General features: G+C 46.0%; 2 protein-coding genes across 4 annotated transcripts; both read left to right on the plus strand.

Annotated features, from left to right (window-relative positions):
* Positions 1 to 258: 258 nt before the first annotated feature.
* On the plus strand, positions 259 to 8,604 carry LOC307092520 (cell adhesion molecule CEACAM21-like; the record flags this gene model as incomplete). Its single annotated transcript, XM_079759793.1, has 3 exons — positions 259 to 354; positions 2,101 to 2,460; positions 8,318 to 8,604. The coding sequence occupies exons 1-3, from the start codon at positions 291 to 293 to the stop codon at positions 8,602 to 8,604; spliced, it is 711 nt and encodes a 236-aa protein (XP_079615919.1). The 5' UTR covers positions 259 to 290.
* Positions 8,605 to 14,310: 5,706 nt separating this feature from the next.
* Positions 14,311 to 28,663, plus strand: LOC307092621 (cell adhesion molecule CEACAM21-like). Of its 3 annotated transcripts, XM_079759954.1 has the most exons (7): positions 14,311 to 14,489; positions 15,374 to 15,733; positions 19,077 to 19,355; positions 23,982 to 24,108; positions 25,252 to 25,304; positions 26,013 to 26,044; positions 27,096 to 28,663. In XM_079759954.1, exons 1-7 carry the CDS (start codon positions 14,426 to 14,428, stop codon positions 27,213 to 27,215), a joined length of 1,035 nt encoding a protein of 344 aa, XP_079616080.1. In that variant the 5' UTR covers positions 14,311 to 14,425; the 3' UTR covers positions 27,216 to 28,663. The 3 variants fall into 3 exon arrangements, with proteins under 3 accessions (XP_079616080.1, XP_079616082.1, XP_079616081.1); XM_079759956.1 differs by lacking the exon at positions 25,252 to 25,304 and having other exon boundaries at positions 14,312 to 14,489; positions 27,096 to 27,201; XM_079759955.1 differs by lacking the exons at positions 25,252 to 25,304; positions 26,013 to 26,044 and having other exon boundaries at positions 14,312 to 14,489.
* The last annotated feature ends 43,274 nt before the right edge of the window (positions 28,664 to 71,937 follow it).

Raw genomic sequence — 71,937 nt, forward strand, 5'->3', positions numbered from 1 at the left:
TTTATTAATAAACATTGGATTTTCAATTCTGTGTTTTGTGGACAGCTGTATGCCCAGCTGTACTGCTTGGATGGAAGGTAACCAGGAAGGTGCGAGAAGGGAGGCAGAAAGGAGGGGAAGACAAGGGCAGGTCCTGGGCACTGACCCCGTCCCCTGCCCATGTGACCAGGGAAGTGATCTTTTCCCTAGAGGAGGCTCAGCAGGTCCCACCAGTCAGGAGAGCAGGGCCTGTGAGTGTTTCTGGATCTCAAGTTCTTACAAAGGGAGGGATACAACAGACAGCAGACACCATGGAGTCCCCCTCAGTCCCTGCACACAGAGGGTGCATTCCCCAGCAGGCTCTCCTGCTATCTGGTAAGGAGGGAACAAATCCTGGGGGTGGACAGGGAAGGGGGATACAGAGACTAGCGGGGGTCTCCTGGGGAGCACAGCACTCTGAGAAGGGACAGAGGGCTTCTGTTGGACCTGAGGGAGAGGACAGGGGAGCAGAGTAGTATGGGGGAGGGGCCTCAGCAGCAGGTCAATCCCATGATCTGGAGGTGGTGAGGGGCAGGAACACCTGGATTATGGTAAGTTTTACAAGTTATTCATCACTGAAATTCTTTCTGAAAACTGATAATAATTATATTAATTTGTGTCAGGGTGACACAAGAAAAAATGAACCAGGGGCACTAAGCATTGTCTTTACCACCAACCTCAGAAATGGGCACATGCACCCCAGGGGTGCAGGACCCAGGGACTCATTCATTCACCCACAGGCACTTCCGTCTGCTGCAGGCCCTGGGGGTACAACAGAGCAGACCAGCCCCTTCCCCCATGGAGCTCACCTTCTATGGAGAGGAGCTAGGCAAGGAAAGATCTAGATGTGATGTCAGGTACTGTTGTAGTAAAATATAGAAATGTTTAAAAATACTTAAAGAATGTTGGAAAAGTTTTAAAATGTTTGAGTTAACTTTCCTTAAAACTTAAAGTGTAATATTAAAGACACATTTCCCACTGCCTTGAAGCATGTGTACTCCAGAGATAAGGATTTGAACTGATGCAGAGTGACTTGTCAATATAAACATTTGCATGAGTGACATACTCTCTTTAGCCCCTCGCCTGTTTGAGATTAACATACTATATGTGCATTGACATAAATCATTGATAGCCACCTGAGCTGCTACAGGTAGGAACAAGCTTTAAATATGGACCCCAACCAGCTCATGATGCTCGCCTGTCAAGACAGCTAAAAGGCCCATCCCTTTGTCTGTCAGACAAGCAATGCGGCTCCACCCACCTCTCCCTACCAGACAATGCGAGGCCACCAAGCTCTCAGGTGAGGAACACCGGCCCCCTGCATGTGGACCAGACCAGCTCAGCTGCTGGACCCCAGGGGACAGCACCATGGGGATCCCAAACTAAACTTGTACCCACAGCTCAGGAATTTGGGTGAATAATAAAAAAGCTATGTGATTTGCAACTGCATATGTTTCATGAGTTTAATCCCTCCAGCAGTTAATTGAATTATTTTGCATATACTTACAATTAAAATGAAAGCCTTTGGTCTTTTTGGTCCTAAGCCTGCCCTCCGTCCTGCTGACATAGAGCAGTCTCTTCATCAGCAACTACTTAAATGTTCTAACTCCTGCACGGTTAAAGTTTATCAAAAGGGATGCCTTAGAATAAATCTAAGGCTTAGATAAACACTCCAGGTCTTTTCCGGGATCTACTTGGGACAGGTACCAGGAAGTGCCATGAGGAAAAGAGAACAGGGACAGGTCAGAAAGTGGACACAAGGGGTCTTTAGTGTCATCAAGGGTCTGAGCAGTGCCTCTGAGCATTTCTGGACCTAAGGAGCCAGGAGCCAGGAGCCAGGAGCCAGGAGCAAGGCAGCCAAGCTGGCACCTGGGAGTTTTCAAACAGGATATAAGGTCAGAGGTGCTAAAGTATTGGTAACCATGCTGATGCATTTGACCACAGGACACACACACACACACACACACACACACACACACACCAAGGCTGAGAGATGAACAGACCTGTTCAGGGCGCAGGGCCTCATCTCTCCATCCCAATACAGAGCTCCAAATATTGATCAATTTCTTTCTTCCCTCCTAGCCTCACTCTTCACCCTCTGGAGCCTGCCCACCACTGCCCAGTTCACTATTGAATCAGTGCCGCCCAATGCTGCCGAAGGGAAGGATGTGCTTCTCCGTGTCCACAACCTGCCTGGGAATCTCGAAGGCTTTATCTGGTACAAAGGGGAAATAATAGACAGTGACCTTCAAATTGTATCATATGTAACAGACACTCAAACAATTACCCTCGGGCCTGTATACAGCCATCGAGAGACAATGTACCCCAATGAATCCTTGCTGTTCCAGAACATCACCCTGAAGGACACAGGATACTACACCCTACAAGCCACAGAGAAAATTTATAAGAGCAAACAAGTAACTGGACAGCTCCGTGTACACCGTGAGTGATTGCTCTCTGTCCTCTGAGTGCCGGGTTGGGTATATTCTCCTTCACACACAGGACTGACAGCCCTGGACTCACTCTGCCTCCATCCCCCTCTGCCTCACATTCCAGGTTGGGTTTGGGCATTTAGTGCAGGACACACACAGTGGAGACAAGCTTCCTAAGGTCAGAGTTCCCTTCTAGGATTCCAGCCCTGCAGACATTCTCCACAGAGAGAAGTCTGATGGGAATTACTCACCAGAAGGAGACTCAGCAGAGGGAGACCAGTCTCAACCAGACCACTGGGCCCCTCCCATGGCCATGACCCAGAGAACAACCCTGCAGGGCTCATACAGGACCTGGCCTGGGGAATCCTGGGATCCTTACACAGGAACCCTGGCAGCTCCTTCCCTCCCCCAAACCTCTGTCCCAGGGCTCCTGACTCCAGGAAACCCAAGGAGCCCCTGGGCAGTTGGGTTTGATCTGTGGGCAGGGCTAACTGGAAGCAACCTTTTCCCAGGTGCCCAAGTCACAAGTCTCCTGAGGTGGTCACCAGCCAGGGCTCAGCCTCAGGAGCCACATCTGGGGAGGGACGGAGCCTGCTCCTTCACCTGAGACCATGAGTGGGGAGTATGTGGACAAGGTCACAGACCATTAGCCAACTGCCTGGGGGACAGGAAGGAAGAGGAAGATAGTCTCCCCAGGGAGGAAAAGAGATGTTCCTCGAAGCTCCTAGTCCACCAGGGATCTGCCCACAGCATCCTCTCTCACAGACACTAATAATAACAGAGGCTGTTAACTTGGGCAGCTCCTCTATTCCAAGCTTTAGGTTAGGAAATTGTGAAAGATTCAGGGTTCATTCACAGGCAACATGGCAAACCTGAGACCACTTACCATTTATCCTGTTTCACTCAGGGAAAACTGAGTTACAGGAAGATACAGTCACTCAATCAGAATCACACAGACTGACTGACCCATGTGAGTCATGCCAAGGCCTCTCCTCCACTCCAAGGGCCTTATTATGCTCTTCACCCCTGACTCGTGACTCACATCCTCCTCCTGGTGTGAGGCTCCCATTCCTCCCAGTGGCTCCTGAGACCTTTCCAAGGTGGGCCTGGTGACCCTGCACCATGTGACTGATTCACTGCCTGTTTCACACACATGTGTCCTCATGATGACACCATGACCACAGGGTGGGATCCTCTCAGATGTTGAGATCCACCAGCCACTCTCCTTTCTCTTAGACGCCGCCCATTTGAATGAATCTGACTAAACTCTAGTTGTTTCCTGAGTTAGAAAGACAAGGAAGAGCACATGCCACATGCCGTGTGGGGGCTCCTCCCCCTCTGCCTGACTGTCCATAGAAACAGGGAGGGCCCTTCTCCCTAACTTTACTAACATGGCACATGTCCTTTCTACCAATCTGGTGTCATCCCTCCCTTTATACAGCAGAGACAGCTGGACTCGCCCCCGGGTCACTTCTGTTCTCTTAGCAGGACTCTCCTCTCCATCCCAGGGAGTCCCTCATTTGAAACCCACTATGGCTTCTTCCTTTGTCACAGTGTGACCTGATTGGATGGCAGAACTTGGTCCATGACCTTCGTGCTCTCTAGACAGAGATTTCTGCAAAAACTGGTCTTAGATCTTCGGGGCACGAATAATGATTTCACATATTCTTTCACAGCTTAACTCAAACTCTATCTCATAACTGCCAGACACAAATGGTCCATGAGGGCCATATTTTCAGCAAGTTCATGCTCCCCCACCTCTACAAGCCCCCTTCTGTATGTGCTATTGTCTGAGTGTTGAGGAAGGATCCCTGCCCTCTGCAGTGGTAGAAAAAAACATTAAAAACCAAGGGAAGAGAGCTTAGCTCTGCTGCCACCACCAGCTTGCTCCCCCCGTCCCTCATCTTTTCTAAATCATTCCTGGACTCCACACTACCCTTTCTGGGGCCACTGTCTCATGTCAGTCACCAGTGAACTCCTGGGCAGATGGTCCCACCTCGTGGCCCTGCAGCCTGGGCACTGAACTGACCGCCAGACTTCCTTCTGGTCTCCCGTGTATTGTTTCTGCTCAGACACCCAGTTCCAGGCCGCACTGCCCAGTCCTCTCGGGGTCTAAGGACTATGGGGTGGCCCATCATTACTCATCTCTGGGTGAACCCTGGAATGTGAAGTTTCAGTGAAAACACATCTCCACCCGGCAGTGTAGGTCTGTGTAGCTGGAGGGGACTCAGCACCTGCACATTCCAGGTGAGACCCAAGGTCAGCCAGGCAGTCAGCTGGTCAGTGAGGAGCCAGGACAGGTGCCGGGTGGTCTCTGAATCCCAGTCCTGTGTCTCTCTGTGATCAAACCCTGATAGTTGTCTGACACCTGAGAAAGCCTGTGCTTTTTCTCCCAGACATAGAGCAGGCGGCCTTACATCCTCTGAGCCTTCAGCTCCTCGTGCATTTGCTTGTCTTGTGATGCACAGACCTGCCTTATTCTTTTAAAAACTCAGGTTTGCTGAGAGGTAAGAGGTGTCAACTCTGATGAAAGAAGCCTTTGGAGGAATCCAAGGTACCACACAGAGCAGTGCTCTCTCTGTTACCTGCACAGAGGATTTCCCCAAACCCAGCATCGCAAGCAACAATTCCGACTTGAGGAGCGCAAGTACCCTGTTGTGTTAAGGGTGAACCTGACTCCCAGGACACCACCTACCTGAGGTTTATCAACAGTTCATCTCCCGGACAGTGCCAGGCTGCAGCTGTCCAAGGGCAACAGGACTCTCCCTTTACTCTCTGCCCCAAAACAACACACAGGAGCCTATGAGTGTGAAACCCGCAACCTTGTGAGTACCACCCGCAGTGACCCATTCACCCTGAATGTTCTCTGTGAGTAACCTCTGTCCCTGCCTGGGCCAGGCCACTTCCGTCCCTCTCAGGTCCACGTACACAGACCCACACTCTGAACACCCAGGGTGGCCATGAGTTCCTGTCCAGGCAAAGTCAGGGAGGCCTTGAGGTTGGGACAAACAGGTTAATGTCTCACACTCAGGCTCAGTAAACACAGAGGGTTATGATTGGGGCTTTTAAAACCAGGCTGACAGTGGGGTTGGTGTGGGGTAGAGGAGATCAATGGGGAACAAGGGACACTTCCTCAGTGATACTGCCTTCCTAGTAGATACTGATATTGCCTCCCTCCACCACCACCACTTCCCCTTCAGAGTCCATTGACCTGCCTAGGGTAAGCCTCTATAATACTTTCATTAGTAAAGATAAATTTTTATATATATACTGAGAGGTGGAAGTTTCAGGATAGCTAAAGTTGACCACCAGCACCTTCATCTTTTTGTTTGGAGGGGTAGAAAGAGTCGTGTTGGGACATATACACAGAAGCTTTTGCACATAAACAGCCATTGCTTCAGAGGAGGGCAGTTGTTCTAACTTGTTTTATAACTGCTCTTGGAGCAGAAACACTTCCAGAGATGGTGTCTACTAGGAAGACAATATCACTGAGGAAGTGTCAGCAGGCAGGTCATTCTCTGTATTTCAGTAGCAAAATCAAGGAGCAGAGACATGCATTTGGGAAGAGATTTCTTATGTTACATGCATTCCCAATAGCTGTTTCATTTATTGCAAGTTGTGAAATGCATCTATCAAAAAGCTCCATACACATAGTGCAAATTATTCGGTAGTAACAGTTTGAAAGTTTCATGTTTTCCTCCGATAAGGAAAAATCATTTAATTTCACATTCACACTAGTGTTAGAAAGTCTTCTTTAGACCCCAGAAAGAGAATTTGGGCAAGCATTCTAGATAACACTTATATAATTCAAATTGATTGTTAGTGTGAATTGAATTGGATCTAGAATCAAATAAAAAAGGGCTGAAAACCAGCTCAGAGGGATAGTGTGGACCTTACAGAGACCAAGACCTTCCCCTTCGCTCTGATTACATCACGTGTGGCTTGTTCCCTTTGCTCCATTGGCCCGGACCCCTCTCTCCCTCCACCACCACCACTTCCCCTTCAGAGTCCATTTACCTGCCTAAGGCAAACCTCAGCCTCTAACCCGCATAAACAGTATTCTTGGCTTATCAATGGTAGGCCCCAGCAACCCACACAGGAGCTCTTTATCCGAACATCGAAGCAGGTGATAGTGGATCCTACACCTGCCTCGCCATAACTCTGTCACTCATCCCTATAGGACCACGGGCAAGACTATCACAGTCTCTGGTAAGTGCCTCCAGGACGATCGGCACCAGGCTCTGGGGTACAGCGCTGTCTGGTTTTCAGAACAGAGCCTGGAGGGTGCTGTCTCCCATCCTGTGGCCATGGACACAAACAAATCACCAAGTCTTCCCCTGAGCCCTCCCACTACATCTCTGTAGACTCCCCTCCCTTGCTCTTCTGATCTCTCATGGCAGAGCTGGGGTCCGGCCTTGGAAAGTGAGGAGGGGGCTCTCTCAGCCCCAGAAAGTGTGAAGTGGTGGAGGGAGGGGGCTTCCCAGAGGGGAAAACAAAGATCCTCAAGGTCAAGTTGCTGCTTCTGTCACTAACACTTTCCTTCTGTCACCTCTTGTCTGTTACCTGCTCCATGTGCTACAGGAACATACAAGGCTTTGAACAAGCTCACCTCTTTTCCCCAAACTAAAGGAGGACACCACCTCCGAGGAGGGGTGAGCAGGACAGACCCCAGCTCCCTGCGCTGCTCCAGGCTCACCTGGTGACTGGCTGCTCTGTGCCTTCTGTGGTGGGACAGGGGTCTGTGTTGAAGGTGCATGGGTGGTCTGTCCTCCATCTGGCCATTTTGAATCATCCACTGACACCACAGCCTCCCTCAGACCAGGCTGCATGGAAATGGGGAGAGAGTGAGCCATAGGGGAGCCTCCTCTGAGCTGTGTCCTGACTCTCAAGTCACCAGCTGTACAACACTGTGTGACACGAGCGCATGTGACATTGCTGAGGAGAGCAGTGAGCAGTGGTGCTTACTTGACAAGTAGGTAGATTCATCCAGGAAGACCCTTCATGGGACAGAAGGAGCAGTGCCACAGTTTGTAGTTTACAGAGGGAGCTAAGAGTACCCGCCTTTTGTCCAAACTGTGACTACTCTCTAGAGATTTCCTTCTTTGTGATAATTCCATCCACAGGCCAGGAAGTGAAAGCCCTATTCAGACTGAGAAATCCTTTAGATTGAAACTTCTCCAGGTCCTAAGGTCATGGCTGGGCCATTCTCTTCTCTAATAAATTATTTAACAAAAAGGAAATGCCTTCCCATCTCTGTGTGTAGCCACCATACCAGAGAGGGGGGTGAGTGTTTGGAAAGTCACAGGAAGGTCTGGGAAAGACTCACACAAAAGTCAATGACTTGAGCCCAGCCAATGTGGCTCAAGGGTTGAGCTCTGACCATTGACCTGTGAACCTGGGGGTCATGGTTTGATTCCATGTCAGGACACATTCTGGGGCTTCATCCTGCGTAGGGGTTTTGAGGGAAGCATCAGATCAATGATTCTCTCTCATCACTGATGTTACTATCTCTCTGTCCCAATCCCTTCCCCTCTGAAATCAGTAAAAATATATTTTAAAAAAGCCAAAGGGTGGAAAATTCCACCTAATGATGAAGAGACTAGACACACGGTCTGAGAGGAGGTTCCTGGTGCTGATAATACAGATGTCCAGGGAGACAGGTCAGGGGTCATCCTGAGGTGATCTGGAGGTAATAGGGGGGTTATAGCCCTCTCCTTACAGACTGTCACCTGAACAAAGATCCTCACCCTGCAGAGGTCAGAGTCCTCCTCTGGTGACCTTAGCAGAGCTCACTGTGGCCTGTGAGTGGCTGACATCTCTGAGGAAGGAGCCCACTCTCAGTCAGTCACCTCCTCTGTTCTCCACAGAGCCAGTGGGAAAGCCCGCCCTCCGAGCCAGCAATGTCACAGTCACAGAGCATAAGGACACGGTGGTCCTGACCTGCCTCACAAATGACATTGGGATCTCCATCCGGTGGCTCTTCAAGAACCAGAGTCTCCTGCTCACAGACAGGATGAAGCTGTCCCGGGACAACTGCGTCCTCACCATGGATCCCGTCGGGAGGGAGGACGCTGGGGGTTATCAGTGTGAGGTCTTCAACCCCGTCAGTTCCAGCAAAAGTGACCCCTTCAGGCTGGATGTGCAATGTGACTGACCCTCGACCTCTCCCTCTTGCCTTTGTATATTTCACGGGCAGGGGGGTGAGATGGATGAACACCTTGAGAAGGTGGGAGCCTCCTTCAGAGCCTATAGAGCACATGGGTAAGGACCCCAGGATTAAACTAAGCTCGTCATTGTCTCGGTTCCATGAGTATTAGCTGTCTGACCACGGGGAAGGCTCTCACCCACCTGAGCCTCAGTTGCCTCATCTCTAACCTGGAATAAAACAGCTGGACCTAAATACCGTTGTTAGGCTATTTATTGTGAGGTTAATGAGTTAAAGCCTTCAGCCAGGGTCGCCTAAGACCATCGGAAAACACAGAGATTTGCATTACGATTCATAACAGTAGCAAAATTACAGTTATGAAGTAGCAATGAAAATAATTTTATGGTTGGGATCACCATAACATGAGGAACTGTATTAAAGGGTCGCGGCATTAGGAAGGTTGAGAACCACTGCTTAGGGCCAAGCCTGAGATAAATGGGACTGGGGTGGGGCTGTGCTGCCCTCTAGTGGGAAGACCTGCAAAGGGAAGGCAAATGGGTGGGTGTGTCATTCTAATGTAAAAGGCAAAAAAGATAAGTCATTCATTCCTTCTACAACATGAGCCTTTGTTAATTAGATGTAGAAGACCTAACCATGAATCCTTGCATTTAAAATAAATATTTGTTGGATGGCTCTCAAATACCCTTTACCTTGAGATTCACAGGTGTGGAGAGGTACATCACACAAATACACACACACACACACACACACACACACACACACACATACAAAATACTCAGGGAACCTTCATGGTCATAGACAGCACCAGGCAGCCAACAGGAACAAACAAAGTGAGTGAATGGCCACATGATGTGCCTGGGCAGTCAGCTCAGAATCTGCTCTGAGGGCAGAGATGGGGCTGGGAAGGGGCAGTGCAGGCAGGGAGTGGGATGGGGACCAGGGAGCTGGAACTGCTGTCCAGGAAGGAGCGCTCTTCCCAACACAGAACACATCTCTGCAGCCCAGTGAATACAGAGGGGCCCCCGGGACTGGCTGTCCCTGCCTCATCCCAACACCAACCCTGAACCAGGGTGCTGAATTTGCAGTGGGTGGGATGGAGGTTAATGGTGACAACCAGGGAAGCATGTAATTCCAAACTCAAAAGCATGTCCTCCAAAACAAGAAAATGTCCATGCATTCTCTGTTAAATTACCAAGGCACACACTCCTGACATCAAAATGAACAGGAAGTTCTGTCATTCCCTGGGTTCCTGCCCCACAGGTCCACTTGCAGACACACAGGGTGATAACAATTGTCCCTGCATCTCTCCTTTGTTCAGCTGCTGCCACCTCCTGGCAGGTGATGGTAATCAGGACATGGAGCCTGAGAGCCTGGTCCCACAGCTGACCAGGAAGGCAGGACTGGGCCTCCAGACTGGTGGGTGGGTCAGGGACAGCAATGACCATTCTGCAGCCCTGGGGGGACTGGGCAGTTGGGCAGACAGTGTTATCCGAAGGTGAGGGGGACAAAGAGTTGATGCAGGACTGAGTGGGGAAGGACTGAGGCCTCAGCTGGGAGCACTGAAGGGGAGGTAATGGAATGTTCGCAGAGAAAATACTGGATTCTGCAGAGGAAACGCTCTGGCGCACTGACTCAGCTGCAGCCGCTAAGCAGGTTGTGTGCCTCCTGCTGGCCCTCATCTCACAGCTCCCACCTCCAGGAATAAGGCTCTCTCCTCACGTCCACCTGCCCTCCCTCACCTGTGCTCCTTCATGGTCCACTCTACATGAAGGGGCTCTGGGTCCATGTCCTGCACTGCAAGGAAGGGAAAGGGAGGCTGAGTTCCCCCACGGACAGCCCAGCAGTGGTGTCCTGAGGAGGGTAGGGAGGGGTCAGGGAGGTTCTCACCCCCCAACCCCACCTCCTGGGTCCTGATCTGAAGTTGATGGCAAAGCCCGACACCACCTGCTCCCTCAGGTGCTGAGAGAACCTCCCTCGCCCACCCTGAGCAGGCCTCCCCTTGAGTGCCATCATTTGGACACTTTCTCCTTTCTATGGGGGTCAGATGCTTTCTGGCCCTTGGGGAACGTGTGACTCTCTGTGTACAGGGATGAGTAACAGAAATAGGCAGAGAACTTGCTTTACTGTTCACAGAAGATGATCTAGCTGAACCTTTGAAAGCTTAAAATCCTAAGAGTGTCTACATAAAATCAACATTTTCAGATAAAACATGAATTGGCTTTCACCATTTCCTTAAGAGCACAGCTGCCAAAAGGACAGTAATGATGAACTAGACGTCTATGCACCACAGTTACTGGTAAAACAACCTTGTTTCTTTGTCCTTAAAAGAGCATTCCAGTGCATTATCTTCATGTTCACCACGTAGAAAGGGATTGCCTTTCAGTCAGTATGTCTTCCCACCATCCTGATGCAGCTGGCTCTCTATAACTGTCAGGACGGGATAGAAATGATCCTTTTTCCCTTTGAATATCAAATACAAGACTAGAGGCAGCTCTTGACCCATCTCCCAGAACCAACTACCTGAGACATTCTTTGGGGTACTAATGAACCCTGATGTCTCCCTGTCTGCAAGGCACCAGCCTTGTGTGTCCTAAGCAAAAACCTATAGCCCACAGTCACCAGAACCCTGCCCACCCCAATCGGGCCTCATCCAAGTTCTTGGGACTTTCTGGAAGCCAAATCCCTACACCAAGGCTCCCACACCACCACCTGCTCTTCCAGGGACAAGGTCAAGAGCAGAAGTGAGGGTCCTGTGCCTACCATTCCAGGCATGTGGCAGCCACCTAGGCTTGGAGGTACTTCCCAATGCACGGATTCGATCCTACAACCCTAGCCCTATTCTCCAATGCTGGGAAGGTTACTAGACACAGAGTGTTTGGTCTGCTCCACCAAGAGTGGAGTGTGGAACCTCAAGCTCACTCTTCTAGTGCAGAGGGGCCCTTCCGTGTCCTTGGGGCAGGCACCCAGATCTGTAGAGCCTCCACCATCAGAGGAGCACCCAGACCTCAGTGCCAGGGAGACCGTGCTGAGCGCTCAGGAGCCCAAGGTTTGACCAGGACGGCTCTTCTTCAGAGGCCATTGGCAATGAAGCCCCAGATGAGAAAGGGGGTGGTCCTTTCCTTGTGCCCTGAGGGGTCTCTGAACAGAAGCCTTCACTCCTGTAAGGGAGAATGAGAAATAACCTGATATCTGTCTTCCTGATCCTTGTCTGCTGGCCACCTCTTGTGGAACCACACCAGCCCAGGCCCAATCCTCAGCTGGTTGAGGACTCAACTCCAGGGCCTCGGGCCTGACCTGAGTCTGCAGTAGTGGCCAGAATTGGGGACCATTTTCTGCTAAGGACACCCACCTGCCAGGTCCCCACAACCACCCAAAGGTCCAGCCCTGCCAGACACCTCTAGAGACTCCTGTCTCAGCTAATTCCACCTGGTGGGACTGCATCTCACCATCTCACCACCAGGGGGCACTGACCACCACGGGAACACCTTCACCCACTCCCACTGACAGGGCTGCCAACCTCCCAGACTCCTGTCCTTCTCCTGTGGAGCCCTCCAAGGAAAGGAGTTTGTTTGGAATCATGAGATCTCAGTTCCCTGCATCCTGCTCTGTACTTCCTGCGGGCACTCTGCTCCTCCCATATAGAATCCACGTTGGGGCCCCTCAAAGAAGATTGGAAGCCACTTGTCATCTCCATACAGTCCCCAGCTTCAGCACCTCAAAGCCCTGCCCTCCCACCCTCCTCAACACCTCAGCCCCCACCTTTGCCAACCCCAGGGGCATCACACCCACCAGTGGCCTGTGTCCCATCCCACCAACCCCAGCTCAGACCTCAGCTGCCGCAGCCTCTTCCAGGTCTGTAAACTGAGCTCTCCCAGGTTCCTGTCTCGGCCATCAAGGAGGTAGGACTTACCACAGGGCTCCTCACCCATCTGTCTAGAAGCTGGAGGCCCAAGGCCTCTGTGCGAACCCAGGACGAGGCCAGACAGGACCCCTTTGGATATGAACTCTCCTCCTGTGCACACTGGAGACTGTTGTTCTTATCAAAAGATTTGCCATCCCCCTGCCTGCCCCCACCTTCCTGCCTTCTTCCTGGGGAGCAAACTAGCCAGAAAGACTCCCTTTCCCTACCTCTCCATTTGCACATGGACTGTCTCAGCCAACAGACACTGAGAGAGGGTCTCCCTGGAATTGTCCCCTGTGGACCAGGGAGCCCACAGCCATAACCTTCCACCAACATCTTTATTCCCAGGGCATGCTGGACACCTCTCCCTTCACACCCGGGAACTGCAAGACCTTCTGAGACACCCAGGCCAGGAAGTAGAGGCCTGGCTGCTGGCATCTGGAGGTAGAAGGTAGGTCCCCTTTCAGACATCACCCAGTTTTCCCCCTTTTTATCCCCAGAATCTTCTCTGTGGGCTTCCAGCTGGGAGGAAATCCAACCTTCCTAGAGAACACAGGGAGACCCAATGCTCAGCTGGGTTGAGTGTTACAAATGGGGAAAAAATCCCCAGGTTAGGGGGCCAGAGGGGCTATCTGAGTGGTACTGACAGACCCAAGACCAGGACACAGCAGAGGCCAGTTCTGGGATGAGGGGGACATCCTCTCAGGTGAAGGGGTCTACATGAGCCTTGCTACTACAGTTGTGCTCCAATGCTCTCATAATTTTTAAACAAACAAATTTAGATGTTTACCAAAAATGTCAAGTGAAAGGTTCTCATGGATTTATTAATAAGCATTGGATTTTCACTTCTGTGTTTTGTGGACTGCTGTGTGCCCACCTATAGTGCTTGGGAGAGCAGCATAAGCTCAATAAATGTGTTTAGATAAATGACACACTCAAAAAAGAGGAAAGACAATGGGCTCCACAGGCCAGTAAGATCCACCGCCCCTGATGGCTTGTTAGATGCAGAGTCTCTGGTCCACTGCACAGCTGCGGAGTCAGAATCTGCATTTGTCTTTTTTGTTTTCTGTTTTTTAAGTGATTGATTTTAGAGAGGAAGGGAGGGTGAGGGAAACATCGATTTGTTGTTCCACTTGTTGATGCATTTATTGGTTGATCCTGGCAGGTGCCCTGACCTGGGATCAAACAGGCAACCTTGGCATATCAAGAGGAAGCTCTAACCACCTGAGCTCCCCAGCCAGGGCTCTCAGAATCTGCCTTTGAACAGGATCTCTAGACACTCCTGTGCACAGGAGAGGGGCGGGGCTGCCCCACCCCCAGTTCACTGGGTCTCAGCCTGGCGGGCATCCACATTAGCTGGGCAGCTGATAAGCAGCATTTCTACAGTGTCCTGTAGGCATCACCATCATTACCACCTTCCACAGGTGATCCCATGCACAGTGGAGTGACATCCCTGGGACAAGAGTTCCTCCTGTCACCCCAGGGCTCCTGCTCAGAAACATAAGGGAGGCTCAAGGGGGCGCTACTGTGCAGTCAACTTGAGCTCTAGGGAATTCCTCCACCCCCACCTAGGTGTCCAAAGACTCAAGCTTATCTCAAAAGGTAATGTGCCTATGGGGGTGGGGGTGGGGTGGAGAATTAATGAAGAAAAAGAGGCCTCAGCAATTCCCAGAATCTGGGTTTTAGATGGAAGGTAACCAGGAAGGTGGGAGAGGGAAGGCTGGAGGAAGGGAGGTGGAGGGAGGGGCCTGCGAACAGACCCCGCCCCCTGCCCATGTGACCAGGGAAGTGATCTTGTCCCTAGAGGAGGCTCAGCAGGTCCCACCAGGAGGGAGAGCAGGGCCTGTGAGTGTTTCTGAACCTCAAGCTCTTCTCACAGAGGGAGGGACACAACAGCCAGCAGACACCATGGAGTCCCCCTCGGCCCCTGCGCACAGAGGGTGCATCCCCTGGCAGGGGCTCCTGCTGACCGGTAAGGAGGGACAATCCCTGGGGTAAACAGGAGGAGGGGAGACAGAGACTGGCTGTGGTCTGCTGGGGGCACAGCGCTCTGAGAGGAGACAGAGGGCTTCTGTTTGAACCTGAGGGAGAGGACAGGGGAGCAGAGTAGGATGGGGGAGGGGTCTCAGCACCAGGACAATCCCATGATCTGGAGGTGGTGAGGGGCAGGAACACCTCGATTATGGTAAGTTTTACAAGTTATTCATCACTGAAATACTTTCTGAAAACTGATGATAGTAATATCAACTTGTGTCAGGGTGACACAAGAAAAAATGAACCAGGTGCACTAAGCGTTGTCTTTACCGCCAACCTCAGAAATGGGCACATGCACCCCAGGGGTCAAAGACCCAGGGACTCATTCATTCACCCACAGGCACCTCAGCCTGCTGCAGGCCCTGGGGGTACAGCAGAGCAGACCAGCCCCTTCCCCCATGGAGCTCACCTTCTATGGAGAGGATACACCAAGGAAAGATCTAGATGTGATGTCAGGTCCCCACAAGTGCCATGAGGAGAACAGAACAGGGACAGGTCAGAAAGTGGAGTCACGGGTCTTTAGTGTCAACAGGGGTCTGAGCAGTGCCTGTGAGCATTTCTGGACCTCAGGAGTCAGGAGCCAGGCAGCCACCTGGGAGTTTACAAGCAGGAAATAAGGTCAGATGTGCTGAAGTCATGGTGGCCATGCTGCTGCACTTGAACACAGGAAATACACACACACACACACACACACACACACACACACACACACACACACCAAGGCTGAGAGATTAACAGACCTGCTGCTCAGGACCCAAAGCCTCATCTCTCCATCCCAATACAGAGCTCCAAATATTGATCAACTTCTCTCTTCCCTCCTAGCCTCACTCCTAACCCTCTGGAGCCTGCCCACCACTGCCCAGCTCACTATTGAATCAGTGCCGCCCGATGCTGCCGAAGGGAAGGACGTGCTTCTCCGGGTCCACAACCTGCCTGGGAATCTATTGCTCTGTATCTGGTACAAAGGGGAAATTGTGGACAGCAACCTTCAAATTGTATCATATACAGCAGACACTCAAGCAATTACCCGCGGGCCTGCAAGCAGCCATAGAGAGACAATGTACCCCAATGGATCCCTGCTGTTCCAGAAAGTCACCCTGAAGAACACAGGATACTACACCCTACTAGCCATAGACAAAGATACTCAGAGCAAACAAGTAACTGGACAGCTCCATGTACACCGTGAGTGATTGCTCTTTGTTGTCTGGGTGTCGGGTGGGGCATATTCTACTTCACACACAGGACTGACAGCCCTGCACTCACTCTGCCTCCATCCACCCTTTGTCTCACATTCCAGGTTGGGTTTGGGCATTTAGTGCAGGACTCACACAGTGGAGACAAACTTCCTAAGGTCAGAGTTCCCTTTCCGGATTCCAGCCCCACAGACATTCTCCACAGACAGAAGAGCCAGTCTGAGGGGAGTGACTCAGCAGAGGGAGACCAGTCTCATCCAGGCCCCTGGGCCCCTCTCAACCATGACCCAGAGAACTTCCCTGCAGGGCTCATGCAGGGCCTGGCCTGGGGGACCCTGGGATCCTCACTCAGAAGTTCAACCCAGGCAGCTCCTCCCCCAGACCTCTGGCCCAGGGCTCCTGACTTCAGGAAACCCAAGGAGCCTCTGGGCAGTTGGGTTTGATGTGTGGGCAGGGCTGACTGGAAGCAACAATTTCCCAGGTGCCCAAGTCACAAGGCTCCTGAGGTGGTCACCAGCCAGAGTTCAGCCTCAGGAGCCACAGCTGGGGAGGGATGGAGCCTGCTCCTTCACCTGAGACCATGCGTGGGGAGTATGTGGACAAGGTCACAGGCCATTAGCCAACTGCCTGGGGGACAGGAAGGAAGAGGAACATGGTCTCCCCAGGGAGGAAAAGAGAAGATGTTCCTCGAAGCTCCTAGTCCACCAGGAATCTGCCCACGGCGTCCTCTCTCACGGACACTAATAATAACAGAGGCTGTTAACTTGGGCGGCTCCTCTATTCCAAGCTTTAGGTTAGGAAATTGTGAAAGATTCAAGGTTCATTCACAGGCAACATGGCAAACCTGAGACCATGGGTTTTGCATATAAACAGCCATTGCTTCAGAGGAAGGAAGTTGTTCTAACTCATTTTATAACTGCTCTCGGAGCAGAAATACTTGGCAGAGATGGTATCTACTCAGAAGGCAATATCACTGAGGAAGTGTCAGCAGGCAGGTCATTCTCTGTATTTCAGTAGCAAAGTCAAATAGCAGAGACATGCATTTGGGTAGAGATTTCTTATATTACATGCATCCCAATAGCTGTTTCATTTATTGCAAGTTGTGAAATGCATCTATCAAACAGCTGCATACATATGAAAAAAATTTCACATTTTCCCCAATAAGGAAAAATCATTTCATTTCACATTCACACTAGTGTTAGGAAGTCTTCTTTAGACCCCAGAAAGAGAATTTGTGCAAGCATTCTTAATAACACTTAAGTAATTCAAATTGATTGTTAGTGTGAGTTGGATCTAAAAACAAAAAACAAACAAAAAAAAAATGGGCTGAAAACCAGCTCAGAGGGAGAGTGTGGCCCTTACAAGACCAGGAGCTTCCTCTTCCCTCTGATGACATCATGTGTGGCTTTGTTCTCTTTGCTCCAGATGGCCCTGACCCCCCACCACCACTTCCCCCTCAGAGGACCCTTACCTACCAGGGGCAAACCTCAGCCTCTCCTGCCACTCGGTCTCTAACCCACATAAACAGTATTCTTAGTATATCATTGGGAGGCCCAGCAACCCACACAGGAGCACTTTATCCCAACATCACTGCAGGTGATAGTGGATACTATAATTGCCTCACCCATAACTCTGTCACTCATCCCTAGAGGACCAAGGTCAAGACTATCACAGTCTATGGCAAGTGCCTCTTGGATTATTAGCACCAGGCTGTGGGGTGCAGCGCTGTCTGGTTTTCAGAAAAGAGCGTAGAAGGTGCTGTCTCCCATCCTGTGGCCATGGACACAAGCAAATCACAAAGTCTTCCCCTGAGCCCTCCCACTACATCTCTGTAGACTCTCCTCCCTTGCTCTTCTGATCTCTCATGGCAGAGCTGGGGTGCAAAAACTTGGAAAGTGAGGAGGGGGTTCTCTCAGCCCCAGAGAGAGTCAAGTGGTGGAGGGAGGGAGCTTCCCAGAGGGGAAAACAAAGGTCCTCAAGGTCAAGTTGCTTCTGTCACTAACACTTTGCTTCTGTCACCTCTTGTCTGTTACCTGCTCCATGTGCTACAAGGAACATACAAGGCTATTCTTTGAACAAGCTCACCTCTTTTCCCCAAACTAAAGAAGGAAAACAACTCTGAGGAGGGGTGAGCAGGACAGACCCCTGCTCCCTGCGCTGCTCCAGGCTCACCTGGTGACTGGCTGCTCTGTGTTCTCTGTGGTGGGACAAGGGTCTGTGGTGAAGGTGCATGGGTGGTCTGACCTCAATCTGGCCACTTTGAGTCACCCTCTGACACCACAGCCTCCCTCAGACCAGGCTGCATGGAAATGGGGAGAGAGTGAGCCACAGGGGAGCCTCCTCTGAGCTGTGTCCTGACTCTCAAGTCACCAGCTGTACAACACTGTGTGACACGAGCGCATGTGACATTGCTGAGGACAGCAGTGAGCAGTGGTGCATACCTGACAAGTAGGTAGATTCATCCACAAAGTCCCTTCCTGGGACAGAAGGAGCAGTGCCACAGTTTGTAGTTTATGGAGGAAGCTAAGCGTACTCGCCTTTTGTTCAAACAGTGACCTCTTCTCCCTGGTATTCAGTCCACAAGCCAGGAAGTGAAAGTCCTATTTAGACTGAGAAATCCTTTAGATTGAAACTTCTCCAGGTCCTAAGGTCATGGCTGGTCCATTCTCTTCTCTAATAAATTATTTAACGAAAAGGAAATGCCTTTCCATCTCTGTGTGTAGCCACCACGCCAGAGAGGGGGGGTGAGTGTTTAGAAAGTCACAGGAAGGTCTGGGAAAGACTCACACAAAAGTCAATGGGTGGAGCCCAGCTGATGTGGTTCAGGGGTTGAGCTCCGACCATTAACCTGTGAACCAGGGGATCATGGTTCGATTCCTGGTCAGGACACATTCTGGAGCTTGATCCTGAGTAGGGGATGTGAGGGAGGCGGCCAATCAATGATTCTCTCTCATCATTGATGTTTCTATCTCGCTCTTTCCCAGTCCCTTCCCCTCTAAAATCAGTAAAAATTTATATATTTTAAAAGTCAATGAATGGAAAATTCCACGTAATGATGAGGATATTGGACACTTGGTCTTATAAGAGGTTCCTGGTGCTGATACTACAGATGTCTAGGGAGACAGGTCAGGGGTCATCCTGAGGTGATCGGGAGGGAAGAGGGGAGGCATAGCCCTCTCCTTACAGACTGTCTCCTGAACAAAGGTCCTCACCCTGCAGAGGTCAGAGTCCTCCTCTGGTGACCTTAGCAGAGCTCACTGTGGCCTGTGAGTGGCTGACATCTCTGAGGAAGGAGCCACCTTTCAGTCACTCGCCTCCTCTGTTCTCCACAGAGCCAGTGGGGAAGCCCGCCCTCCGAGCCAGCAATGCCACAGTCACAGAGCATAAGGACACCGTGGTCCTGACCTGTCTCACATATGACATTGGGATCTCCATCCGGTGGCTCTTCAAGAACCAGATTCTACCTCACAAGGACAGGATGAAGCTGTCCCGGTACAACAGCATCCTCACCATAGACCCCGTCAAGAGGGAGGACGCTGGGGGTTATCAGTGTGAGGTCTTCAACCCTATCAGTTCCAGCAAAAGTGACCCTCTCGAGCTGGACGTACAATGTAAGTGACCCCTTACCCCATCCTACATCTCCCTGGGAGGATTGCTCTACCAATGATGTGACAAATGGACAGAGGACACAGGGAGCAGATTGTCAATCAGGAGACATTACAGTAAACAGAATGGCAAAGTGGTTAAGAACTCAGTTTCCGACCCTGGGTCTGTCATTCCCTGTGACCTTGCACAAGGTTGTTTTTTTGTGCTCATTTTTTATGTGAAAAACTATACATAAATTTACCATTTTAACTGTTAAGTGTACACCTCAGTGGCATTAAGTGCATTCACAATATTGTGCAATCATTACCACTATCCATCGGGAACTTTTTCATCTTACCCCACTAAAACCCAATAGCACCCCAACCTCCAACCCTAACCCCTGGAAACCACCATTCTATTTCTGTTTCTATGAATATGACTACTCTAGGTTCTTCATATCAGTGGAATCATGTGGTATTTGTCCTTTTATGTCTGGCTTTTTTCACATAGCATTATGTCTTCAAGTTTCATCCATGTTGTAGCATATATCACAATTCCATTCTTTTTTAAGGCCGAATGATATTCCGTTGCATGTATCCATCACATTTAATTTATCACTCATCTGTCCATGAATTCTGGGTTGTTCCTACCTATTGTCTGTTCTGAATAATGCTGCTATGAACAAGGATGTACAAATATCTGTTCAAATACCTCCTTTCAATTCTTTTGAGTATTTACCCAGAAGTAGAATTACTGGATCAAATAGTAATTTTTGTTCAATTTCTTGAGGAACTGCCATGTCGTTTTTCATAGTGGCTGCACCATTAAATATTCCTGCTGGCAATGCACAGAAGTTCCCGTTTTTCCCCATCCTTGCCAACACATTGTTTTCTGGGTGGTTTTTGGTTTTTTGTAAAAGAAATCTCAATGGGTGTGAGGTGGTATCTCATGGTGGTTTTGATTTGCATTTCTCTAATGATTAGTGATGCTGAGCATCTTTTCATGTGCTTACTGGCCATTTCTATATGTTCTTGGAAAAATTTCTATTCAGTTCCTCTGGCTATTTTTTAATCTGATTGTTTTGTTGTTGTTATTGTGTAGGAGAAAGAAAAGAAAGATTTATGTTGTGGTGCCATCTTTTGTTTGTTTGTATGTTTGTTTGTATTTATCCATCTTTGTGAATTAACCTAGGAAGACAGCAAGCCATCTGAATGAGAAGTTTTGAAACTATGAAAGATTATTGGATAAGAATACTTAGAGAACATTTAAAGGATAGAACATTACTGTTTAGGATTCACTTGGCAAACTGAAGAAGAAAACTCCTGACATTCGGCCCCTTTCAGACAATTATTTTCAAGCTTTAGTTTGCACAGGAGATCTTTAGGGTGCTTGGTAAAATTTCAGATTCCTAGGCTCTGCCCATAAAAGATCTGACTCAGAATGTCTAGAGTGGGACCCAGAAGTTTGCATTTTTAGAAAACATCCCAAAGAATTCTGTTGTAGATTGTCTTTGAAATACAACATTTGGACATACTGTTTCTAAGGTCTTAAGTAACTCTAGACAACATCTGTAGACAAACAATAGGCCTAGGGTAGTGTTTTCCTCCTAGAATCTCTGTGGATTTCATGCAAAAGTCAAAGGAACACAAACTCTTCGGATTCAGTGACTATGGAAGTGAAGACCCCTCTAACCTAAAGAACATGCCCAATTGCCCATAAAGATCATCGAGGATGAATATCTGTAATGCCCAACCCATTACTTTCACAAGAGGAAAGTAGGAGACCGCCCTTTAACTCTGCCACCTGGGCTTTTGGAAGCTCCAAACGGCTTCCTAAGATGTGTTCTTTCTCCATGAGCGTGGGCCTATGAGATGAGAACCTATCACCTCCCAATGCACCATCTCTCTGCTAGGTCCCCTCGAGCATCCCTGCTTTCCAGGAGGGAATGCTGTGGACAAAACAAAGGTGTTAGTGGAGACTATTTGGGAGGGAATCATCTACTTCTGAAGGAATTACACGTGCCCCTCTCAGGGTGGTTGGAGAGCACATGCCTGTTTCGGGTTAGGAAAGGGAGCTGGGGGTTCACAGACTGCCTCAACAGCAGCATCTCCACGACCGACGCTCAGTGTGCCTTCTGGGCTTGCCACCACCCTGCTTACGTGGAAACTCTCCTTTCCCGGTCCAGGAGCTGGCAGAACGTTCTGCTCTAACATGAACAGGAAAGAATTCTCCTGCACAAGACAGCTTTAGGTTCATTTGGGGGGTTAAGCCTAAGAAGAGACCTGTTTTAAAATTTCTTTCAATTCAAGCCTGGAAGTAGTGGAGGGAAGCAGGGTGGACAACACCTTTAGTTCCCCAGCAGCTCTCACTTTAAAGCATGTTGGAAACACCTCCAGAGCCATCTTTTTTCTTTCTTTATTGATGAAGGTGTTACATATGAGTCCTTTATACCCCATTCCCTCCTCCCCCGCTCATGCCCTCATCCCCCTGGTCCATTGGTTAGGCTTATACGAATGCATACAAGTCCTTTGGTTGATCTCTCCCCCTTACCCTCACCGTCTCCTACCTTCCCTCTAAGGTTTGAGCATCGATGCTTCTCTGTCTCTGGACCTGTTTTTGTCCATCAGTTTATGTTGTTCATTATATTCCACAAATGAGTGAGATGATGTGACAATTATCTTTCTCTGACAGACTTATTTCACTTAGCACAATGCTCTCTAGGACCATCCATGCTGTTGCAAATGGTAGGAATTCCTTCCTTTTTACAGCAGCATAGTATTCCATTGTGTAGATGTACCACAGATTTTAATCCACTCATCTGTTGATGGGCAATCAGGCTGTTTCCAAAGCATAGATCTTGTAAATTGTGCTGCTATGAACATAGGGGTGCATATATCCTTTCTGATTGGTGTTTCTAGTTTCTTGGGATATATTCCTAGAAATGGGATCACTGGGTCAAATGGGAGTTCCATTTTTAGTTTTTTGAGGAAACTCCATACTGTTCTCCACAGTGGCTACACCAGTCTGCATTCCCACCAGCAGTGCACGAGGGTTCCTTTTTCTCCGCATCCTCGCCAGCACTTGTTGTTTGTTGATTTGTTGATGATAGCCATTCTGACAGGTGAGAGATGGTACGTCATTGTCGTTTTGATTTGCATCTCTCTGATGATTAGTGACTTTGAGCATGTTTTCATATGTCTCTTGGCCTTCCTATGTCCTCTTTTGAAAAGTATCTATTTAGGTCCGTTGCCCATTTTTTGATTGGGTTGTTTAACTTCCTTTTGTTATGTTGTTTGAGTTCCCTGTAAATGTTGGAGATTAAACCCTTATTGGAGATAACATTGCCAAATATGTTCTCCCATGCAGTGGGCTCTCTTGTTGTTTTGTTTCCTTTGCTGTGCAGAAGCTTTTTATTTTGATGTGGTCCCATTTGTTTATTTTCTCTTTAGTTTGCATTGCCCTAGGAGCAGTATTGGTTAAAGATATTGCTTCGGCATACGTCTGAGAGTTTGCTGCCTGTGGATTCCTCCAAGATTTTTATGGTTACCCATCTTACATTTAAGTCCTTTATCCATTTTGAGTTTATTTTTTTGTGTGTGTATGGTGTACGTTGGTGATCTAGTTTCATTTTTTTGCTTGTATCTGTCTAATTCTCCCAACATCATTTATTGAAGAGACTGTCTTGAGTCCTCTGTCAAATATTAATTGCGCATAGTGGTTTGGGTCAATTTCTGGGTTCCCAATTCTATTGCATTGATCTATATGTCTGTTCTCGTGCCAGTACCAGGAAGTTTTGAGAATAGTAGGTTTGTAATACAGCTTGAAATCTGGTATTGAGATCCCACCTACTTTGTCCTTCTTTCTCAGGATCACTGTAGCTATTCGTGCCATCATTTTTTAATGCTGTTGTTACTGTTGTTGTGCGTGTTTAATTTTAGAGAGAGGAAAGGAGAGCGAGAGAGAGAATTATCTATCAGCTGCCTCTTGAACACCCCCCACTGGGATCCAATCAGGAACACCGGCATGTGTCCTGGCTGGGAATTGAACCAGTGCCCTTTTGGTGTAGAGAGCAATGCTCCAGCCACTGAACAACACCCGCCAGGGCCTTCCAAGAGAGTATCTGCAAGGCTGATGGGGAGTCCTTGAGCTAAGGTTGCCCACAAGGTGAAAACCATTGCTCACAGCATTGGGCTTATTGCAGATCCCTGCTGGGAGCCTGTGGGATGTCTGTGCAAAGCAGGTGGTGCATTCACCACCTTCCATCAGTTAAGTCCCCACCAAGGAGACCTGACTCGCACATATTCATAGAGGTAAAACCTGGTACAGAAAAACACTCTACCATGAAAGGTGGGAAGTTATAACTTACAAAAATGGCCATCAGCTTTCTCACATTTCCACAGCTCCAAACATATCTCCGTGCAGAAATGCCAGGATGGAATTGTGGCAAGTTTGGACACCAACCTAGAAATGCAGTGAGAGAAAGAATTACAAGGATATAGTGAGCTATTTACCTCACAGAAACCCTCCCAGGGGAAATTTCTTCCTTGGAGGAACAAGTAGAGACAACTTCATGTTGAGAGTTGTTTCTCAGGGCACCCCCACTGTAGAATATCGTCCCCTCCACTCATTCTTCTCTTTTCTATCCATGACAGATGATCCAACACTACCAAGTCCTGGCCTCCCATATGGGGCTATTGCTGGCATCGTGATTGGCATCCTGGCTGGCGTAGCTCTGATAGCAGCCCTGGTGTGCTTCCTGTATATCAGAAAGACTACAGGGTATGATGGCTTTCCCTCTTGTCCCACTTCCTCCAAGGCTGATGACCATGCTTGGGAGAGGGAAGGAGACTTCCCCTCTGTCTCTGGGCCTGGAACTGCTCCTCCTTCTTTCTAAACCCCTGCTTCTCAGCACTGATTCCTGAGGCCTCTTCTTCCCTGGTCATCAAGCTTCCTGTACCCCTCTCCCTTTGGGACATGGTATTCCCACCCCCCTCTGGTTTAGATGGGGCAGATCTGATTATGTTCCTTGGTCCTAGAGTCAGGGAAACCAAGGTCCAAGAAGGAAAACAAATCAGTAAACGAAAAGAGGAGCAGGAGAAAGAGAGTTTTGTGCTCTGTCAACCATAGAAAGAGGAGAAGAGAGGAGCAGGCCAGGAAGAGAACCTTAAAAATACGTGAAACCAGCCTGGCCTGTGTGGCTCAGTGCTTGAACATTGACCCATGAACCAGGAGATCACAGTTCAATTCCCAGTCAGGGCACATGCAAGGGTTACAGGCTCAATTGCCAGAACAGCGCTTGCAGGAGGCTACTGATGGATGATTCTCTCATTATTGATGTTTTTATCTCACCTTCTCCATTCCTCTCTCTAAAATCTACAAATTTATATATATTTTAAAGCTGAAACAAAGGCCTTTTGGGTAATAAATGAAGAATGAAAACAGAATCAAGAAAGTCAAAAGGTGCCCATGTAGAAGTAGGCTCAGAAGTAACTGATAAAGAATAGACCTTTGTGCCCTGGCCAGGTGGCTCGGTTGGTTGGAACATGGTCCCATAGGAAGGTTGCAGGCTACATTCTCAGTCAGGACACAAACCTATGTTGAGGGTTCTAACACCTGATGGGGTCTCTCTCTCTCTCTCTCTCTCTCTCTCTCTCTCTCTTTCTCCCCTCTCCCTCACCCCTTCCTCTTTCTGAAATTAATAAATATCACATGAAGATGTTTTAAAAAGGCATGGACCTGTGTGAACATCAGGGCAGCAGGAAAGGAGTGCTCACTGGAAGGGACGGTGGGTACACTGAAGAGGAGCCCTAGTAGGAAAGGCAATGCTGACTCTGATAAATGAGCTGACAGAGTCCTTCCTACTTCAAGGAGCAAAGAGCCTATGCTTGCAAATAGCAGTCACAGTCTCTGATATTTGTTTAGGGCAAGCGACCAGCGCGACCTCACAGAGCACAAACCCTCAGCCTCCAACCACAGTAAGTAAAGCCATCACCAGTGACAGCTGGTGTGTTCCACCACGCGCCCTGCCCTAGCAGGGAAACCTGGTCCCAAGGACTCAGTACCTTCTGAAATTTTAGAGGGGATGTCCATTTCCCAACCTTAGGTTGCCATAGGTCCTCCCAACCTTCTAGTCACAAAAGATCCCCCTGAGACCCAGCCCTGGGAGAGACTCACTCAGCCAGACCTGGCAGGCCTGAGTAAGATGGACATGTTTTCCAAAGCCATTCCTCACTTACCCCTTCCCCTCCTCCTCTATTACGGGTGTGGGCACTCTCCTTTGGTGAGACTTTCCCTGTCTTGTGGTGCTCTGGGTGCTCTGGGTGCTGCCCCTCCTTGCCACGGGTGCCTGTTTTTGAGAAACACAACTGGGCAAAAACAACGCCTTGTGAACTGAAAAAAAAAAATTCAGAAATGGACTGAGGCCTCCCTGTCACTAATGCTGCCCACCTCACCCCTCAACCCCACCCCTTCCTGCTGGTACTAACACCCTGGGTCTGGACCACACACTCTGAGAGAAGCGATTTCCTTAAGTTATCATGGGCCACATCCCACCTTCCTCCCGCCACCTGCCACCTGCCACCTCCTTCACCGAGAAATCACAACAGCTTAGGAACACTAAGCCTGTAAAGCTATAAGTCAGCTTAGCATTTTCATGGATTGCTAACTCTTCTTTCAACTCCCAGGTGAGGGCCTCTCTGACAACTCACCTAACAAGGTAAGCACAGCCAATTTCACTGGCTCATTTTCTCATGGACATACCTCTATAGAGAATGGGGTACTCTTGAAGGCACAAGTGCAATCAAGTTTGAATCAAGGTTCCTCAATGTAGCAACAAACCAAGATGTACTGGTTAACTACTCCCATGAGCCTACTTCAGGCAAGAATGTGGGCTCTGGAGTTAGCCCCATCTTGTGTTTGGATCCTGGCTGTGACTCTTAGTTCCTCTGTGACCTTGGGCATGTAACTTAATCCCTCTGATCCTCACCCTGTCATCTGTAAACGCAAAATGCTGCATACTTCAGAGAGCAGCTGAAGGAATGAAATGAGATAACACATGCAAAGCACCAGCATGGTGCCCAACATAAGGAAGGCACTGAGTCATTCTCCCTCCTCTACCTTCAATCTGATCCTGTTCTTCTTGTCAAAGGATAATGTCCATTCCAATGGGTCTGAGGTCTTAGTTCCTTCACTTTATAATAACTTTACTGAGCTTCTCATTTAGCCTTTCATTAGAGCACACATATGTGTTGAAAAGTGCTTAAAGCATATGTATATGTTAACAATGTATAAATTATCATGAATTGAGCATACCCTTGTAAGCAGCACTGAAATGAAGAAACAAAACATGTCATCTCCCTGCAAAATGAAACCCTCTAGTCACTTCCCTCCAAAGAGTAACCATATCCTGACTTTGAATGCACTAGATTATTTTTGGCTGTTCATGCTCTCACATTAAAAAGCACAGTATATCCTTTTATGTGTGTTTTTTCTTTCATTCAAAATGGTTTCATGAGACCTATCTATATTGTGGTATGCATTTGTAGTTGTTCATTCTCATTGCTATATCCTCTTCCATTGTATGAATACATACTCTATCTTCTAATGATCATTCAAAGGATGTCAGCAAGCGGAGAAAATGGAAAATAAAAATCCTCCAAAGCTAGAAGTTTCAAAGTGGTGAGAGCAGGTGCCACCTAACCACAGGAGGCAAGGTGAGGGCCTGACCTGGGACACTGATTTAATTGGCCACTTCTCATCCCTTTCAGATCCATGAAGTGACATATTCTTTGCTGAACTTCAGTGGCCAAGAATCAAAGAAGCCAACGTCAGCCTCCCCACACCCAACAGCCACAGAACCAGTTTATTCGGAAATAAAAAAGAAGTAATGCAACCAGCCCTGCTCACCACCCAGCTGACTGATTCCAAGTCTCATCTCCATCACTAGGAGACCCCTTTGCCCTCAGGGAAAAGGAGAGGCTGGGACCACACCCTGGAAGAGCACACCAGGAAAGCCTCTCTCCCCCCCCTCCCCCACTCTGTCATGAGGCAGCTCCAGGCTCCTGGTCACAGCCCCTCCCTTTGGTGTCAACAGGTGAAAGGGAGTCTGTAGGAAGCCCAGCCTTCCTTTGCATTGAAATTTGGCTCATTAAATTAGTACTAGAACCAACAAAGTCTAGAGATGATTCTTTAAAGAGCAAACTTCTGGATGAATTATTTTTAAAAATAAGAGTGGGCACAATAAGCAATATTAGGAGTAAAAAGGGAAACAATGACAGCAGGCAATAGGAGGACATCAGGAGCATCCTTATTGCAAATATTTGAAAAATTAGATTAAAAGGAAAAAATGCTTAGAAAAACAAAATGAAACCAGAGCTGAGTCAATAAGGAAGAAGTAAGTACACTTTGACCCACTAAACATCCCTAGAAAATTTGCCCATACTCTACAGATATCCAAAACCCACTAAAATTAACATAGGAAGTAGTACTTCTAAGACCGGGAACTCCCAGACCCCAAATCTCATTAATACTCCTGATAGGGAGCCTTTACTTTTTTTTTAAAGGCCATTTTATTTTATTTTTAAAAAATATTTTTATTGATTTCAGAGAGGAAGGGAGAAGGAGAGGTAGAAACATAAATGATAAGAATCATTGATCAGCGGCCCCTTGCACACTCCCCACTGGGGGTCCAGCCTGCAACCTGGGCATGTGCCCTGACCAGGAATCAAACTGTGACCTCCTGGTTCATAGGTTGATGATGCTCAACCACAGAGCCATGCCGGCTGGGCGGAAGCCTTTATTTGCAAGTGATTTATAGAAATGGGAAGATTGGCCCTAGCCGGTTTGGCTCAGTGGATAGAGCATCGGCCTGCGCACTGAAGGGTCTCAGGTTCGATTCTGGTCCAGGGCATGTACCTTGGTTGCGGGCACATCCCCAGTGGGAGGTATGCAGGAGGCAGCTGATCGATGTTTCTAACTCTATCCTTCTCCCTTCCTCTCTGTAAAAAATCAATAATATATATATATATATATATATATATTTTTTTTTTTTTAATGGAAAGATTGAACTAGAAATTATATTAACTTAAAATGGTCAAAATGCACCTGACTGGTGTGGCTCAGTGCTTGAGCATTGACCTATATACCAGGAGGTCATAGTTCTATTCCTGGTCAGGGCAAAAGCCTGCATTGTGGGCTCAGGCCCCAGTGTGGGCCATGCAGGAGGCATCCATTCGATGATTCTCTCTCATCATTAATGTTTCTATCTCTCCCTCTCCCTTCCTCTCTGAAATCAATAAAAATATATTTAAATATAAAATAAAATGGTCAAAATGCAGTTGTGTTTGGGTGCCTAAATTAATTTTTTTCATGCAAAAATTAGGAAAAAATGGGGACTTTAAAATTAAACTGAATGAATGAATGAGAAATGTGTCTTGATTTGGAAATTAAAAGTTCCCCCCAAAATGCACAAATTTTCTTTAAAAAAGTAATAAGAAATTTTAGAAACTGTCTCTGAACTCTTCTGAAGTGATAAATGCCTATACCTCATTCTTCCTTCTTCTCTACCGCCTCCACTATATCCTTTGCTCTCAGAGCTTCCTTGTTCAGACTTGCCCTTCTCCTCCCTTCTTCCTTCCCCTTCTGTCTCCTCCACCTCCATTCCCTACGGACATAAAGGAATTCTAACAGCTCCCTTTGGAGAAAAGTTGATCTCAGCCACAGAGGAGCAAGCAATTGTTCCCGATTTTATCTGGGAACCTGATGGGTTCACAAAGAACTTTAACTGTTAGAACGTGTAATCCTGGCTATTCTAATTTATTGCAATTAATATACCTAGAGGTTTCTGAGTACAAAAGCAATAGAATTACTAAATAAGGTTCTCAAGAAACTCCTGTAGAGAAGTCTACCCACTTCAAGGATTATAAGAAACTGAAAAGGGATTTAGAAAAAAAAAAATCTGAAGTAAGCATAAGGCTGCTCTGAGGAATACAAGAAGGCATTTCCCCTTCTTATTAATAGTTTAGGAGAAATTAAACTTACCATGATAAAGGGGGAGCTTATAATTCCTTGTATGAGCCCCTGTAATTCTCCTATCCTTCCAGTAAAAATTGAATGGAAAAAGACGGAGATTTGTACAAAATCTCAGAGCTATAAATAAGCTAGTTATCCCCAGACATCCTGTAGTTCCAAATCCACAAACCTTATTATGAACCATTGCTATGACTGCCAATATTCTCCAGTAATAGATTATGTAGTGCCTTTTCAGCATTCTGGTAGAAAAAGACAGTCCATACCTCTGCTTTCACCTAGAAGATTAAAGTTCACTTGGACAGTAATGCCCAGGGATATGTGAAGAGTCCCACCTCTTGTCTTAAATACTAAAGGCTGATTGAAATTATGTCAAATTTTCTAGATATTCCACTCTAATCCTCCATGAGGGTGATTTGGTTTTATGCTCTAGTCTAGAAAATTACTAGACTCCCAAAAGACACAATATCCCTATTACAACAGCTAGCTGTAAAGGCACATGGATACCAAAGAACAAGCTCTGATTCTGTTTACCCCAGTAAAATCCTTGGCTTCTAATATTAAAGATGGGCTACTAATTAGCCTAGAAATACTCAAAGGAATCCTATCTTTTCCTCTAACAAAAACAACAAGAAAGCAGTTTAGAGGATTCCTGGGTTGGACTGAATATTGTGTCAACTGGGTTCCAAATTTTTATTAATGGCCCACCCTCGAGATGTCTTATTAAAATGAAATTGACCTGATTCAATTTAGTGGAGCTAAAAAGAGAAACAAACTATAAGATCTCTAAAGAATTATCTAAAGCTTCCACTCTGGGACACATTAATTATAGAAATTTTAACTTAAAAATAAAGATTATAGACCTATAGGTTGTTATAATCAGCAACTAGACAAACTAGACAAAAGGACCCTTCCCTGCATAACAGCCATTTCTGCTACAGACTTATTATGCAAACAAATAAAAAAAAGATAGTTATGGTCTCTCTTTTGTTTATGTTCCTCAATCTATTAAATCTCCACTGAATTCTCATCACATTCAACTCTTCTGTCAGCTGATTGGCTCTTGCTTTTTGCAATTAATTTCACGTAAGCTCAATATAAGTCTCAACCTTGCAACTTTGCTACTTTCTTTGCAGGATAAAGACCTCCACAATTATGTCTTGCTTATTGACCACATTCTTATTCCTAAAAATGATTTATAGGAAATGCCTTAGTAATGCTGACTTTATTGGTTTACAGATGTGTTAGGGACAGAAATACATATTGGGGATTAGCTATTGAGAAGGCTAAAAGGCTAATTCCACTATAACCCTGATATTTGGGGGGCCTAGCAATCTGAATCTGTGCCAGCAAGCCCAGTGTACATTTTTGATAACCTATAATTAAGTCATTGCCCCTTTCTCCCACAAACTGCTCTTGCAAGACCTGTTACCTAAATGCTTACATCTCACAGAGGCCATACACCATGACACAGCCCCCAGACGGAGGTTATCAGCCTGGCGCCAGGCCAGGCCCTTAGGTATAGTCTCAAGACCCCCAACACCTGGGGCTTTTTGCATAGCCCACGAAAAGTCTGGAAGTATAATCCATATTTGGGGGACAAAGACTTAATTGAAGAACAAACAGTGCTACAATTTAGAGGTTTGTTGACAGGCCAGAATAATTTCCTGTCCCCCAGTTGGTAGTGGGGCTGAATGGTCGGCTGGGTCAAAGGGAGGTTCGTGAGGGAGGTTGAGAACAAAGAAGTATGTGATAAGCAGTGCAGTCCTGAAGAGAGAAAGGCGACTGCGGAGAAGGAAGGAGGCCTGAACGTGGAGAATCTCTGACCATTGCTGTCTCGGGCCAGACGAGCTCATTATCATATTGGGGCCAAGCCAAGTTGCAGTAGAAAATGAGTCATTTGGGTCTGACATCAGCTGTGAGGTTAAGATGGTTAAGATCCCATAAGAGGCAACCCAAAGGGGTGCTGGTTCCCCATAATGGGTTGGTGTGGTGGAGAGGGGAAAGGGAAGTAAGAAGTCTATCCTGGCGGTGAGAAGTCCGAAGGGAAGGCATCCCAACCTTAGTCTGAACTAAGCAACGGAGAGAAGAGGAAGGCTGACCGCTGTGTTAGGCACCCCACTAACACAGGGTAGCCAGGGACCTGGTCCCCGAAGAGTGGACCCTCCAGCCCCATGTGCGAGGACTTTGGTGAGGCAAGAGCCGGCAAATCAGGGGATCTCTTACCAGAAATTCAAGTGGCCGGTGTGGTCTGGAGAAGCCTGCAACCAGAAGTGGGGGTCCCCACGGGCTCCCTCCGCTATCCAGGTTTCAGCACCAAAATGTTGTGTTCCTGCTGAAAGGAGCCAGGCCAAGGACGTTGTGAGAGTTTAAGAAATTTTATTTCATTCTCTCACAGAGAGCTGAGACCAGTGTGTCAGTGTCAGCACCAAGGGGGTGGTTAGGTTCTCGTATATGGGGTAGAAGTATGCAGTATATATATATATATATATATATATATATATATATATATATATATATATATATGGTCAAGGTGTGGGTGCAGAGTCAGTCAAGCGAAGGGCAGGGCATGAGTTGGTCAAGGAGTCAAGGGAGGAGAGTACAGAGGTCGGTCAAGCAAGGGGGATTCATCTTACCTTGCTTCTGCAGGCACCAGCTATCTGCTCCAAGCTATGGGGAAAGGCTTATAACAATATATATTTCAGAAAACATGTCCAAGCAGGAGAGAGGAAGGGTAGTTCACCCTAGCAGTAGATAATTGGCTTTATGAAACCAAAATCCTAGGATCTTTGAAATGCAAATATGTGGACTTCATCGAGAACTCTCATCTGGGTCATCTTTTTAAAATGCAATTTTTTGTTCCAAAACCAGATAAAGATGCTACAAAGAAAGAGAATTACAGGCCAATATCCCTAATGAACATAGATGCTAAAATCCTCAACAAAATATTAGCAAATTGGATCCAGCAATACATTAAAATGATTAGACACCATGACCAAGTGGGATTTATTCCAGGGATGCAAAGCTGGTACAATATTCACAAATCAATCAATGTGATACATCACATAAACAGATTGCAAGACAAAAATCACATGATCAGATCAATCGATGCAGAAAAAGCATCTGACAAAATCCAACACCCTTTTTAAAAAATTAAATCTTTATTGTTGAAAGTATTGTTAGGGGCAAAAATAGAACATTGGGGACTAGCTATGGTTATGGGAAATATTAATCATGCTCTGTTAACCATGATTGCCTTGTGTTGGTTAAAGAAAGGACATTCTGACCTGACTGGGAGTTGAACATTCCCAGGACCTGGGAGTCAACCTTAGACCTGGGAATCAACTATGGAACCATTCTTATTCAAGAACTGCCTATTACCATGGAAAGATTAACAACCTTGTTGTCCAAACAATGGAGTTCCACCCCAGCCTCCTACTTCCCCATGCCTGTAATCCCTACTTCCCTACGTAATCCTGTCCTACCCAATATAAGCAGCTGGATTATGGGGGGCTGCAGATCAGATTTTTGTGGATGACCTAATGCTCTCCCATACTGCCAGCACTATTGGAATAAACACTCACATATGATTCAACCCTGTCTCTGCTTAATTGGTTCAAGTAGTGATAGGCAGCACGGGCCCATTGATTTTCCAGGTACAGTATCACATATGTCCCCTTTCCCCCACTATTGACCCCTTCCAGCCTCCCCCCAACCCCCATCCCAGGCCTTCACTACCCTATTATGTGGGTCCATGGGTTATGCATATATACTATGTATATACACGCATACAAGTTCTTTGGACAATCACTCCCCACCCATCCACCCTCCCCCACCTTCCCTCGGAGATTCCACAGTCTGTTCTGTGCTTCTTTGTTGCTGGATCTACTTTGTTCATCAGTTTATTTTGTTTATTAGATTTTACATATGAGTGAGATCAAGTGATACTTGTCTTTCTCTGACTGGCTTATTTTGCTTAGCACAATGCTCTCCAGGTCCCTCCATGCTGTTTCAAAGAATAAGAGATCCTTTTTCTTCTTTTTTTTATTTATAATGCACACACACCAATGAAGGAAAGCAGTCTTCTGTCAAATGGAGAAGATTCTTAAGTAGCTGATTTTGGGACGTACTACAATGGGAAGACTTGCTTTGTTGCCTTCAGAGGTTGGGTCTATTTATCTAACACTTCTGCCAGTTTATTAAATGGGGCTTCCTCCTCCTGGACCTGTTTTTCTAATTCCTTATGATATACAAGCTGGCGCTGCAGGCAGTTTATGCTACTCTTTTGTTCATCCAGGAAGCATATGACATCAGATTTATTCTTGGCAGAAACTATGGTCTTCCGTCTAGCAGGAGCTTGCTTAACTTGTTCTCCAGCTCCAGGGCAGACTCTAGAGCTTGAATGCTGGTTCCCCAGTTATCTATCTCAGGGCTCTTAATCACTGGAAGGCAGATTTTACTCATATCCTCTTAGATACCTTAGGATTTGTTTTCCATGTTCCCTCTTCACCTCAGCTTGGTCTTCAAAGAATGCAGCAAAACGAGGTTCTCCTGGGCCTTCCATGGAATAACAGGCCACAGATAAATGAGCATCACTTATGTGCAGCTCGTAAGATGCCACGTGATTAATAGCAACACTACACTCTTCACAAAGGAGGTGTTTGGCTGCCATCTCAGCTTTAGAGAAAACCAGGCATAAACAGTGCTCGAGAGCCTTCTTTTTTTTTTACGGCTACATAATATTCCATGGTATAAATATACCACAGCTTTTTATTCACTCATCTACTGATTGGCACTTGGGCTGTTTCCAGATCTTAGCTATTGTAAATTGTGTTGCTATGAACATAGGGGTCAACAGCCTTTTTTGATAAAAGCTCTCAACAAAGCGGATCAGACCTCAACATAATAAAAGTCATATGTGACAAACCTATAGCCAACATCAAACTCAATGGGCAAAAACTAAAAACATTTCCCCTAAGAACAGGAACAAGATAGGGATACCCACTTTCACCACTCTTGTTCAACATAGTACTCGAAGTCCTAGCCATAGTGATCAGACAAAAAGAAAAAAAAGAAGGCACCCAAATTGGGAAGGAGGAAGTAAAATTCTCATTATTCGCATATGACATGATATTGTACATAGAAAACGCTAAAGATTCCATCAAAAAAGTACTAGATTTAATAAATGAACTCGGCAATGTAGTAGGATACAAAATTAACATCCAGAAATCCATGACATTTTTATATACCAATAATGAATTCTCAGAAAGAAAATTTTTTTTAAAATTCCATTTACCATTGCAACAAAAAAATTAAGACTCTTAGGAATGAAATTAACCAAGAAACTAAATGGAATACTATAAGATGTTGAAAAAAGAGATAGAAGAAGATATAAACAAGTGGACGAATGTACCATGTTCATGGATTGGTAGAATCAACATCATTAAAATGTCCATACTACCCAAAACAATCTATAGATTCAATGCAATCCCTATTAAAATACCAACAGTATATTTCACAGATCTAGAACAAACACTCCAAAAATTTATATAGAACCAAAAACAAAACAAACAAACAAAAAAAAACAAATAGCCTCAGCAATCTTGAGAAAAAAGAATAAAGTTGGAAGAATCACAATACCAGATATCAAGTTATACTACAAAGCCACTATACTCAAAACGGCCTGGTACTAGCACAAGAATAGGCATATAGATCAATGGAACAGAATAGAGACCCCAAAATAGACCCAAGTCCTTACACTCAATTAATATTTAACAAAGGAGGTAAGGGTATACATTGGATTAGAGACAGTCTCTTTAATAAATGGTGTTGGGGAAATTGGAGAGATACATGCAAAAAAATGAAACTAGACCACCAACTTACACCATACACAAGAATAAACTCAAAATGTATAAAAGACTTAAATGTAAGCCATGAAACAATAAAAATCCTAGAAGAAACCATAGGCAGCAAAATCTCAGACATCTTTCTTAGCAATATGTCTATAGACACATCTCCTAGGGCAAAGGAAACTAAAGAGAAAATAAACAAATGGAACTATATCAAAATAAAATGCTTCTGAACAGCAAAAGAAACCATCAACAAAATGAAAAGGGAGCCGACTGCATGGGAGAACATATTTGCCAATGATTTGCCCAATAAGGGGTTAATTTCCAAAATATATAGGGAACTCATACAACTTAACAAAAGGAAGACAAACAATCCAATTACAAAAATGGGCAAATGACCTAAACAGACAATACTCCAAAGTGGACATACAGAAGGCCAAGAGACATATGAAAAAATGCTCAAAGTCACTGATCAGCAGAGAGATGCAAATTAAAATGACAATGAGGTATCATCACACACTTGTTAGAATCGCTACCATCAACAAAGGACAAGTGTTGGTGAGGCTTTGGAGAAAAGGGAAACCTAGTACAGCGCTGGTGGGAATGCAGACTGTACAGCCATTATGGAAAACAGTATGGAGTTTCCTCAAAAAATTAAAAATGGAACTCCCATTTGACCCAGTGATCCTACTCCTAGGAATGTATCCTAAGAATCCTGAAACACTAATCAGAAAGAATATATGCACCCCTATATTCATAGCAGTGAAATCTACAATAGCTAAGATCTGGACACAGCCTAAGTGCCCATCAGCAGATGAGTGGATTAAAAACCTGTGGTACATTTACACAATGGAATACTACGCAGCTGTAAAAAAGAAAGAACTCTTGCCATTTGCAACAACATGGAGAGACCTGGAGAGTATTAAGCTAAGTGAAATATGCCAGTCAGAGAAAGACAAGTATCACATGATCTCACTCATATGTGGAACCTAATGAACAAAATAAACTGATGAACAAAATAGATACAGAGACATAGAAGAATGGAACAGACTGTTGAATCATAGAGGGAAGGTGAGAGAGGCTAGTTGAGTCAGAAGAGATCAACCAAAGAACTTGTATGCATATATGCATAACCCATGGACACAGACAACAGGGTAGTGAAGGCCTGGGGTAGGGGCTAGAAGAGGTCAATAGGAAAAAAAAGGGGGACATATGTAATACTTTTACTAATAAAGAATTTTTTAAAATAATAAAATAAAATGCAAATTTTGGGGAAGGCATTCTTATCAAAAGAAAAAAGACAGCCATCTAAGGAAATCATTTTAACTTACTTCAGCTATTTCTTTCTAAATTAGTAAATTTAATCAAGTTATTAAATATCTAGATATTTTGAAATAACATGGAATACTAAGACATTGATTGCTAAACAAGTCTTGAGTTCGCTTGCTTTTGGCTTTTGCAGAGAAGCTGTAGACTAATTTTGGAGCTGTTAATAAATGTCTAGTGCTTTGTCATAGACGTGTGTCTTGAAAGTGTGTCTGCCAATAGCGAAACCTATGTTTATAAAGGTTATAAATTTTGTTCATAAAAGTCCATCTAGGGAATACTGGTTTCTTACTTTTTGGTTATCATTGGGAATTGAGGTTTCTAAAAATTAGAAATTCTAATTAAGTTGGAAAGAAATTATACGGTTTGGGTAATAGAAGGCCTCATGAGGTATGGAGATTCGTTTTTGAAAGAAAGGGAAGAAAGTGAGTTGTTCTAAGGATAGTTATTTCAGAATGGATAAGGTTTTGTGAAAATTGCAGAAAAGTTTGTAAAAGGTTGTGAAGGTTATACAAGTTTGTGACAGTTTTAAGTTTATAAAGAAAAGAACCCAGCCTGGCTCTCTCCTGTTGCTTAATTCCTTGTGTGGTAGGCAGTTAGACAGACATGAGAAAAGCAAGGACCAGGTACAAGAAGGTCACCAGGGCAGAAAGCCCTGGGTGCCTAGCAAAGGACAATTGGAGGGTGGGACCTCCTCCCCAGGGTGACCTTTCTTCCCCTAGTATGTTGCTGGTCATGTGGTTTGCATCTCCTGATCTCTCTTCCCTAGAGGCCTCAGTTGGATTCCAGCCCCAGGCCCAGAGAAGTAGCACAACCAGACTGTGCACAGCTGTGGCTGCCCTCAGGACCAGCTGCACTGCATAATGACCCCCTGCCCTGGTGCAGGGCCAATCAATCCGCGGAGACGTAGACCCTGAAAGGGTCTGGAAAACTGCTGAATATTCTGAAAAGCTGCTGAATATTCTATGGAGATCTTCCCCTGGGACCTCCCTGAAAATCACCCTTAAAACCCTGAGGATGGAGGACCCATCAAGCTCTCCCTCCTGAGAGCACACCCACACCTCCGCCTTCCTCATTCCTCTCCACTCCCCCCAGGCACATCACCTTTACCTTCCTCACTAAGTTCCAAGGCCCCTTCCTTTGCCACTATAACTTGTTTCCTGAGCCTGTTTCTTCTATGAATTACTTTTTCCACCTCTCTGATTTTATTTTATTTTTTAATATATTTTATTGATTTTTTACAGAGAGGAAGGGAGAGGGATAGTTAGAAACATCGATGGGAGAGAAACATGGATCAGGTGCCTCCTGCACACCCCCCACTGGGGATGTGCCCACAACCAAGGTACATGCCGTTGACCGGAATCGAACCTGGGACTCTTTAGTTAGCAGGCCGACGCTCTATCCACTGAGCCAAACCAGTTAGGGCTCCACCTCTCTGATTTTATAAATAAATGTTCTCTTATAGTTTGAGTCTTGACTCTGAATTCTTTCCTAGCTAAACTCAAGAACTGAGGTTGCTGAACCCAGATCTGGTCTGACCCCACTGGTCTAACCCCTGGTGCCTCTCCAACCACACCCAACACTTACTAGTAAATTGGAACCAAGACTTTGTTTCCACCACTCGGTCACAGACCTTGAAGCTTTTATTGAGAGTCTCATCTTCATGCTTGGTAATTAGGACCTTCCCTCCCCTTTTCCAGTCTTGTTAAGAATTATCAAGGGCAAATGAAAAAAAAAAAAAATCTTGCATTTTCTCTGCAAAAATTAGTAATTTGAATTATGTGTATAGTCTTTGTGATATGTGCTTGTCTGTGTTATATGTGGTATGTTTTCTGCCTAGATGGCATTATTCTAGGGTATGATATTTTGTTGGCCTAAAGAAATTAAATACTTATATGGGTCAAGCAGGATCCTGTGGTCTGAACAAAATATTTAATAGTAAAATTGGTTTAAATTTGATTATTGTCTTTTAAAGTTATTACCATAAAATATGTGTTTCTTTTACCTAGATTTATGAAAAGTTTATGATATAATCTTTTGGTTAAGTATATTTGACAACCTTCCCAAAGTTTAAACTTTAAGACCTTTTTAAATGAGAGTTTGATGGGGCTGGAACTACAATATTGGGGACCAGCTATAATTGTAAGAAATGTTAACCATGCTCTGTTAACCATGATTGTTTTGTTCTGATTAAAGAAGGCACATTCTAATCTGGCTGGGAGTTGCACATAGGACCTGGGAGCTCACCTGGAAATGTAATCCACTGTCCTCCTTGGAAAGCTGCCTATTATCATGGAAAGATTAACACCTTTGTTGCAGAAATAAGAGCCCTCAGCCCTTAGCCTATTGCCATCCCTTTGAAGACCCCTAACCTTTTGCATACCCACAGGCCTTAGCAAATCTCCAGCCCTCATTACCTGTAAACTGCCATTTGACATATTCTTTGCCTACTTCCCCATATAATCTTTGTCCTTCTACCCAATAGAAGCATCTGGCTTATGGTGGGGGGCAGAGCAGGTTTTTGTGGATGACCTGCTACTCTCCCATACTGTCAGCATTATTAAAATAAGTGCTCGTAAATGATTCAACCCTGTCTCTGCTGAATTGGCTCCAGTAGTGACAGGCAGCCTGGACCCATTGATTGTCCAGTTTATATATTCTGGCAACCAGGAAGGGATGTAAGTGAGGTACTCCTCTGGGTTGAGTACCGGGGATCCCACTTGCTGGCTGGACTGGGGGTTCCTGGGGCTGAGGCCTGGACTCTTATTTGCAGCGCTACCAGGAATTTTCCCGTTTTGAGTCCCAGGCATAGCCTCAGCAATCCCTGTCATCTCACTTAACACCTAAATCGAATCAAGCATTTTTGTATGACAGGAGGAGGAATCAAGTGTATTTGTATGGCATGAGAAGCATTTGCTGCCCTTATCTGGGCTTACAGCATGCATTTACTGGGTGGGCCTAATCAGGTCCAGGTGGCAAGAGACCTCCAGCGCTCCTGAGCCCTTAGTCAGATCCACTCTGGGACGAGAGACATTGCTCTGCTTCAGTGGCTTTTAAACACAGGGCATTCTGAGGTTGCTGAGTTTGCAAGGCTGCCACACAGGCCTTCCCTGAGCTAATCACATTAGCATGTAGCCCCTTTTTATGCACACATCCACTTTTGGTGATTTTTCATCCACACCCCCCCTTTTGGTCATAAATCAATCTAAAGGATGTATTGATGACCAACCTTTAGTTTGGATAACGGGGTCTCATGGTGCTAGGATGGCTCATTCCTAGGAAGTCTCAGTGTCACTGTTTGTCTTGCTGAACAGGATGGACTACTGTGCAAGACCATAACCTTAGATGGCATTGAAGATCAAATTATTATTATTATTCAAAATAAAAAAGCAGGTGAATGGGAGGCAGTCATATCCTATATGTCCTTGTTAAAAAAAATATTCTGGATTATTTCTAATTTTTGAACCACCATGATCTGAGTCTTTTTGCTGCTTGTCTTACATTTTGCTTTTCTGCATCTAGTATAACATTTACATACCAGGAACAAAAGCAACAATATTAAATCAGTAATACTGATTTGGAAAATGTCTAATACTATACAGGAAAGTTCTGAGAGAAACAAGCATCCTAGCCAACCAAAAACCCTTTACATGTATTATCAAAATTTTTTATTAATTTAATTATATGTTTCTTTTTTATCTGCTGTCACTTGTACCTTATGATGTGTTTGGCCAGATGAATTAAAATTCTCTACAATTTCATTATCATGACTGATAATCAGAATATCATTGTCTAGGAGGTGGGAAAGATTAGCAGGTACCCAAGTTAAATTTTTCATATCTAATGGCGGGGGGGTGGATTCTGAGGAGACAGCTTTTATTTCCACTAGGAAACCATAAGTAGGATAATAACAATATAAAAATCATTTTATATACATTCAATCAATAACAATTAGGTGACGTAAGAATAAGGTTTGAGCAGCATCAATCTGTGAGCATACAGGCCTTGTTGACGTGTTAGGATAGCTGTCTGCCTCCACGGTCGGCAGCTTCTCATCCTTGAGATGAAGGCAAGTGTCAGAGACGGGGCAGATGTCCATTTGTGATTAGGTTCCTGGTAAGGTAAGGTCCATTTTAACACTGCTGGAGAGAGTCTTGAGTTGCTGTCTTTTCCGATGGACAAAAATCTCCTGGTTGTAAGTTGTGGTCTTTGAAGTCTTTATCTCCTGGGAGTACTATCAGTTCCTATAATAATGCAAAATGTCTGCTTTTTAGTTTTCCTTCTATTTGGAAAACAAAACTAAAATTCATTTAGTCCCCTAACCAGTTTTGCTTATCCTGATTATTTGCCTGTATTTTCATGAATTCAGTTATTCCTTGGAGTTCTATAAAATCTTCTTCCAGATCAAAGATACGACCTGCTTAGAAGCCTGCAATTTAGAGTAAGTCAGAGTCCTTTATATGGATTTTTTAAAGATATCATATACCCGCAACTGCACCATCGTACAACAATGACTGCCAATAAATGACAAAAGTTAAAGTGGCATGGTTATGAGAGTGAGGAAGGACATGTAATGAGAATAGAGCCACCGTTGTCTAAGAATCATTCGCCTTACTGACTACAGATAAGAAGTTTCCTTACGGACCCTGGGAACCTGGAGGATGATACAAGCCTGTAAAAGATAAGACATCTCAGAGTCCAGATGGGTCCATTACTCAGAAAAGAAATAAATTTTGAGAACAGACCAAGGACAGGACACGCTTTGATTTGGTTGCTGCACCTAGACCTTGACCCCCTACGGGGGGTTTTCTCAGGAACGGGCTGCGATGTTTGTAACATCATAGAAGATTAGCCACCTTGTTATCAGACTTTGGGCTCCTGAAGGCCAGACTGCAGACTCTACCCTCCCCTTTTTCTGTTTTACACTTGCAGTTCGAAGCTGCATGTAGCTATCTTCTCCCTCTTGTGCATATAACCAGCCAAGTGGCAAGGGTGATCAGAGCAGATTTTTGTGGGTGACCGACTGCTCTCCCATACGGCCAGCTGTATTGGAATAAACACTCATATATAATTCAACCCTGTCTCCGCTTAATTGGCTCAAGTGGTGACAGGCAGCCTGGACTCCTTGCTTGTCGGTTATAGTTATAGATTTGATTATAGAGCAACTGATTAAAAAGAAAACCTTGCTTTTCTATAAGATATAATATTATAAGACAATTTTTTGGTAAATAATTACTGTATAAAGGCATAGAGAATAATATAAAGTCTATATGTATTTAGGTACAATACACAATTTCAACATACAAAGAACAAATAATATGTAAGATTTTAAAACATTGTACATGGCTTATTGGAAGTGTGCATTGAGCATTGGAAATAATTCATAAACTCCCAATGTGTGGACCAGAAATATCTAAATATCTCTCCCAGACAGGGAGGGAATCATCGTTCTTGGCTTGTCCAGTGTCACTGACTGGACACCTACTACCCCTGAGAGTTTCCTGTTTGAACTTGCTCTGAATCTTTGCAAGTTCCTTTCTAGAGCAGACTGAGATTTCTAGAACATACATTTTAATAAAATATATGTATACAAATAGAACACACTTATTGTTAGAAGACCCCCAGAAGTTAGACTCCCCAGAGCAAGGACAATGGGCCAGGTAGAGAAGCTCACCAGGGCAGAAAGTTCCAGATGCCTAGAAAGGGGCAAAACTGGGAAAACAAGAACCTCACCCCCAGAGTAACCTTTCCTCCCCTAGCACATCAGGCAGTTTAGAATCTCTGACCTTTTCCTCCCTAAAGATAGCATCTAGGCCTCAGTTGTATTTCAGCTCCAGGCCCAGAAACCAAACAAGTGGCGCTATGGCTGCCTCAGGACCAGCTTTCACCTCCCAAGTCACTCAACGGGGTGCATCAGCCTTGGGTATCACATACAAACTCCAGTCAGCGTCTTAATCAAACACTGATTGTAATTAATGATTTGGCATGTGCTAGGGATTTTCCCCCCTGCATTCCTTCTTAGCTGGAGACAGAGTTCTACACAAAACATGGATGATCCACATGGATGGGACCCTGGGACGTGCTTCTCATCATTCCAACTGCTCGGAAGCTGGCAGGGGTAAAGCCCTAGATCTATCACACCAGAGTAGGATGGGCACCAGAAGGGGAAATAGGGGTGATTAAACCCAAGAATACCTCCAGGAGGAACCTAGGTAGAGCAGACCTTTACATCTTGCCTCGTAGGAGTTGGGACACCTATTGCTAATATACAACTCATTCTATTCATTTGGGGAAGAAAGTTACATATGGGGAACTTTATGCGTTGGGACCCACTGCCCGGGAAAAGGATGGAAGGATGTTTTCTCTAAAGGTTGTTGTGGTAGCTCCCTATGGCGAATGTCTGACTTTTACTGGGTGTTCTAGTGATCGTCTTTCAGTACCTAATAACTACAAGATGAATTGTTCTGATAATTTCACCCTCTCTTATACTAAACTGCCGGCTGATAGGTTTCTGATATGTGGGGTAACTGTTTACTCATATATCCTTGCCAACAGCACCAGGGTGCCTTGTTCCTTCGGATGACTGGCAGAAGATAAGAGACTCAATTAAGAATAATTATTAACATGCCCTAGCCGGCTTGGCTCAGTGGATAGAGTGTCGGCCTGCGGACCGGGGGACCCGGGTTCGATTCCAGCTGAGGGCATATGCCTGGGTTGCGGGCTTGATCCCCAGTTGGGGGTGTGCAGGAGGCAGCCCATCAATGATTCTCTCTCATCATTGATGTTTCTATCGCTCTCTCCTTCTCCCTTCCTCTCTGAAATCAATAAAGAAATATATATTTTTTAAAAGAATAATTATTAACAAATAGAAAGAGGAGGGAAATGTTAGAACTGTAGGGCAATATAATCCTTCATGGCCATTTGTAAGCTTCCCACCCCAGGAGAACAAAAAAAGACCAGAAAAAAAGACTTTTGCTGGACACCAGGAGTCAGACCATGTAAGGAATTGAAACTGTCCTAAAAACACTCCTGATTGCACATCCACATTCCATCCGCATTCCAAGCCCCTTGGTTTCTCTCTCTGCTGTCCAAAACAACCGCAAGGGCTCTGGGCGCTGGCTGACCAAGCCTTTCGGGTGTTCCGCAGGAGCCTGTTAGTTTAATTACAGTTGAGTTGGGGTTTGCCTAGGGGGCTCCTGCAGGTCATAAGGAGTGACCTCTGACACCTTCACAAAGATTCTTAGTCACCTAAGAACACTCGAGATTCAAGATACAGGCCGGAGGGAGATGTGCCCCTTTATCTGAGGAGCTAAGAGAGTTCAGCTCTCATTTATACAGCAAAGGTTTTTGCTCGGACTCTCAGAAAGCATTTCCAATTGAAAAGCCAGAGTTAAAAACCAGCCACCCATTTTTCCTCCTGTCTTGCCTTAACCTGGGTTCTGTCAACCCTTAAACTTAGTTCCATCTCAAGGATTTAAAAATACAGCTCAAATAAAGTCGGACCCTCTACCACAAGCAAAGGAAGGTCCTTGATCCAAAAGACAACTCGCCCAAGTTTACCCAATGGACAGGAGTCAGAGGGCTCAGCAGACCCTTTGCTGGATCCTAGCACCAGGTCCGGGTCTTCAGGGTGGTCCTGGGTGAGCTTCTTTGGATTCCTGCTGCACTATGCCAAGTAATGTTAACGTAAGAATCATTCAAACCTGTGAAGAATTTTTTGTGAGTTTATTTGAGCCAAACTGTCAAGGAATGCCTAGAAGCAGATTCTCAATGAATTAAGATAATGCTCCAGAGAATGGCAGTTTCACACCTAGTTTTATATATTACAATCAAAAAAGGATATATACGTGGGTTACATGAAATCCATTGGTGATAGATTAAGGAGGTGGGAGAAAGCAAAGCGGGGAAACCTCTAGGATTGAATAAAAAGTAAAATTATAGAAACATACATCTTTTACTTAGGTGGGTGCGGGGTAGTTATTAACTCAATAACAATTGGGGATTTGTTGTCTCCATAGAGTGGTTCCTGTGCTTTGAGGGGTCTGGAAAAAGGAAATTCCTTTTCATTACAATAATATGCTATCATAGATGGAAAAAGACAATAGACAGGTTCAGTTAAGGTAAAGATTGTCCTTTGTTAGGGAAGATACTGACCTAGGACACGACTACCCATCATAAACTGCTTTTTAGTTCAAAAAGTTTTAATTTCAGACTACCCTTTGTGGTTAGTTTAGGCCTATGGGTTTGCAACACCACCACGCAGGCCTTCCCTGAGCTAGTCAGGTTAGCATGTGGCCCCGTTGCATCCACAATTGGAAGACTACGATGAAAATCTCCATTCTCCCCAAATTATCTATAGAATTATGAGCTTCCAGATGGAATTCTAGTCATTTTCTTTAACTTGACAAGCCAGTTCCAAAATTAAACAGTTTAGCAAAGGACCCTGAAGAAGAGTCTCAATGAAGCAACTGTCATAACTAGCTGTCAAGATATATCTTAACTGTCCCAGCCGGTGGCTCAGTTGGTTGGAGCGTCACCCAGTAAACCAAAAGGTTGCGGATTCCTCTCTCTCTCTCTCTCTTTCTCTCTCTCTCCCTCTCTCTTTCAAATCAATAAGCATATCCTTGAGTGAGCATTTTTTTAAAAAGATGGTTCTGCCCTGGCTGGTGTGGCTCCGTGGTTAGAGTATCAGCCCAAGCACCAAAGGTCATGGGTTTGATTCCTACTCAAGGGCATGGACCTGGGTTGCAGGTTTGCTCCCAGCCCCTGGTCGGGGCATGTGCGGGAGGCAACCAGTCGATGTGCTGCTCTCACATCTCATGTTAATTTCTTTAATGGTTAATGGTCTATTCATACTATCCATTTTTTTCTTGACTCAGTTTTAGTGATTGACATTTCTCTAGATAACAGTCAATCTAATCTAAGTTTTAAAAAATATTGGCATAGCCCTAACTGGTTTGGCTCAGTGGATAGAGCGTCGGCCTGTGGACTGAAAGGTCCCAGGTTCAATTCTGGTCAAGGGCATGTACCTTGGTTGCGGGCACATCCCCAGTGGGAGGTGTGCATGAGGCAGCTGATCGATGTTTCTCTCTCATTGATGTTTCTGACTCTCTATCCCACTCCCTTCCTCTCTGTAAACAAACAAACAAACAAACAAACAAAAAATATTGGCATAGCCCAGTCGATGTGGTTCAGTGGTTGAGCATTGACCTATGAACCAAGAGGTCACAGTTCAATTTCCAGTCAGGGCACATGCCTGGGTTGAAGGTTCAATCCCTGTAGGGGGATGTGCAAGAGGAGGCCAATCAATGATTCTCTCTTATCAATATAAATATATATATTTAGTTGTTGTTATTAATCCTCATCTGAGGATATTTTTCCATGGATTTTTAGAGAGAATGGAAGGGAGGGAGAGAGAGAGAGAGAGAGAAACATCAATGTGGGGAGCCTCCACACACGCTCCCCAACCAGAACCGGGGATGGGACCTGCAACTGAGGTACATGCCCTTGTTGGGAATTGAACCCAGAACCCTTCAGTCCATGGGCCGACACTCTATCCACTGAGCCAAACCAGCTAGGGCAATAAAAAATATACATTTTTTTAAATATTGGCATAGATTTCATGGTTGTCTCTGATAAATTACAAAATTTCTCCTGTATTCCCCTGATATGTGCTCTTTAAATTTATATCAATATATCTATTCATCCCTTTCTCTCTCTCTCTCAACACCATGGTTTGGAAGTGAATGGTACAGGAAGGAGGGAAACACATAACAAAGATCCTTTACTTGACTGGACTTTAGCCAGGCTCCTCTGAGCCCTCTGCCCAACTAAGACTGACCTTGGGTACGTCTCTGTCCTTGTGGAATCCAGATTTAGCAAGAATCCTGCTAAGGCAGTTTAGCCAGAATACTCCTCCCTTGATATCTGATCAGCCTCCATATCTGACCATTTCCTCATCCCTCAGCATTCCAGGTAATACCTGGTTACGCTGGCCTGCCTCTGGTAAGAATCCTGTTAGGTCCATTTAGCAAGAATTACTCCACCCTCCTAGTAATTTTCCATCCACTGATGGCCCATCCTGCTCCTTGGCTGTAAATCCCACTTTCCTTTGTTGATTTGGTATTGAGCCCAATCTTGCTTCCTTGTTGCAAAACCCAGTGCAGTAGTCACTCTGGATAGAGTTGCCTTATGGTCTTTCACAAGTGAGAATTTTTTTTAACACATATAAACAAATAAGTACAATATGGTCAAGGAATGCTATAGGAAATTCCATAGAAGGGGGTCTGGAATTTCTGACTTTGAGAATACACAGGAATCAATTAAATGCATGATAGGGTTTGTGGAGGTCCAAGAATTTGGAAAATATTGAGAAAGGCGGTAGTACCCAGGCTTGGTGGGGAGTTGGGCGCAGGCAGCGCTAAGCACTGTTAAGACCAAACTGATAGAAGGTGTTTGGGGCAGTTCAATAGCACGCAGTTACACATGCGCACATCCTAAGAGGGAGCAAATACACTTCTGGACACTCCCTCACAGAAGGTACAAGCACACCGCGTCAAACCTCCACAGAGTTCACTGCAACCGCATCCGAATGGTCACTGAATCAGTGCCACTTGAGTCCCAGATACAGCAATAGAGCATTTGCTGCTGTGCAACAAGGCATCCCATTCCCTCGCCTGTGGTGGAGGTGTGGCTGCTAACCCCGAACTCAAGCCTTTGCACATTTTAGGGTTCTGTCCTGAGGATGAATTTCTGGGTCCAGTTAGCACCTACATTTGTTTAAAATAGCACAAGTTGAGTTTAGCTGCAAAGGGGGCTGTGTCAGCTCATGGAATTGGAAGTCTGGCTACAAACTGGGCTTGGGCATGATGTGGTCCAAGCAAGTCTCCAACAATCTCACTGCATCTCCTGACAGTAGGGGAGGTGATGGTTTAAAAGAAAAAAAAAATCAGTGGTGGGAATGGGCAGTGTAGAGCGAAGGAGAGGAAGAGGCTGTAAGTTTTGACCTTGGACTCTTCAAACTTTACATCACTTTGTTACCAGTCCCTCCTCTATTCCCAGTGCTGCGTGCACTTCATCCTGTGACATGGTGTTGATGATGGATGGGTGAGGCATGTGACTGAAATTTTAGGAACCAGTGGTCTTCAAGGACATGACCCACGATGTGGCTCCTGGACCCTCTCATAGAGGCCTATACAGAGACATGATGCTGGAGAACTGCAGGCACCTGCTCTGAGCAGGTAAGGACAGATTCCACATCCTCACACAGCCCCTTGTGGTAGGGTCTCTATCTCCTCAGGTGTCAGGGTTGTGGGAGGCTTGAAGTGCCCATAAAGGTCACAAAGCCCCAAGCTCATAACTTTGGGTCTAAAATTCAGGAACCAGGGTGTATGAACCCCTAATAAGTAGAGAAATAGATGTTCTTTTTCCCACCTGGGCAAAGATTTTTCTTTTTAAAGTTGTAAATGGGTAGTTTCAGTGGGTTGCTTCTGAAGACTTGTCTTACCTGACTTTGAGAAACTTCAAAGATCATGTGTGGCTAATACTAAATTTGGGGTAATTTATCTCCTGCATTTTTACAGGCCCTTATGGCTTCCCTCATTCTCTGGATCAACTCCTCAAAGTAGACTTTATATCCCAACTGGGCCCAGAAGAACACCTTCGTATGATGGAGAGAAAACCCTCCCTAGAGGTAATGACTAGATGGGAATCTTCAGCTCTGTAACACTCAGGCCAGCACTGCCCAGGGTAGGAGTCTCTCCCCACATGTAGTTACTGAGCTATTGAAACAGGACTAGTCCAAATGGACATGTGCTATGAGTGTAAACACCTACTGGATCTCAAAGGCTTAGAATGAAAAAAGTGTAAAATATCTCATTAATAATTTTATGTTGATTATATGTTGAATTATAATATTCTGAATTAAATAAAATACCATGAAATTAATCTGCTTATTTATTTATTTATTTATTTATTTTAAATATATTTTTATTGATTTCAAAGAAAAAGGGAAAGGGAGAGTTTGGGAAACCACCTATTGTCTTCACTAGCAGAGAGGTGTGGACTAGGAGCCTGGAATGCTGGTGACCCTTGAGCCCTGGCAAAGGTCAGAGCTATGCACCCACTGTTTAGTGGAGACAATGGTAGCTGAAGCAACTTCCCCACCAGACAGTCATGTAAATCCTTACTGATAAGATAGTCTTACTGATAAGATAGTCTGTTACTGGAAATTGCCTGCCTAAGGGCTATAGGTGTATCCCAAATTGAATAAAAGGATGGCAAGGCCTGAGCCCAAGCGGAGTCCTTCCTCTTGGGATGGGCTCCTGCCTGGCCCCTCAATTTCCAAATTATTATTTCTTGTCTCATGTCTTTCATTTGCACACGGCCCTTCTTCCAGATCCCGAACCCTGAACCCTGAACCACGCGGAACGTGGGTTTTCACAGGAGAGATAGAAACATTGATTTGCTGCCCCCTATTGGGGATCGATCCCGCAACCTGGGCATGTGCCCTTGACTGGAATCGAACCTGGGACCCTTCAGTCTGCAGGCCGGACGGTCTACCCACTGAGCCAAACCAGCTAGGACTAGTTTTACTTTTAAATGTAGTGTATTAGTTGGCTAGGTTTCTTTTCTATTACAAAGTTTTACAAACTAAATGGCTTAGAACAACAGAAATTAATTATCTTACAGTCTTGAAGGCCCGAAGTTCAAGATCAAGGTTTTGTCAGGATTGGTTCCATCTGAGGCCTGTGAGGAAACATCTATTCATATTTCTCTCCAAGCTTCTGTGGTGTTCCTTGGCTTGTGGCAGCATAATTCCAACCTTCACATGGCCTTCTCCTTGGGTCTCTGCCTCTGAGTCCAAATTTCCTCTAAAAAAAAAAACAAACATTTTTATTTATTTCAGAGAGGAAGGGAGAGGGAGAGAGAGATAGAAACATCAATGATAAGAGAGAATCATTAATCAGCAGTCTCCTGCACGCCACCCACTGGGGATCAAGCCCACACCTAGGGCATTTGCACTGACCTGAAATTGAACCAGGACCTCCTGGTTTGTAGGTTGACACTCAACCACTGAGCATCACCGGCCAGGCTAAATTTCCTCGTTTTATAAGGATACCAGTCATATTGGGTTAGAGCCCATCTTAGTTATGTCATCTTAACTAATTACATCTGCAATGACTCTAATTTCCAAATACGATCACATTTTGAGGTCCTGGGGTTAGGACTTTAATACAGGAATTTGGGGAGGGAGGGACACATTTCAACTGATAATACAGCTACTAGAAAACTTAAAATTGAATATGTGGCTTGCCTCATGTTTTGATTAGACAGAGCTGGCCTAGGTAGTCAGTAAAACAGTGATGACTGTAGACCTGGATCATGATGAGGCGTGTTCATGCATTCCATAACAACTCAATGACAGTTTATTACATGTGTCAGCTCTAGAGGTCCAGCATAGGATAGTCAGCCAAAGCATATTCCCTCCTACCCCCTGCTCAAGGCAGGAAACAGTCAATAACCACACAAATATTCCATTGCAGAGTGGGCTAAGTGCTATGAGAGACAAGCGCAGGTTTAGTGATGCTGAACTTCACCTGTGTCCTGTGCTCTTGGCAATCAGCAATGGTTGGGAGCTCACCCATCCTTCCATCTCGGGGGAAACGGCTGACTGAGAGGACTGTCCCTTCCCCATATCATTTAGATAAGACTCCAGATGGCCCCTTGTTGTCTTATGATGAGTCCAGACACAGACCCCCACGTTCCCATTTTTGTCTCATGAATGAGCTCTGGTCTTGTTCACAGAGCAGTGGGAGCCGTGAAGAGTACACCATTGTCTGACCTACAGTTTGAGCTGATCATGGTGCATCTCCTACTTGGACTCTCCACTTGTCAGTCACTTCCGGTTGATCTCTCAGAGTTTCTCAGGTCCCAGAGAGAGTCGGCCACGCTCCATGTTGGTGAGAGTATGAATAAAAGTGCACCCAGGTGTCCTGACATCCTGGCTGCTACACATTGCTGCTCACAGGCTTTAACTACCAGTTTTTGAGAATAAACACTTTTTTAAAAATCCTCACCAGAGGATATGTTTTTCCTCAATGATTTTTAGAAAGAGACTGGGAGGGAAGAATGGAGTGGGGGAAGAGAGAAACATAGATTAGTTACCGCCCACATGTGCCCCTACCTGGGCTAGGGAACCTGCAACCTAGGTATATGCCCTTTGGTTCAGAGGCCAACGCTGTAACCACTAACCACTGAGACCAGGGCGAGTACTCATATTTTTTTCATGTGTTCCAGACACTGTGCTATAAGCCCTTTACACACATTTCCTTATTCCGTTTTTACAACCACCCTATGAATTAGATGCTATTACTATTTCCATTTTTAGGATGAGAGGTTAATTTGACTAATGGCCCACAGCAAGTGAAGGCGAGAGCAGGGACTCAAAGCTAGCTGTGTTCCAGCCCGAGTCCATGAAACCCACAGTTCTCCAAGTTATTAATCTACAGTATGTCTATTTTTCTCGACTAGATCCTAAGTTCCCAAAGGGCAGAGCCTGAGTGTTATTTGGATTTGAAACCTGAACATATGGTAACTGCTTATGAGCTCCAGCCTGGTGGGCACTTAGAATTTGAGCCCTCCAAGAGAAAGGAGGACGTTTCTGGTGATGGGAGCAGCAGGAGCTAAGGCTAGAGTTGGCAATAAGGGTGTGGTCCTTGGGGTGGAAGACAAGTGGGCAAAACAGAATTGCACTGGAGTGGAGCCGTGGGTGCTGGCTGGGGCTGGCAGGTGACACGCTTGAATGCCCTGGGGGATTCCAGGAGCGCTGTGCACACACAATAGAGGACATGTGAGTTTAATGCTGTAGTCATTGGGGACAAGGACATTGATGGCAGTAGTGCTGAGGAGTTAAGAGAAACTAATGGATAGCAATCTAATTCCACTGTTAAAACGATTCAACTTAGGAGAATAAAAGGGAAACCAATCTTAGCTTAGCATCTGTTTAGTGTCGAGTGTCATGCTGGGTCCTCTTCTGCACAGGGCCACTCTCAGTGATGGAGCCCAAGAAAGGCGTTAGGTAAAAGGGTCAGGAAAGTTTGTAGCTGGTCTGATTCCACAAAGGTGAAAGCATTGAGGACAGGATTTAAGTAAACATCTGACTGACTACCAAGTGCATGTTATTGCCACTGCAACATGCTGCCTCTGTTGGCACTGTTAAATGCCAGGCTTCTGGCACAAAATCAGTAAGGAAACAGCAGCCTTACCTGACACACAACACCAGATGTTTTTGATGGATGTTTTCAGAGCATTTCACCCCAAAGCAGCAGAAGATACATTCTTTTCAAGTACACATAGTACATTTTCCAGGATAAACCACATATTAGGCCACAAAAGAATCCTTAATAAATTTAAGAACGAAATAATATCCAGCATGTTCTCCGACCACAATGGTATGAAACAAAAATCAATTACAAGAAGAAAACTGAAAAACACACAAGCCTATGGAGGCTAAATCACATGTTAGTAAACAATGAATGGGTTAACAATGAGATCAAGAAAGAAATCAAAAGATACCTTGAGACAATGAAAATAAAAATACAACAACCCAAAATCTATGAGACACAGTGAAAGCAGTCCAAAGATTAAAATTCATAGCAATACAGGCCTACCTCAAGAAATAAAAAAAATCTCAAATAAACAGTCTTTTTAAAAATATATATTTTATTGATTTTTTACAGAGAGGAAGAGAGAGGGATAGAGAGTTAGAAACATCGATGAGAGAGAAATATCGATCAGCTGCCTCTTGCACATCCCCTACTGGAGATGTGCCCGCAACCAAGGTACATGCCCTTGACCGGAATCGAACCTGGGACCCTTGAGTCCGCAGGCCAACGCTCTATCCACTGAGCCAAACCGGTTTCGGCTCAAATAAACAGTCTTACCTTACACCTATAGGAACTAGAAAGGAATAACAAAGAAAGCCTAAAGTGAGTAGAATGAAGGAAATAAGGTCAGAGAGGAAAGAAAAGAAATAGAATCTAAGAATACAAAAGATCAATAAAGTCAAGAGCTGGTTTTCTGGAAAGATAAATAAGATTGATAAAGCAAACCAGACTCATCAAGGAAAAAAAAAAAGAGAGAGTCATAAAAAAAAAAGTGAGAGGATTCAAATAACTAAAATCAGACATAAAAGAGAAGAAGTAACAACTGATACCACAGAATTATAAATAATTATAAGAAAATATTACTTACAAGTATATGTCAACAAATTTAAACAATCTCAAAGAAATGGATAAATTCCTAGAAACATGCAATATTCCAAGACTGCATCAAGAAGAAAGAGGTAATCTGAACAGACCAAATAAACTAATGAAATCGAAGTACTATTCAAAAACTCCCAACAAACAAAAGTCCTAAACTGGATGACTGCACAGGTGAATTTTACCAGTCAAAGAAAAGTGAACACCTATTCTTCTCAAACTATTCCCAAGAAATTCAAGACAAGAAAGACTCATAAACTCCTATTATGAGGCCAGCATTATCCTAATCTTCATATCAATGAACAGGACCACGCTAAAGCAGCCTTTTCCTCGGAGGGGCTTATACTGACTAATCCACACAACCACGGACACTGTCAGCAGTACGCTGAGGTGAAACACACCCAAGGATGATTTGAATACCTTGAACTTCCAAGAAACTGTTCTGCACAGGCATTGAAACTGAGCAGCAGCAATATGAGAACTTTGTTTGGACTTTACATCTGATCAAGTCATATTTCTTCTAACCCAAAAGCAAGTGCAAACACAGAAATGAACAATATGCTAGTTGGGCAGCTAGTCAAACAAACAGAGCTTATCAGTGTGCAGGTCAAAGGAAGAAGGAAACCACATGCTCTCTAAAGGCAGTTGAAGACATGTTGAAAATACGGTTGATTACCCAGCCTTAAGGTTTCCAAACCTCTTTCACATTATCTTTCACAACTGCACAATTGAACTTACTGGTCTGTGACTTATTTACTGAATGCCCAGTGCTATCTACACTAATAAAAGAGAAAGATGCAAATTGACTGTACCTTTGTGACAACCACCAGCCAAATAGGAATGAGTATGCAAATTAACCCAACAAAGATGGTGGGTTAATTTGCATACACAGGCGCTGAGTGTCCCACACCACCCCAGCAGCTCCGGGTCTCTGGGCAGTGTGGGAAGGCAGCCCGGGGCCTGAGCGAAGCAGAAAGGCAGCTCTGGCCAGAGCGAAGGCAGTGCCAGCAGCCAGGGGAAGGAAGGATAGAGAGCCAGAAACATCGATGAGAGAGAAACATTGACCAGCTGCCTCCTGCACACCCCCCACTGGGGATGTGCCCGCAACCAATGTACATGCCCTTGACCGGAATCGAACCCGGGACCCCTCAGTCTGAAGACCGACACTCTATCCACTGAGCCAAACAGGTTTTGGCAGAGTTGGTTTATTTTTTAAAACCCTCAGCATAATAGGCTGACAGAAATTAAGAAATATTAACAAAACCTAACCCAGTTTCCAGTGCAACATTCCTCATGGATAAGATGATGCTAATTTTTGCCAGAGGAATAAAGAAGTCAATGACATACATAAAACAGATGAGTATTTATATGATTGAAGATATTCTTACGTTTCTAATGAGAATGATTGCAGCTGCTAAGGAAAAAACACTTTATTGTTAACACTGTAAAAAAAAATCACATATTTATTTTAGATGAAGGAGCTTCATGAGCCAACGTGTAGAAAAATGGTTTAAGGAAATTAAATATGTATAATCCATTAATCATACTTGCCTTCCTCCATACTACTTAACTGAAATATTCGTAATTCAAAAATTACTCCCACAACCATCTGATTACATACAACCCAATACGGCAGATGGAGAAAGATATAAGAGCATAACAATTAAATAAATTTCTTTAAACCCAATACAGTCTATGGCCTGTTTCTGTGCTGAGGTCTGGGCCCTGGGGGGCAGCTGGGCTGGATGGAGAAAGCGCACTGCATGCAGAGGGGCTGGGGAGGGCATCTCTTTGGGGGAAAGCAGCTGCCAGCCCAGGCCCTTGAGCCTGGATCCAGGCTTAGAGAAGTGGTAAGGGTGGGGGAGGGCAGGGCCAGAGGCTACAGTGGTGGACTTACGAGTCCTGAGTGACAAGGCTGACCACCTGCCTCATAGGAGAACCTCCAGGGAGGCTGAGTCCACACTGTGGGTGAGTTGAGGAGACAATCCCTGGCCTGAGGGAGGGACATGGAAAGGGACCAGAGTAGAAATGAGAGCCTAGAGGGTATGAATGCACAGGGTGCAGAGAAACCTTCTAAAGGCTTCCAGATGGCATCTTTTTGGTCACTGGTGCCAGGAAGCCTGGATCCTCCCCTTCTTCAGGTATTGTCAGCACCTCCTCGGGTGGCTGGAGGAGCAGTGAGCTACATGCTCCTGGAGAAAAAAAGTATTGAAAATATGGACTGATCCGTGCATGTTCCTTTGAATATACAACTGTTAATCCTAGTTGGTTCAGCATCCAACCAGCCCTTTGGGGAAAGCAAGGCAGTAACGGGCATGCTCAGAGGACAAGTGAAGAGCACATGACACTGTGGAGGGCCTTTATGTCAGTTGAACTGTATGTGAGCAAGTAGCTCTGACCCCAGAAGAGGACCCTGCCTCAAGTTTACCGCAGCCATCTAAGGTCCTGGTCCCCAACCTGAGTCACTCCTGTGGGCTCTGCAAGCTCCAAGGACACCCTGCTTCTCTATCCCCTTCCATCACGCACCCCAACACCCACTGCTAGGCTGCTCCTCAGCCTTCATTCAGTGCCTCCTTCCTGTGCATTTACTCCCAATTGCAGTCTCGGGATCAAGGCGACATTTTGCATTTCTATGGTGCTTCCTGGTGGAGTGGAAATGGGGGGACCCAGACCGGCCTTGGGGAAGGAGCAGCACCAGTCTCACCCTAGTCAGAGCCCTGAAAACCTTGGCCCTCAATCTGGAAACCGAGATGGATCCCTGGACTCTAATCTCTGTGTTACCCCCAACACCCGCCTGCCCACCTTTCCCACCCTCCCCCCAGGCTGGAGTTTCTGGAATTTTGTAACCCTCCTTAGATCTGACACAGGGCACCCCGACTTCCTTCCTTCTTAGAATCTCCTCCCGCCTTTTCTCCAGCCTTTAGCCTGCCTGAACATTCCTCAAACAACCCTCCCCGCCCCGCCCCCCCCCCCCCCCCCCCCCCCCCCCCGCTCCCAGTCTGCTTGCTCTCTGGACTCCCAGTGGCTGCTAGTCTCCCTCTCACACCTCTCCCAGGGTCCCATCCCCCCTTCCCCTGAGGCCACCAAGTCCTAAACCCCAGGCTCCTGAGCCTCTAGTCACAAGTGCCCCTGCATTTCTGGCTACCTCTGTTTAGGGTTCCATTCTCACACACCCACACCACGACTGCCACTCCCACCCCCAACCCGTGTTCTGTTTTCTTTTTTCTTTAAGTGCTTTGCTGTCTTTTCCCCCCATCTAAGCAGGTGCACACCCCACTATGGACTTCCTAAATCAATGATCCCAGGATCAAAGACACTCACCTGAGTCTTCAAGAATCTTACTCTTTCTTCCCCAAAGCCATCCTGCCTCTTAAGACCGCACGCAGGTCTGGAATGGCTTCCTCTTCCTCCCCAACCCCGTCCTCCAGCTCCAGTGACTCTGTCCTCCTAGGGTGGACCTGTACTCCCCAACCCCCACCCCATCCCCAATTTGGAGTCCTCAGTCTCTCCTGAACACTTGCTCCCCTCCCTGGGACTCCCAATACTCTGCAGGACCAACACCTCAGACTTTGTTCTGCAGACACCCGTGGCCTGAGGCAGCAAAGTCTCAGGGAAGAGTAAGCCAGCAAAGACTTTACATGCAGCGCTTCCATGTTAGGTGGCTGTGGGAAGAGTAGAGGTTTGCTAAACTTCTGGGGGGTTGTGTTTCTTCAACTCAACATGCCATGTTGGCCCCAAGGTGAGAGGAGAGAAGCTTTATCAAATACCTACACTAGCCCCAGCCGGTATGGCTCAGTGGATAGAGCGTTGGTCCGAGGACTGAAGGGTCCAGGGTTTGATTCCGGTCTAGGTGTATACCTGGGTTGCAGGCTCTATCCCCAGCCCTGGTCCGGGAGGCAACCAATCTATGTGTCTCTCTCACATGGATGTTTCTCTCTCTCTCTGTCTCCCCTTCTCCCTTCCACTGAATCTAAAAATCAATGGAAAAAGCCAAAACCGGTTTGGCTCAGTGGATAGAGCGTCGGCCTGCGGACTGGAAGGTCCCAGGTTCGATTCCGGTCAAGGGCATGTACCTTGGTTGCGGGCACATCCCCAGTAGGGGGTGTGCAGGAGGCAGCTGGTCGATGTTTCTCTCTCATTGACGTTTCTAGCTTTCTATCCCTCTCCCTTCCTCCCTGTAAAAATCAATAAAATATATTAAAAAAATAAATAAATAAAAATCAATGGAAAAATATCCTTGTCTGAGGATTAACAACAACAACAAAATGCTTATTCTATGCCAGATGCTATAGGGCACCTTCCCATCTGAGAGAGGCTGGTGGGATCTGGAGAGGGGGATTGGGGTTACAGGCACCAGGCACATGAATTTGCAGAAGTAAGGTGCCCAGGCCCCAAGTCTTTGGTGGGAGAGCAATTGTCTTGGTTTGTGAGGGGTGTCTGGAAGGAGGGGCAGGGCATCTGAGTCTTGAAAGTGTCCCTGCCTCCTCCCTCTCTTCCTTGCAGGACTTCTCAATACCACCTCATGGACTGTGCTCGTGAATATTGCAAACTTTTAGCAGATTTTCAGGCCTCCTGCTCGCCTTTAGGGACTGACTATTTAACTGGACCTGCCAGAAACCAAACATTGTCACTAATAGAGAAATGTGAAAAGGGAATCCGGAAGGCTGGTCAACCTTAATTGCTCTGAATGGTCAGAGCCATTCACTCATTGTTTATTTGAGACATTGGTAGTTAAAGCAACCTCCACCTGTTAATCATATGTAAATTCTTGCTGATGGTCTATTATTGGAATTTCCTGCCTAAAGGATATGGTTGTTTCCCATGGCCTCAATAGAAGGGATAGCTAGGCCAGAGCAGTGGGAGTCCTCCCCCTAGAGGTGAACTCCCGCCTGGCCCCCCATTTTCCCAAGTTAACTCTTTTCCAGTCTCTTTTTCATTTGTGTGCGGCCTTCTCCAGAACACGGAACCCTGACCCACGCGGGACGTGGAAGGGGCTCCCACATGGACCAGACAAACACCCAGACCCTTTCACATAACCAAATAAAGTCACAGAGTTGCCTTTTTGCTTTGTCCTGTGGTCCATGAGGGTTATGGAGGTGTGGAAGGTGTGAGGAGGGCCAAACATGTCCAGGGAGGTGGAGAGGGAGAGGCAGTGGGCAGTGCTCATGGTGAAGGGAGCAGGAGCAGGGGGTGGAGGCAGGAGGATCACTGGCAAAGTGACAGTGTCATGCTCAGGAACCAGGAGGAACAAAAACTCTTTTTCTCCTTCCACTTCCTATGGAGACTTCAGTACTAGCCTGGGTTCAGGACTTAAATCCTCACAAGATCTCAGTGTGATCTTTCTTCTTAATGATAGACATGATTGTGTTTGAAAGATGAAACAGAGGGCTGGAGACCATGGGATACCAGGACACAGGCTTTATTGGAGATCACCCTGCCAGCCGCCTTCCAGAGGGGGAAAGGGAAGAGAGAGAGAGGGAGGGGGGGGGAGAGGGAGGGAGGGAGGGGGGGGGGGAGAGAGAGAGAGAGAGAGAGAGAGAGAGAGAGAGAGAGAGAGAGATTGTGTGAGAGAGAGAGCTTGCCTGGGTGAGAGTGCCTTTTAAGGGGAAGAAAAGAGGGGACGGGGCTTAGGGCACTCAGCCCACGCTGATTGGTGGTTTCATGTAAGGTACATGGTTAGGGGCCTAGGGATTTAGGAATTGGGAACTTATATGGCAGGTGCTGATTGGTGGTTCAATGTACAGTCCATATAAGGTGTTCAGGAATGTCCGGCTGCAGGTAGAGTTTACGTCATGCTCCGTCCATCAGTTGGGGGAAGGGAGGATCTATCAGTGTTTATTGCTAAGATGCTTTGGTAAGAACACAGAGTAGACTATCAAATGGCATGGCATATAGATATGTTATCATGTATTTCCTCTTCTCAGTGTCTACAGAATTTTCCTCACCCGACTCTGCAGTACAACCCAGTGGTATCAGTCTAATTCGTGATTATGCCCTTTGAATACCCCCAGTCTTCCAACTGGTGAGCTGTAATCACCTCTAAATATGCCTCCAACCAATAAATCAACTTTCAGTTGATTAAAGTTAATATTTCTTAGATAGTAAAGATGTCTATTTCTTCTCTTCTTCACACCCTGAGAGGTACAGGGTGCCATTTGGTTATTTGATATTAGAGATCAGTGTAGGTCAGGGGTTCTCAACCAGGGGAGATTGTACCACCTCCTCTCCCGTCTCCCCAGGACATAGGGTGATGTCAGAGGAAATGTTCTTCACACTGGGGCGTGGAGAGTTCTACTGGAATCTAGTGGGTAGAGGTCTTGGGGTGGTGCTAATCATCCTACAGTTCACAGGACAGCCCCAACAAAAACTACTGGCCCCAAATATCACTGTTGAGTACATGGAGCACTTAGCTCCTGCCCTGCCCCCAGCGTTCCGAGCAGGCGTCCCCTCTCCCTGCTGTTCTCACCTCTCCTGACCCTGTCTACCCCCAGTCCCCTTCTCCTGCATCTTCAGTTCCAGTGCTTCTGAACCTGCGTGTGCTTTTTCTCCAAGGCCAGCCCTAACCTCTCAACAATCCCGCCCCTTTCTCTCCTACTCTAGCAGGGACACTCCACTAGAGGGCGCTCACTCTCCTGCTTCAGCTTCTGTGGATCTTTCCATCACCTGAGACCAGTGAATGCAAGTGTTTTATGGCCACAAATCCAGCCCTCAACTACTCCGTAGACTTGCTCAGGGTGAAGCTCCTGCATCAGACATCAGGTTCCACAGGGGAGAACCTCACACAGGAACCAAACCCGGGACTCAAATCATTAGAGAGAGGGATGAACAGTGTAAGCTGGGCACTGAGGACCCTGGTGTCCTCTCCCCGTGAGTGGTAAATATACCACTGCTTTTTATCACTCATCTACTGATGGGCACTTGGGTTGCTTCCATATCTTGGCTATTGAAAATAATGCTGCACTGAACATAGAGATAAATATGTTCTTTCTTATTAGTGTTTTGGATTTCTGTGAATACATACCCAAAAGTGGAGTTGCTGTGTCATAGGCAGTTTCATTTCTAATATTTTTGTGAATATTTTAAAAAATTTTATTGCTTTTTAAAGAGAGAGAGAAAAAAACATCAATGTGAGAGAGAAACATCTATTGGTTCCCTTCCACATGCGCCCAAACCGGGTATTGAGCCTGCAACCTCGGTATGTGCCCTAACCTGGAATCTAATACAACACATTTGGGTGTAGAGGACGATGCTCCAACCAACCCTGTCACACAGGCCATGGCTCATTTTTAATTTTTGAGGACCCTCCATACTGTTTTTGATGGTGGCTATGCCAATCTGCATTCCCACTAACAGTGTACAAGGGTTCCCTTTAATCCACAGTCTCTTCACAGTCTCTTATTGTTTATTGATGATAGCCTTTCTGACAGGTGTGAGGTGATATCTCATTGTGGATTTAATTTGCATTTGTCCAATGATTACTGACATTGAGCATCCTTTCATATGTCCATTGGCCACCTGTGTGTTCTCTTTGGAGAAGTATCTATTCAGGTCCTTTACCCATGTCTTGATTGGATTGTTTGGGTTTTTTTGGTGTTGAGTTTTATAAGTTCCTTATAAATTTTGGGTATTAAGCCCTTTTCAGATTTATCATCAAACATATTCTCCTATTCAGTAGATTGTCTTTTTGCTGTTGTTGATGGTTTCCTTTGCTGTGCAAATACATTTTAGTTTGATGTAGTCCCATTTCTTTATTTTTTTTTCTTTTGTTTCCCTTGCCCAAGGCGATGCATCAGGAAAAAAAAATATGTCCAAGATTTTACTGCCTATGTTTTCTTCTAGGATTTTTATGTTTTTGAGTCTAACATTTAGGTACATAATCCATTTTGACTTTATTCTTGTGTATGGTGTAAGAAGATGGTCTAGTTTCTTTCTTTCTTTCTTTCTTTCTTTTTTTTGCATGTATCTATCCAATTGTTCAAGCACCATTTATTGTTTATACATGTTTACAACATTGTATGTTCTTGCCTTCTTTGTAGAATATTAATTGACTATAAAGTCATGGGTTTATTTTCGGGCTTTCTATTAAATCACACTACTTAGGGAAATGTTTCTCAAACTCTTAGTGCTCTTGAGAATTCGTGAGGTGCTTTTTGATATGGAGATTCCTGGACTCCTGTTCTCATGGCCAAGCCTGAGATAAATAGGGCAGCGGTGGAAATGTGCTGCCCTCTGATGGTGAAAGCTGCAAGGCCTAGGGCAAAGGGGTGGATGTCATTCTAACTTTGGGAAGGAAGGAAGGTGGAGAAGAGTGATTCCATCTGCAACATGAACCTTTGTTAGAAGTAGAAGACCTCACCATGAATTCTTGCATTTAAAATAAATATTTGTTAGCCGAAACCGGTTTGGCTCAGTGGATAGAGCGTCGGCCTGCGGACTCAAGGGTCCCAGGTTCGATTCCGGTCAAGGGCATGTACCTTGGTTGCGGGCACATCCCCAGTGGGGGGTGTGCAAGAGGCAGCTGATCGATGTTTCTCTCTCATCGATGTTTCTAACTCTCTATCCCTCTCTCTTCCTCTCTGTAAAAAATCAATAAAATATATATTTAAAAAATAAAATAAATATTTGTTAAATGACTCTCAAATTCCCTTACCTTGATGCAGAGATCCATCACACACACACACACACACACACACACACACACACACACCCCTCAGGGAACCTTCATGGTCATGGACAGCACCAGGCAGCCAACAGGAGCAGAGCAAAGAGAGTGACTGGCACCCAAGATGTCCCTGGGCAGTCAGCTCAGAATCTGCTCTGAGGGCTGAGATGGGGCAGGGGAAGGGGCAGCACCTTCAGGAAGTGGGGAGGGTACCAGGGGACTGGGGACTGCTGACCAGGAAGGAGCACTATTCCCAACAGAGAACACATCTATCTGAAGCCTTATGAATACAGAGGGGCCTGGGCCTGGCTGTCCCTGCCTCATCCCAACACCAGCCCTGAGCCAGGATGCTGAATTTGCAGTCTGCCTCCCAAGTGGGTGAGATTGAAGGTGATGGTGACAAAAACTTAAAAGCTTGTCCTCAAAAAATAAGAAAATGTCCATGCATTCCCTATCAAATGCCCAAGACATTCGCTCCTGACATCTAAATTAGCAGGAAGTTCCATCATTTCCTGAGTTCCTGCCCCACAGGTCCACTTGCAAACACACAAGGTGATAACAATTGTCCCTGCATTTCTCCTTTGTTCAGCTGCTGCCACCTCCTGGTAGGTGATGGTAATCAGGACATGGCGCCTGAGAGCCTGGTCTCACAGCTGACCAGGAAGGCAGGACTGGGCCTCCACACTAGTGGGGTCAGGGGCAACAATGCCCCTTCTGCAGCCCTGTGGGGACTGGGCAGTTGTGCAGACAGGACTGCCCGAGTGTGAGGGGGACAAAGAGTTGATGCAGGACTGAGTGGGGAAGGACTGAGGCCTCAGCTGGGAGCACTGAAGGGGAGGTAATGGAATGTTCACAGGGAAAAGGCTGGATTCTGCAGATAAAATGCTCTGGAACACTGACTCATCTGCAGCCGCTAAGCAGGTTGTTTGCCTCCTGCTGGCCCTCATCTCACAGCTCCCACCTCCTCACGTCCACCTGCCCTCCCTCACCTGTGCTCCTTCACGGTCCACTCTACATGAAGGGGCTCTGGGTTAGGGAGGTCCTCACCCTCGCACCTCCTGGGTCCTGATCTGGAGTTGATGTGGAAGCTCGACACCACCTGCTCCCTCAGGTCCTGAAAGAACCTCCCTCACCCACCCTGAGCAGGCCTCCCCTTGAGTGCCATCATTTGGACACTTTCTCCTTTCTATGGGGTCAGCTGCTTTCTGGCCCTTAGGCAACGCGTGACTCTGTGTACAGGGATGAGTAACAGAAATGGGCAGAGAACTTGCTTTACTGTTCACAGAAGCTGATCTAGCTGAACCTTTGAAAGCTTAAAATCCTAGGAGTGTCTATAAAATCAACATTTTCAGATAAAACACGAAGGTGGCTTTCACCATTTCCTTGAGAGCACAACTGCCAAAAGGACATTAATGATGAACTAGACGTCTATGCACCACAGTTACTGGTAAAACAAACATGTTTCTTTGTCCTTAAAAGAGCATTCCAGTGCATTATCTTCATGTTCACCACGTAGAAAGGGATTGCCTTTCAGTCAGTATGTCTTCCCACCATCCTGAGGCAGCTGGCTCTCTATAACTGTTGTGACTGGATAGAAGTGACCTTTTCCCCTTTTAAATATCAATCAAAAGACTAGAGGCAACTCCTGAGCCCTCTCCCAGTGCCACCACCTACAACCATGTTATGGGGCACCACTTTGCCCTACTGTCTCTGTGTCCGTGAGAGCACCGGACTGGTGTGCCCTCAGCAGCATCCTACAGCCGCGGTGCCAACCACACTGGAACCCTGTGCAACTTACTCGGGCCACTTCCAAACACTTGGGGTCTTTCTGGAAGCAGAATCCTTGCTCCAAGGCACTCACCCCCACCTCCAGAGCGACAGCAGGAATGCAGGGCCTGTGCCCACCAGAGCCCGAGCTGTATCCAGTCCATCCAATGTGATACCCGGTCACACCTGGTCCCAGCAACCACCTGCCAAGATGCAACCCTACTAGCACTGCCATTCCAGGCACGTGGCGGACACTGAGGCTTGGAGGTGCTTTCCCACGCTCTGATCCCATCACCGGGCCCTTCTCTCCCATTCCGGGGCGTTATGTGAGGCAGAGGGTTTGGTCTGGTCCACACTGAGAACAGAGTGTGAACCAGAACCTCAAGATCGCTTTTCTGAGCGCAGAGGGACCCCTCCCTGTCCTCAGGGCATGTACCCAGATCAGCAGGGCCTCCACCATCCTAGGAGCCCCCTGGCCCCAGTAGCAGGGAGACTGTGCTGAGCGCTCAGGCAATGAGAAATGAGCCCGAGGTTTGACGAGCAACCATTCTTCTTCCAGAGCCCAGCAGTGAGGGCAGGAGGTGAAGGCCATTGGCGATGAAGCCCCAGATGAGAAAGGGGGTGGTCCCTTCCTTTTGCCCGGGGAGGTATCTGAATAGAAGCCTTCACTCCTGTAAGGGAGGATGAGACACAACCTGATAGCTGTCTCCTTGATCCTTATCTGCTGACCCCCTGCTGTGGGGACCACATCAGCCCAGGGCCCCAACACTCAGCTGGTTGAGGACTCAACTCCAGGGCCTCAGGTTGGACCTGAGTCCACAGCAGAGGCCACTAATGGGCCCATTTTCCACTAAGGACACCTACCTGGTCGTGCCCCCACAACCACCCAAAAGTCTAGCCCCTCTAGGCACCTCTGGAGACTCAAGTCCCAAGGCCTCTGTGTGAACCCAGGAGGGCCAGCCAGGACCCCTTTGGACATGAACTATCAAATCCCTTGTCATCCCCCTGTCTGCCCCCTCCTTCCTTGCCAGGAAGGCTCACCTGTCCCATTTGCTTTATTAGCATAGAGACTGTCATATTCAATATTGCTAAAACTCAGAGTAAAACTGGTCTGCATAAGGATTTTCAGCTTTGGACAACATCCCTGGTCTCTATCCAGTAGGTACCAATAGTTCACCCACAGTTCTGACAACCCAAAATACCTCCAGATGTTACAACTATCTCTGGAAGGAAAAATCAATACAGTTGAGAACCACTGAACTAGACCTAAATATTGTATAAGGCTCCATCTAAAATAGGATGATAATGAATGAAAAAATTTGAAAACAAAGACCTTATATGCAGCACAATGCTATGTCAATAAATACAAAATAATATTTCAGGCAGAATACAGATGATCAGAAATGAGGTAAGAGGTCCTTCGGACACTTTCATGTTCTGCTCTTTCCATCCAAAGCATCTTTACATACTTTTCAAACATGAATCTCATGGCTTTCCCTAGTTATACAGCCAGAAAACACAGCTGCAAACAGAGCAGCCACTTGTCTTTGGAGCTCACTTTCTAAAAAGTGTGGAGACAGAAGATAAACAAGTAAGTAAATATATCCTGTCAGTTGAGGGTATGGGTTATAAAGAAAAATAATTTGTTTCTTCTGCGGAACAGACATTGGCATTTTGGATGGGAAAATGCCTGATTAGGTAAGATAGTCCTGAGCTTTTGCCATATTTTTTATCTCTCCCTCCATACTGAGTTCTGGAAGGCCTATAGAGTCACTGATGGAGCCAAAATACCCCCACAATAGACATGCGCACACACACTTCCAAATGCTCTATGAGTAGCAGGGATGGGTGGCGGGTAGGATACAGTGCCATCCCCAGTTGAGAAAACTTATAAATCTCTAACATTTTAGGTGCTGTGGCATTCTCCTCAGGGAGCAGGAGGCTTCCAGGGGAAGTGAATAGGTCTGTGACCCACTCGTGATGACCAGGCAAGGATCTGAATAAAGAAGACCCTTCCTTCATTTGCTCTTTTTCTGCTCATGGAATTTTTTCTTAGCAGAAATTCACCTGAAATTCAAAGTCCATTCTTTCCTGGGGGACACAGAGAAAATATTATGTCTAAATTATCCCAATCACCCAGCCCTATTTCTGGGGAAAAGCAGTTGCAGTGGGGACAATATTAACAGAAAAGGGTGAGAGTCACGAGAACTCCTGTCCAGCCAGGAAAGCACTGGGCTGTCCTCACACTGCCCCTGGAAACAGGGAACCATGGACAGCTCCCAGCCTCTCTCCCTTTGCAACTGCAGGTAGGGACAGAAGAAAACAGAAAATGGGGCCAGCTGCTGTCCACACAAATACGAGCAAGGAAGGTGGACACATGTTGGGTGTAACTTCTCAGCTCCTCCTCCAGCATCCTGAGCCCTCCTGCCCTCTTCAGCCCAGGATCTGGAGGAAAAGCACCCACAAAACACAGCAGCTCTTCAGAAAAGCCACCATCAGTTGCATCTCACCTTCCTCATGACCTTCCTTTCGCCTGCTCCTTGTTATCCCTAGTCCACATATACTGCAGCCTCATGATCTTGGTACATCAAGACTTGCCTTTGCCCAGCCAGCATGGCTCAGTGGTTGAACATTGACCTATGAACCTGGAGGTCACAGTTTGATTCCAAGTCAGGGCACACTCCTGGGTTTCGAGCTCGAGCCCCAGTGTGGGGCATGCAGGAGGCAGCCGATCAATGATTCTCTCTCATCATTGATGTTCTTTCTCTCTCTCCCTCTTCCTTCCTCTCTGAAATCAATAAAAATATTTTTTTTTAAAGACTTGTCCTTGCCACCTTGTATCTGCCCACATGGTCCCCACCTGGGATGTCCTCTGCCTTTCTCCATGAACCTGCTCCATTCCCTTCTTTGCAGCCAACCTCACTAGCCATCTTGCCACAAGATCATTGCAACCTCTACAGATGGACACAATGGGGCCCCTCTGAACTCTCACCTCCAACTCTCCTCCTTCATGGGCTCTCTGGTCAGCTTGGAGGATCCACTCTCTGGGGGTGTGATGCATGTCCAGTAGTTACCCATCTCATGTCATGTGTCCTATGGATCCCGAGGTTGCCGAGAGACAGGCAGGAGGACTCGTGCTTCTCAATGGGCCATGGCTCCTATATAAGGGTCTGGCACAGGAAAATGGATGTAGGTGTTCAGAGCATGAATAAAGAAAGGAAAGGTGGGTAAATGGGTGGACACTGCTTCTGCTACCACCTAATTACTATGGATGTGCTGAGTGTGTAAAGAAATGCACATTTACAAAGACTCCCAGGGTGTATTGGTGCAAATTTTGCACAGATAATGTGTGTGTTTCTCTCCTAAATTTTTTGCTTTAAAACAAAATTAAATTCACATTGCCTAAAATTCACCATTTTAGCCACTTTAAAGTGTGGGGCCAGGGAAATGTGGTCCATCTGGTGCTATCAGAGCTCTGTGCTGTGGGATAGACCAGGATGGCTGAGTCCTGCACTAACGGTCACTGCAGGCAAAGGTCAGAGCCTATCTCTGCCCAGGGGTTCGTGTCCACAGCACTTATCCGAATCCTGGTCAGTTGCCTGGGTCAAGATTACCAGAGGGTACAGGTCCCCTCATGTCCACCAGAGGCAACAATGGACACACAATGGTGTCTGTCACACACCACATCCCCCACCTTGTGCTCCCTCTCCCCCCGCCCCCCCCCCACACACAGAGAGAAAAACTGCTAGACTCACTTGACACACAAATGTCTTCAAGTACCCTGATCGTGGCATCAAAGATGGTTTTAGGAGGAGAGTGACCATCATCCTTAGACAAAATAATAGACATTCCTTTGCTAGAAAAATGATCCTGCCTCAGGAGTAGTGACATCTGCCCCAGTGTGCATCTCCCAGAGAGAGCGAGCTGAGGAGATACCTGTTCTGTTTGAATGGGGTAGGTGTGGGTCTCCTATAATTGCAAATTCACATTTCCTTCTCCTTGCTTCGCCCTACAGATGAACATGCCCAAGGAACCTCGGCATCTTTCTCCCTGGCCATCATGGGCATCATGACTCGGGTCCAGGCTGGGTGAACGCTAACAAGAAACCCTTGGGTACCTTCTGTTCCCAGAAACCTGTGGAGCCCTTCTTCAGACCAGCACCCCCTCTATCTAACTTTTTCTTTGCATAGGGGAGGCTGAGGGGCTCCCCTCATCCACAAAGGGGTCTCCCTTATTGTCTGAGTCCTTTATTCCCAGTTTTATGACATTCTCCTGTGCTCATCTAAAGAGGATGACTTTTCAATAGGCCTTTGACTAAGGCAGCCCCAGCCACCCAACACTCTCCCTAATCCCAGCCCAGGAAGCATCTGCGACTACTGGCTCCAAGGACAGCCACATCCTCCATCCCCACCTACTTGCACTGAGATTGCTGTCACCTGGGCCCAAGTTCCTTTCAAATCCAAAGCTTCAGCACAAACACCTCTCACACCCCCAGAGAGTGGACCCTCCAAGCTGACCAGAGAGCCCATCTCCTCACCTGGCTCACTCTCCTCCACCACTCCAGGAGCACCTGGGACTGGGGTTCCATGGTCTGGGACACCTAAATGTCTTCTCAGATAAAAAATATCTCCAAGTCCTTCCCCACTCAGCTCACTGCTAAATCTTACACCTGTATCTCTTTATCCTGACAGAACCAGAAAGTCTGTGCATCAGAGAATAAACTGTTAATTCAGAGAGACAGAGAGAGGAAGAGATACAAAGGCTTGGGCATATTGGAATGTGATATGGATTTATCATTCAAGATAAGAGTGGGTAACATCCAGCCCTTGGACCATATAAGACCAGTGAAATCATTTGGTCTGGCCCTAGGGATAAGTTAATTAAATGTTTGACCAAATATAGCAGGCTAATTTTTAAGTTGATAATTTTGTATGGCCAATGAATGATGTTATAAATATCCAAATGGCCCTTAGGAGAAAAAAGGTTCCCCACCCCTGATTTAAGATGTGTTCATCCACCCTGGGAGAATCCAGAGAATACACCTTTGCCATGACTATGAGGTCTGAGTCTGTAAGGGAGTCCAAGTATTCTTGAAGAGCTGGCTCTTCTCTGTAAGGTCAGAAACTACACTGGGAACTGCTGCCGCTGAATAGGGAAACCTAAATGCGATGAGGGTAACATGCAGCACTTAATCACCAAAAGCAAGGTAGGCTGTGGTCACCATAACTGACAAAGCAATCATCAGAATAGTCTGACTCACAGAGACCAGTGGCACTGGCTAGTTGATCATAGTGTTCCTAGAAATGAAATAGATAGGAAGTCTCCCAAATTCTTACTTGATCTGTATAAGCAGAAGAGCTCTAGATCAAGTGAACAGAGTCTAACTTGAATTATAGAAACTGAGTGTGTGGCCCCTCAGTCAATTTCCAGACTTGAACTAATATCTGTATTGAGTCAAAGGAACCCTTGAGGAAAGACCACAATACACTACCAAACATTTATAGCTATTCTTTATCCTGCCTTCCCAAAGAGACCTATGATCTTTTACCAGGGTAAGTGTACATTGGGGGAAAAGAAATAATCTGGGTCAGTTGAGGCACTGATGAACCTCATCCACAGCTCCCTCAGTGTGTTCTCCTTCAGCCTTAAAGAGCTGTGCCCTGGCCAGGAGGCATGGAGGATATTTAAAATGGCAGCAGAAAAAGTGAAAGCTACACTGCCACTCTCCCAGGACCAAACTGGAATACAACTAAAATACAAAAACAACGACAAAAAAAACCTGAAAAAATCAACTGAAGAATTGCTGGAGAGAACCCTGATAACCAAGGATGAAAAGTGGAAACTGCATAGAGACTGGTAGGAAGTGTAGAGACATGAGAGGGGTGGCCAGGCTCCCATAGACAGCAGCTGAAGATCCAGAGGGATATCACAGCTGTGGGGAGTTCCCACTGAGAACTCTGGGGTCTAATCCCCAAACTGGGCTCCCCAGCCCAGATCATCAGAACTAAGAAAGGTGCCCACATAACATCTGGCCATGAAAAGCAGCAGGGTTGTTGTCTGCCAGCGAGAGATGGCTGGAAATGCAAGCACCCTCTTAAAGGACCAACACACAAAATTTCATGTCCAGCCACTCACCTTGGGCTCCACTAGAGGGAGGGCAGAGTGGACTAGAGCTTTGTGAGAAGAGTCCAGGGTTGGGAGCTTTGGGGTTGAAGCTCAGAGGACAGTCACCCGTTTCCTGTGCTGAGTCATTCCCTGGCTCTGTGGAGGACATCTTTCTCCGACGGAACTTTGCTAACCAGGTGGTTTTGGACTTGGAAAAAGGCAGTTGCCATAACCTGTTGGAAGAATTCTTGTCCTACACTGTGGTCCATAGCCTAAGACTAATCAAGATTGCAGGCCGAGGCGAATCTCTGGAGGCTTTGAGTCTTTGCCTGATCTCCTGGTGGGCCCAGGGCTAGGAAAAGCAGAGCCTGGTGCACATCTTGGTCCTTTCCAAAGGCATCCAGCTCCAGCAGAGGGAGCCACAAGCTGTGGATTGCTGATAGCCCCAAACAGTGTACTCAGGGCCAATCAGAAACAGTGTCTTACATTGTCCTGCTCTAGAGATTGGGCATCATAGCAGATCTACCTAATACACAGACACAAACTCAAACAGGCAGCCAAAATGGAGAGACAAAAAAACAACCCCCAAATTAAAGAACAAGAGAATTCTCCAGGAGAAGAGATAAATGAAATGGAGATAAGAAATTTATATGATATAGAGTTCTGAATAATGATGGTACAGATGCTCAATAGTATGAGAAAAGATATAGTAACTATGAAAAAAGAACAGTAGGAACTAAAGAATGACATAACACTAATAAAGAACACATTGGAAGGAATACACTGCAGATTAGGGGAAGCCGAGGATTGGATCAGTGTATTAGAAGAAAAGGTAGAAAAAAAATCACTCAATCTTAGAACCAAAAAATAAAATAAAATAAAAAACAGAAGGAAAGCTTAAGGGAGCTGTGGGACAATATGAAAATAACAATATTCACATAATAGATGTGCCAGAAGGGGAAAAAAGCGAGCAAGGGATAGAGAACGTGTTTGAAGAAATAATGGCAGAAAACTTTCCTAAACTGGTGAAGGAAAAAGTCCCACAAGTTCAGGAGGCACAGAGAGTCCCAAGCAAGAAGAACCCAAATAGGCCCATGCCTAGACACATCATAATTAAAATGCTAAAAATTAAAGACCAAGAGAGAATCTTAAAGGCAGTAAGAGAAAAGCAATGTGTTATCTACAAAGGAGCTCCGATAAGGCTGTCAGTTGATTTCTTATCAGAAACTCTACAGGCCAGAAGAGAATGGCATGAAGTACTCAAGGTAATGAAAAGGAAGGATCTGAAACCCAGATTACTATATCCAGCAAGGATATCATTCAAAATAGATGGTGAAATAGTTTCCCAGACACACACAAAAAAAGCTAAAGAGTTGATCAAGATGCTAAAGGTGCTACTGTAATGAGAAGAAATATATATAGAGAGAAAAATAGACATACAGAATTAAAATGGCAAAAAATAAGTACCTATTAATAATAACCTTAAATGTAAATAGATTAAATGCTCTAAGCAAAAGACATAGGGTAGCTGAATGAATACAAAAACATGATCCAATTATATGCTGTCTACAAGAGAACCACTTCAGAACAAAAGACTCACACAGGGTGAGAGTGAAAGGATGGGGGAAAAAGTCCAGGCAAATGAAAATGAAAACAAAAAAAGCTCAGTTAGCAATACTCATATCTGGGGGGAACCAAGATGGTGGCATAGGTAAACGCCAGTACTTGCCGCCTCCAACAACCACATCAAATTACAACTAAAACACAGAACAACCATTACTCAGGACTGCCTGAAAGCTGGCTGAATGGAAGCCCTACAACTAAAGAAGTAAAGAAGAAAGCACATTGAGACTGGTAGGAGGGGCGGAGGCATGGAACAGGCTGGTCCGGCACCAATGTGGGCCATATCTTTAATCCAGAGGGAGATTGTCCTGCAGAGGCTGCCGCAAGGAGCAAGGGGTCCCAGCCCCACACCAGACCCCCTACCCAGGGTCCCAGAGCTGGGAAGAGAAGTCCCCATAACTTCAGGCTGTAAAAACCAGCAGAGATTGTGGCTGAGGGACAGGGAGGCTGCTGGAGACCCAGGTGTCCCTCTTAAAGGGCCGGGCACAAACTTACTCAGACTCACTTTCTCTGAGCTCCAGCACCAGGAGGTGTTGGGAAACTCAGACACATATGGTGAGGAACTGGATTGTCTGGCATCAGGGCAAGAACTCAGGGGTGACTTTCTAGCTGACAGAAGTGCTCACAGGGGTCATTGTTCCTATTCCGAGACTTTCCCTATCCCAGGGCTGGCTGGCAACTATATCTGAGTCCCCATCAACCTGGAACACACTGTTTGCTCCACCCTGGTGATTCCCTGAGACCCTGCCCCATCCAATTTGCAGCCCCACCCATGCTGTTTGCAGCAGCTTTTCCCTATGAATGGTCTGTCCTGCCTCGGGCTTCACACTTTGCTAAAATCTCTCAAACAAGCAGCAGCTGAGCCCAGTGTGCCCCAAATCTAACAATAAAAGGCCCAAGACCCAGAACCAGCACTGGTCTGCCTTGCTTCACAGATGGGCCTCACCTGGGCACTTCCAAACCTCAGACAAATAGGAGGAAGTGGCAG

Source organism: Cnephaeus nilssonii, assembly GCF_951640355.1.
Source record: "Cnephaeus nilssonii genome assembly, chromosome: 20".
In the NCBI taxonomy this organism is placed as follows: Eukaryota; Metazoa; Chordata; class Mammalia; order Chiroptera; family Vespertilionidae; genus Cnephaeus; species Cnephaeus nilssonii.

What these genes read in the sequence shown, in the direction of transcription:
- LOC307092621 (XM_079759954.1), top strand. Translation starts at nt 14,426, where the DNA reads ATGGAGTCCCCCTCGGCCCCTGCGCACAGAGGGTGCATCCCCTGGCAG. An exon ending in TATATCAGAAAGACTACAGG is followed by an intron (nt 24,109 to 25,251) that starts GTATGATGGCTT and finishes ATATTTGTTTAG; the next exon opens with GGCAAGCGACCAGCGCGACC. An exon ending in ACCCTCAGCCTCCAACCACA is followed by an intron (nt 25,305 to 26,012) that starts GTAAGTAAAGCC and finishes TTCAACTCCCAG; the next exon opens with GTGAGGGCCTCTCTGACAAC.